Source organism: Trifolium pratense, linkage group LG7, assembly GCF_020283565.1.
Source record: "Trifolium pratense cultivar HEN17-A07 linkage group LG7, ARS_RC_1.1, whole genome shotgun sequence".
NCBI classification, from domain to species: domain Eukaryota; kingdom Viridiplantae; phylum Streptophyta; class Magnoliopsida; order Fabales; family Fabaceae; genus Trifolium; species Trifolium pratense.
Genome location: NC_060065.1, coordinates 5428352 through 5489299, shown reverse-complemented (window position 1 = coordinate 5489299; position 60948 = coordinate 5428352). Strand labels below are relative to the sequence as shown.

The 60948-nt window shown below is 35.2% G+C and overlaps 3 protein-coding genes, 1 non-coding gene and 1 pseudogene across 4 annotated transcripts; 1 reads left to right on the top strand and 4 right to left on the bottom strand.

Annotated features, from left to right (window-relative positions):
* Positions 1 to 807: 807 nt before the first annotated feature.
* Positions 808 to 19343, bottom strand: LOC123895729 (annotated as a pseudogene).
* Positions 19344 to 19578: 235 nt separating this feature from the next.
* Positions 19579 to 22616, bottom strand: LOC123899707 (protein OVEREXPRESSOR OF CATIONIC PEROXIDASE 3-like). Its single transcript, XM_045950919.1, has 4 exons — positions 22354 to 22616; positions 21886 to 22257; positions 20795 to 21103; positions 19579 to 19901 (listed from the first exon to the last, which is right to left on the bottom strand). The coding sequence occupies exons 1-4, from the start codon at positions 22522 to 22524 to the stop codon at positions 19761 to 19763; spliced, it is 993 nt and encodes a 330-aa protein (XP_045806875.1). The 5' UTR covers positions 22525 to 22616; the 3' UTR covers positions 19579 to 19760.
* A 1189-nt stretch (positions 22617 to 23805) lies between these two features.
* LOC123895728 lies at positions 23806 to 28092 on the bottom strand. Its single transcript, XM_045946221.1, has 5 exons — positions 27562 to 28092; positions 27356 to 27489; positions 26650 to 26857; positions 26072 to 26239; positions 23806 to 23811 (listed from the first exon to the last, which is right to left on the bottom strand). Exons 1-5 carry the CDS (start codon positions 28090 to 28092, stop codon positions 23806 to 23808), a joined length of 1047 nt encoding a protein of 348 aa, XP_045802177.1.
* A 21501-nt stretch (positions 28093 to 49593) lies between these two features.
* Positions 49594 to 52215, bottom strand: LOC123895727. Its single transcript, XM_045946220.1, has one exon. The coding sequence runs from the start codon at positions 52213 to 52215 to the stop codon at positions 49594 to 49596; it is 2622 nt and encodes an 873-aa protein (XP_045802176.1).
* On the top strand, positions 51596 to 51702 carry LOC123900263. Its single transcript, XR_006805909.1, has one exon. It is a non-coding gene; the product is annotated as a small nucleolar RNA R71 (small nucleolar RNA).
* Positions 52216 to 60948: the final 8733 nt, after the last annotated feature.

Sequence of the window (60948 nt, the reverse complement as noted above, 5' to 3'; positions counted from 1 at the left end):
ATATATGCATCTTTTTCCAAAAAGAAAAAATTTAAGCTATATCAAAAAAAAAGCTATATATGCAATGCTAGACACATATACATATTATATAGTAATAGCAAATTAAAATTGAAGTGGGCTCCTGCCCACACATTCATACAAAAAATGAATTTTATAGCGCTTTTTATAGTGCTTAAAAGCGCTATAAATGTTGCCGCTATAATAGGTTTGCTGCCTATTATAGCGCTTTCAGAAAATGCTATTGTGTAATAAAACGCTATAATATATGTGATTAAGGCGCCTTGGCAACAATATTTAATAGTGGTTTACAGAAAAAGCGATATTAAAGGTTCCAGATTTAATAGCACCTGTGTATAAAGCGCTATTTTTTTTCAAACCTTTTACATCGGTTTATAAAGAAACGCTATTGTAAACATGGAGTTTTTTTTATTATTCAACCTGAAGCTTTGTTTTTTATTATTCAACCTTGAGCTTTTTTTTTAATATGTAAACTTGGAGTTATTTTTTAATATGTAAACCTGGAGTTAATTTCAAATTTAAAAACTAGTAAATAACATCAACTAATTTATAGAGAATAAAAAGTACTTTTTCAATAAAACATGAAAAATATACTAAATTTGGTCTAAAACAATATTTGAGTACATCTCTAACCAACAAAACAAACTTATGCTACTACAAAGGTCCTATGACCTCAAGAAGCTAACTGGGTACATAACTCTCGCCACCAAAACAAATTAACTTATGCTAAGATATACTAATACAAAGGTCCTATGAGCCTCAACCTTAATCAAATAATAACAACCTGCACATTGCACAATAACCTCCCAGCATACCATTTCCTGCAACCAGGTGAGTTCAAAACACCAAAGCAATCAAACTAACTTAAGCACTCCTCTGCCATTTTCCAAACCAAGTCAGCAGTACCTCTCATGTTTTCAAGTCCCTGAAAAACCACACGAACCAAGACACCTCCAGAACTTCAAACAAAACACCACAGGAAGGCAGCAACACAATAGCAGAAAAACCAATCCATCAGAGAATAACATGATTATGCAGTTAAACGGTCTCCAAAACTTAGCTCCAAACTCTACCTGTCAAAACAATTCACAAGGAGCTATCTTTAATTGACAAAATTTTGAAGGTCATCGTAAAGACAACTATCATAAACACATCTATATAAGATCTGCAGAGTTTTCATAAACATATTTTTCAGTTTCATGTATTCTATTAATGAGTTCAACAACTCTGAAAAAGTGCATGAAACACAAATTAATCAAAAAAAAAATTATTGGAGCCAAAAACACATTCATGGCCCAGGAAAGACAACACCTCCTAGGAGCTAAATAACACACACAAACAAAATCAAAGTCCATGTAATTAAAAACATCTATTGGCCCTGCCATATTCTTTTATTCTTTTATAATACAAATAAAAATAAAGTCATATATCATTTATTATCAAAGCTTCATAGATATCTGGTGTAAGAGTACCAAGAAACCCACCCATATTGGTGTACATGCAACACCAACAACGCACCGCGGTAAGGTAGAAACATAGATATCTGTTGTAAATATATACCCTGCGGCAGGTCACTAACCTGCATTCAGGTAAGCTAGCAACATACACCTATTAAAAGAAATAACTAAACAACTCATACACCTCGGTGCCTAGTGGATTACAACCCTTACACCAAATTTCAAATAAAACTAGATAATCAAGTTAGCAAGTTACTAAACTCTTAAACAACTAAAATAAATGATCTAAAATAAATAAGATTGGTATTATTAATGGAATTGGACCAATTTATCATCCTTTTAACCTTCTGGTTGCAGCAAGAGTGATGCCCCAATAAATCCTTTCTTCTATTCTTCTCTCCCTCCATTGATCAACAATGATGACTAGTTTTGAAATTAATACCGAAAAATAATAAAAGATGAAATGAAAGGAAAACAAAGAAAGTTCTAGTTTCAATAGCTTTAACCGTAGCCTAAAAGAAAAAAGCATAATTTCAACAGCAAGGCATATAAGGTAACGCTCACAAGAGCTACCTGGTAATGTTTAAGCAACTGTATCTTCTTAAATGTTGGTGCTATAAGATCGCGTTCCATGTCAAATGTAACTGGATCAATATGAACAGCTTTAATAAATTCAAAGTCTTTCAACTGCAAAAAGAACATAGGATAAAACATAAATCTTCAGGGTATGTACCTAAACATACCTTGGATGCAGACACTTTTATTTGCTACAATGTTAATTATGAAAATAGTGTGACGGTGTATAAAATTTCAGATTTATGTGAAATTTTACCAACATGATTCATATGGAATATTAGAGAAATATTATGAGGCATAAAAATAAATAGAACCTTCTTTTCTTTCTCAATCTTTACGAGCTCTCCAAGAATGTATATTTTCGTCCAAGAATCTTCACAGAGAGAACCAAACTCCATCTTCATATCATTTTTTCCTGCCCAAGCTTCAAGTGCTTGCTTGTTTGGGTCAATAACAGCCACAATGAAGTACTCAATTATTTCCATAGACCCATATCTGAAACAAAAGAGGATATAAACACGTCACAAAACATTGTCTGCTCATGAAAAGAAGCATAAACTAATTCCTTTATTGAAGGGAATATAAATTCATTATTACAAGATAGATCTTGAAAACTATTCAAAGGCTCCAGAAGAATTACTGATTCAATAACAGAAACTTTAACATAAATTTTCTCCAGCTTTTCAACAGCTACATATTCTCCTTGTGAAAGCTTAAATATATTCTTCTTCCGATCTATAATTTTCATGCTTCCATTAGGTTTCCACTCTCCAATATCTCCGATCTATAAATTGCAATGCTACTGTATCTAAAAAGTAATTTAAATTTGTACGAAACATCACAATATGAAATTAAAAAGCAATTAGCTCAAAAAGAGTCAATTATTTCCCTCTCAATCATCACTAAAAAGAGCGACCTCTAGTTAGGTTCACCGCACGAAAGACTAGCAATTTCAAGAATATCAACTATATATTAAATAAATCTCATTCATCTCTACGAATATCTCACATTTTTGTTGCACTTTCATTATAAATATTATTATTTCTCTTTCTCGAGAGAAGACGAAGATTGGTATGAATAAAAATTAGATATTCATCTCTCTTTGAATTGAGCCAATTCATTTTCAATTAATGAGTGAATAATTTCGGCGGCTACTTTGTTATTGTTTTTAGTAGTAGTTGCTACCTTTATATTATAAACAAATAAAAAACCTAAATCTTCCTATAAAAAAACTAATACAAGAAAAACTAATACAAGAAACTAATCAGTTTTTTTTTATTGGTGTACTGCGCGCGTACCAAAAGCATACCACGCGTCATTTCAAAAAAAAAAAAACTAGGTACGCCGTCGGTGCGTACCGGGAGAGTACCGTACGCGTACTGGTACCCGATACGTATCCGGTACCAGTACTCAGTCTAAAAAAGAGTACCCATGCAACATAGAAGTAGAGGAACAGTGGAATGATAGATAGATAGAAAGAAGATGGAGGTTATTCTTTTTTTACGCAAGATGAAGGTTATTGTTTGTTACAACTGAAGATGTGTTTAATTTATTTTTGTTTTATATTTTCTTTTCTTATTATTTTTTTATTATTAAACTTTAGGGCTCCGTTTCAACTTTTAATAGCACTTGTTAAAAAAGAGCTATTAAATAGGCGCTATAGTAACCCAAAATTGTAGTAACATTTAAGAAAATATAATCCGTCCCTAATTATAAGATCTTGTTTGACTACTGCACGTATGCCAATGCAGAATTTTGATCACTAATATCTTTAATCGTCTATTAATAAAAATTATAAAAATTTAATATTTTGAAAATACTCATCGAACCAAATTGAACAAGATCTTATATGATAATATTTACATTTATATATTATTAAAAAAATACGGTCAAAACAAGGTAAATGAATAGAACATTTTTGTCAAGCAGAGTCTTATAATTAGGGACGGAGGTAATAATAACATAACATATCATTTCAATGAATATATTAAATATATCATAATTATATATTTTTTTTATTTTATTATTCTAAACACTTTAAAAGTCAAAAAGTTTTTTATTTTTTTTTTAAAAAAACTCTTATTTCCTTTTTTTTAATTTCTTAACAAATCTCACTTATAGCATCTCTAGTAGGGGTATCTAAAGGAGTTTTAGGCAAAAGATTTGTACCTTACTTTTTCTTATCATTAGAGCAAGTGTGATCATGGCAGAGTGAGTATAAAAAAAATATTCAAGTACCTTATTATATCAATTTAATATTGGCTTTTTTCTATTAGTTGCTTAAAAGTTGCATAATTTTGCATTATTGGAGCAAAATATGTATGAGTGCATAAATATTGAATGCATATATAATTATTTATTTATATAGGAGAAAATGTTGGAACAAATGTTGAAGCACTAGGCATAAACCTGGCCTATGTGCTAACACACACTTTGTGAATTGAAGTGATTTGAGAGAGATGAAGAAGAAGAGAGGAAAGAGTTATTCTTTATTGATCGTGAGAATGAAAGTTATACTAGATGTGAAGTTGTACAAGTTGTGAATTACAATTATTATCTAACACTAGTTATAGAAAATGAAAAATACAAGGTATTTAACTTGTTAGACAAGTAACTAACCAACTAACTACTTAAGTAACTAACACAAGTTAGTTACATCTAACTAACTTTTAAAGTAACCAACTACCTAGGAAAGATGCTAGAGCATCTCGTAGAGCATCACGGTTTGAATATGTTTGACAATTACAAAACAACATGCTCCCTTAATTACCTATACATCAGTTCTTAAGTTGAAAAACACCAAGTGAATTCCTTAAGCTCAAAAACTTGTCAGTTTTCAAACTCTTGGTCAATGTATCACTTCCAAGCTATTTGAGAACCAGTTGCACAATGTATCACTTCCAAGCTTCCTTGATTGACTTGCTCCCTTAGAAAGTGAAATCTTGCCTCGATATGCTTGCTTCTTCCATGTAGAATTGGATTTTTAGCTAAGTTTATGGCAGACTTTTTGTCAATCTATAACTTGATTGATCTTTCAACATTTACCTTTAACTCCTTCAATACCGATTCAATCCCTAATGCTTGACAAGCAGCATATGAACCAGCAATATACTCTACTTCACATGATCAATACTAGAAAGTTCGCGTTAAAGAGTCTCATGTTGATTAGAAATAATTTAAAAATATATTTATAAGTCAACACATTTCCCATTTAACAAACATATTTTATAAAATTGTGTTTAATCCAAGCTAAATATTAAGAGGACGGGAAGTTTGGACATTGGCCTAGTCCATAACCGTATATATTTGTAGGAAATGCACTGCATCAACGTTGCAAACAATTGAGATGATCATTATTAATAAATATATTATCTCTCCTTTAAATTATAAGTCGTTTTAGCTATTTCACACAAATTAAGAAGTGTAACTAATTTTCTGTTAGCTTACAATTAGTAAGTATAACACACAAACCCATTATTTAATAAAATTTTACCGTGATAAATCTTTTTTAAAATACGCGACGGAAAATCAAAGTTTGTTATTATAAAAACTTGGTTCAGGTATTACATACTTCATAAAAATACTACTAATTTAATTAATTAGTAAGACTACTTGTTTATACAAATCTTAAATCAAATAATGTATTTATTAACTATACAAAACAACCTAGATAAGGAGACTCTGTATACATATAAAACCCCTTTTTCCCGTGTCACAATCAGAGCGGAGCTTCACCGACGACTCGACATCGATAAACACATAACCTGTGAAATCTGGTCTCAAACCAGTCAAATACACAAAACGGAGAGTTAGATAAACATAATCAAATCATACAAGTGTAAGTAAGTAATACTTAAACACTTCATCACAACATCATGCATATTCATAAAATATAAATATACATCATCATTCATACCAATCATATTATATACCAGAGATTGAAGCCAATTACGTTTATAATCATCGAACAATCAACACCAAAAAGTAAGTCTAACACATATAGACAAATATCACCAATTCCAAAGATTTGTGTCACATAACAATTATCACAAAAATTACACATATCCTAATGCAATCTAATGCTTCAAATTCATGTTATGTCACCCTAGACACATCTAATGCATGTGGTACCATCGTATTTATTAGAGTATCTCACCTCTAATATTCGTCTTTATCAGATAAATATAATCTGATATCCTTCTTTATTGGAATATCCAATATACATCAACAATTCATGAATGCATGTATGTAATTCATGAATTCACACTCACACAATTAGCATTTTGCTCGTCATTTATAATGTGGAACACTATCCGACATTTTCGTCTTTATTAAGATAACATTATACCTTAATATACGTCTTTATCAAATAACATAATTCGATATACTTCTTTATTAGAATAACATACTCTAATATTCTTCTTTATTAAGTTGATTAACACCTTAATATACTTCTTTTGACATTTAAACATGTTGGTGTAAGCCCTAGAGGCCAATTATTTATAAATGCATGATACTTGTATTGGATAATTTACTTATTAAATAAAGGCTTTTCATTATTATGTTTATGTGTTAAATGATAATAGAGTCCCTAGAATAGTAAGTTCATTGAATGGAACGTTAAGTGTGACTTAATCGTGAGAATCCATTACACATGAGAACACTATTCTTAAAAACATCCGTAGTCGAGCTTTGCTGTGAATTGGGATAACATCAAAACATAGAGACTATTATGTTGACAGACTGATGATCACATCTCACGGATCATAGATAAAGAGTTATCAAGTCTTCACATAGATATAAATATTAAGAGTAATATTTATATCGGATTGACCCACCATGAGAATACTACATAGTATGTTATGAAATGTCATAAGATATTCTCATAGTGATAAGTGGTGTATTCCACCCTTCGACCTGAAACCACTATGTTCCCTAGATGTAGGAGTGTAGTACTTTGTCGCCATTCAAAGTTATCCGTAACAGGATGACTATAAAGTTGGTTGATGGGTATTCCACGAATCATGCTAAGGGGCATGAGTGACCTAGATGGAATTTACCCCTCCTACATAACAGGAGATATGTCTATGGGCCTAATATTGAACTTGACAAGGGTGACGTACTATGCCTTGTGTTCAATATAGACATAAGGGTAAAAGGGTAATTATATACATGAGTTTTATCACGGAAAGGTTTGTCAGATCACGTGACATTCTTGTGACTTGGGTAGCAGTGATGTGTTGCTAGATACCGCTCACTGTTTATAATATTAAGAATAATATTATTGCTAACGTCAAAAGAACCTACAGGGTCACACACTAAGGACAGTCGATATGGAAGAAATAAGTAAGACTTATTTTGAGGGTGCGATTAGTGAAAAACAGTTTTGGGCTTAAGAAGACCAAACACCGTTTGGCCCAACTGACCACACAAGAAACTCTATAAATAGAAGCTTGTGTAGTTTAGTTTGTGCTTGCTTTTTCACAATTCGTTTTTCAGAGAAACCCTAAAACTCTGAAACCCTAACCGCACTTCCTAAGCCTTCATCTTGTAGCAGCTAGCACTGAAAGTTGAAGACCTGTTCGTGTGGACTAGCTAGAGGTGCTGCCGTCGTGTGGTGCTTGTGATCAACGAGGAGAAGCAAAGAGTTTGCTGTTTCAGTTCACCAAAAGGTATAACGTTTAACCCTGATCATGCCCATTCGCAAGGATCCATCGAAGGAAAAAATTTAAAATTCCGCTGCGTTTTACACTCTGTTTTAAACACGATTTTCCTTCAGTGGTATCAGAGCCACTTGTGAAACCATGAATCGGTTTGTTGCTTATTACTGTTTTATTAATATGGTTTTGAATCAGTATTAATAATAATAATAACAAGGATTAACAAAATTTGATTGATAGGTTTTAAAATATATATGTGATATATAATTCTGATACGACGCGTCGGTGTATGTGATACACTGATCGTGTCATTCATTCGAATGTTTAAGTGATTGGCGTTTAATTTGCATGATTGTGAGCGTGAGCTTAGGAACCGTTTATGGTGAAGCATCATATATCCGATCGTTCATCTAGAACTAGCAGTCCTGAAACGTTTTGATGAATGGTCGTTGTATTAGGGTTTATAACAATACAAGTGTTGTATTGTTATATAAACAGAACATATTGTTCATTGAAAGTTTTAAGTGATTGTCGTGAGCATGGATGATTGTGAGCGTGAGCTTCGGAACCGATAACTGGTGAAGCATCATATATCCAATCGTCTGTGATGAACAAAATCCTGAAACGTTTTGATGAATGATTACCGTAACAATACAAGGGTTGTGTTGTTATACAAACAGAGTACGGCTAGGGTTTATATCTGAAGCATCAAGTGTTGGTGCGATTAGGATTCATTGATGAAGTGTTCATCGAAATTTAGCTTCCGGGGCTCCGCCCCGGAGGCCCCGCAAGGGGCGCTGCCCCTTTGAACCCCGTCCGCTGACTAACTCTGCGTAAGGTGATCAATCATGGTATTTTATTAATTGGACTAATTTAATAATAATAATTTATGTGTTTATTGTTATTAAAGTTTCATGATGAATGGTTATGGCCTTAGTTCTTCTTTTCGTTTTATTTGGGATTTTAAATACGGCCTGCGTGTCGTGCCTCTCTTATATTCTCTTGATGTAATTTCTTTTCTCATCTCACTCCTTCGTATGAACACGAGTTTCTTGTAGTGATGTAATATAAGATTAGCAAATAGGACAGGAAGGACAACAATGAAGATCTATCTTGGAGAAGTATAGGTCGTTCTTAGATATAGCATAGGTTCTCTCATTGACTTGAGGGAACAATCACGCTAGGGGCCATAACCATGTCACTTTATTGTATTATGTATGTTGATGCATGTTATGTATGGAGTGACGTCATTGTATGTAAGCCGTGGTAAGGTGAGATCAAATTAATTATAAAAGCCCTCAAAGGAATTAATATTAAGTTTTATAGCTTTCCAACAAATAGCGCCCTTCAAGATCAATATCGATCAATGTAGGTTTTGCCACCGCGAAGTGCATTGTCAATATTGATAAGTTGCGGTGAGGTAATTTGTTTATCCGATCGCTATTTAATGGGTCTAACTTAACTAAAGAAAATATAATAAGATTATATGACTTTAGAAGCAAGTATTGGGATATTCCATGTGATGGATTAGAATAAGCGTTATTCACCCAATAGAAAGGATATGAGAGTTGTATGAGATACAATTGGAAAGGAGTTTCCTACCTAAATAACTAAATTTTGTGTAATCAGCACAACGCTGACTTAAAATGAAGAGAAATATGGATCTCATTCTCACTAGAAAATCTTCCAACGGGATTTTCCGAATCAAATGTCGAGGGTCATTTGTTTTGAGTAAAATAGTGGGAGCACATGTTTAATTAAAGGCCTAATTAAATCTACAATATATGAAAAGAAGATACGTATGAAATTCCCAATTTGCCCCTATTTCATTTTTTGACACATAATCAATTCAGGGTTATTTTGTGTCTTTATCAAAAAAAGTTAGTAGAAAAATGCTAAAAAATTTCTTAGTGAGCAGGATTTAAACCCTTAACCTTTTAGTTACACTACGTATTGCATTTACCACTAAGCCATATGCATTAATTTGTTATATTTTTGGAATCAACATATAATCAATATGAGTTAAATGCCCAATTGTAACCACAAAACTCCACTTTATTTGTTACTTCTCCCACGATTTGTTATATTTTTGTGTCATATATTTATACTCATATATTAATACGATAGCATAATTTTTGTGTGATTTATGCATGACCTATGTGTTTTACTCAAATTAATAAGTTTGCCCGTTCTTTATAACATCTGATGGACCTATATTTATACTCATATATGAAGAAAAAATTATTACGGGACTATATTCATACTCATATATATAAATTTAATACAGGGACCTAAGAAAATAAGATACATGTGAAAATCTCATGTTACCCCTACTTAATAATTTGACACATCATCGCTTTCATGAGTATTTTGTGTCATATTTAAAAGATAGTAAATAATTTCAATATTTTAAATTTTTTCTCAAGGTGATTAATTCCATTTTAATATTTTACTCCTTCCATTTTTTATAAGTGTTCAGTTAGAATCATAACACTAAATTAAGAAAGTGGATTTTTGCACATTATCTTCCTATTATACCCTCATCTTAATTCACCAATAAATTCTATTTTTTGCACTCTTTCAAATAAATTTATTTTTATACAAAAATAATTTGGTAACAAATTCTGTTTAAATATGAATATAACAAGGAAGAAACAAACTTTCCTATAGTAAAAAAAAAGGAACAAAATTTCTTTTTAAAAAAAACTTTAGTTTTTCAAATATATATATATAAAAAAATTATTGAAAAAGATAATAATAATAATAATAATAATAATAATTATTATAATAATTGACAAGGGGTATAATTGACAAATCGTATCCTTAAAACACAAACTTGACAGTTAATTAGAAACGCTAAATTTGATGAAATTGAACACTTATAAAAAAACGAGGGGAGTAATATTTTGTGTAATAAATACATTGGCCATTTTTTTGGAATAGATTGACCATCACGGAACTTGTGTTTTTACTAATATATTATGTTATCTATTTTTTTTAATAATTTTACAGGTTACATTCATATTAATACCAGAACCTTTTTTTTTGTTATATATACGGGCATTATATTTTTAATCATATATTAATAAAATTGTTTATTTTTTCTATAATTTTACGTATTATACATTATATTTATACGGGGACATAATTTTTTGTGTGAATTCTGCGGGACCTATGATTTTCCTCTTATTAATAAGGTTTCCTGTTCTTTAATAATTTATGTAGGACATAAATTTATACTCAGATGTTAATGCAAGAACCTATATATTTTTTTTATTTCTACGAGACTTATATTTTTAATTATATATTAATAAATTTGTCATTCTTTCATAATTTTTGCATTACATATATTTATGATCATATATTAATACAAAGATCTAATCTTTTGTGTAATTTCTACGGGGCCTATGTTTTTACTCTTATTAATGAAGTTTTCAATTTTTTTAGACCTATATTTATAATTATATATTAATACGAGAACCTAATCTTTTGTGTGATTTCTGGGGACCTGTGGTTTTTTTTTTTGGGTACATGAGGACCTGTGTGTTTTACTCATATTAATAAACTTGTCCGTTCTTTTATAACATCTGCGGGACCTATATTTAAACTCATATATTAATATGGAAACTTTTTTGTTTGTGTGGTTTCTACGGGACTTATACTTTTAATTATATATTAATTAAGTTGTTTGTAACAAAAATAAAATAAAAATTAAGTTGTCTATTTTTTTTTACGATTTTATTGGTTATACTCATATTTAATACGATGATATAATTATTTTGATGATTGTTGCGAGAACTATATTTTCACTAACATATTAATACGATTGCCTATTTTTTAATAATTTTTACGGGACTATATTTATACTCATATATTAATACATGGACATAAGTTTTTTTGTGATTTTTCAACACTTATGTTTTTACTAATATATTAATAAGGTAGCCTATTTTTTTTTCATAATTTCTACATTATCTATATTTATATTCCTATATTAATATGGAGACCTAAAGTTTTTTTGTGATGGTTTTACCATTGTTCTTTTTCTATTATTTTTTACCAAATATTATATCATTTCTATTTTTTTATCTTTTAATCTAATTTCCAATAAATTTCATCTTATCAAGTGAGGAGCGGCAACGCCGCGACTCCCGTCCGGACGCACGGGTGTCCTGCTACTGTGTATTAAAATTGTTCAATACTTATATTTTCACTTTTACAATTGTAGATCACCATGTCAAACACCAATACTTCGAACAACATTTTGCGAAGCATTCTTGACAAAGAGAAATTGTCTGGGACAAATTTTCTTGATTGGCATCGTAACTTGAGGATAGTCCTCATGCACGAGAAAAATCTGTATGCTATTGAGGAACCCCAACCTAACCCTGAGGATGAACCTGCGGCCAATGCTCCTAAGGCTCAAAGGGATGCTTATCAGAAGCGTCTTGATGATGCCATGGATGCAAAGTGCCTCATGCTGGCTACCATGACCTCTGAGCTTCAGAAGCAACATGAGGACATGAATGTGTTCGATATGATCGAACACTTGAAGACGCTCTACCAAGAGCAAGCCAGGATTGAGAGGTTTGAGGTTTCCAAAGCCCTGTTTTCAGCCAAGCTATCTGAGGGATCTCTAGTAAGTCCACATGTGCTCAAGATGATTGGGTACGTAGGGAAACTTAGAAAAATTGGGATTTCCACTTGGAAATGAGCTTGCAACTGATCTGATCCTGCAATCGTTGCCGGAGAGTTTTAATCAGTTTGTTCTGAACTTCACCATGTCGGACATGGAGAAGTCTCTGCCACAACTGCTAGGCATGTTGAGGCAAGTTGAGCAGAACATGAAAACAAAAGGGAAGTCCAACCATGTTCTTATGATTGGCAATGGAAACAAAGGGAAGGGCAACAAAGGGAAGGGAGGCAAAGGGAAGGGCAAGGAAGTTGCCAAACCCAAACCTACCCCTAAAGCTTTGAAGCCCACTGGGGAGTTGCAAAGGAGGGTAGGTGCTTCCACTGTAACAAGATTGGACATTGGAAGAGGAACTGCCCAAAATACCTGGAAGATAAAAAGAATGGAGTAGAGAGCTCCAATTCAGCAGGTATCTTTGTTATTGAAATTAATTTATCTACTTCTTCTACATGGGTATTAGATACCGGATGTGGTTCTCACATTTGTACTAATGTGCAGGGGCTGCAAAGGAGTAGAGGATTGGCTAAAGGTGAAGTCGACCTACGAGTGGGAAATGGAGCAAGAGTTGCCACATTAGCTGTAGGAGTTTATGCTTTAACTTTACCTAGTGGACTAATAATACAGTTAGAGAACTGTTTTTATGTATCTGTCATTAGCAGGAATATTATTTTTGTTTCTTGTTTGGATAAACTTGGCTTTTCATTTATAATAAAGAACAATTGTTGCTCCATTTATTTAAATGATATCTTTTATGCCACAGCACAAATGAGTAATGGATTATATATTCTTGATCTTGAAATGCCAATTTATAACATTGATACAAAAAGGATTAAACCTAATGAGTTAAATCCTACATACCTTTGGCACTGTCGTTTAGGCCATATCAATGAGAAACGCATTTCCAAGCTCCATAAAGATGGGCTCTTGGATTTATTTGATTATGAATCTTTTGAAACATGCAGATCTTGCTTATTGGGAAAAATGACAAAGACCCTATTCACTGGTAAAGGTGAAAGGGCAAGTGATCTCTTGGCTCTCATACATACTGATGTATGTGGACCATTGAACACACATGCTAGAGGAGGTTTTCAATACTTCATCACATTTACTGATGACTACAGTAGATATGGATATGTGTATCTAATGAAGCATAAATCCGAATCCTTTGAAAAGTTCAAAGAATTTAAAAATGAAGTACAAAACCAACTAGGAAAGAAAATCAAAACCCTTCGATCAGATCGAGGAGGTGAGTATTTAAGCCTAGAGTTTGATGACCATCTAAAAGAGTGTGGGATCTTATCCCAACTTACTCCTCCTGGAACACCACAATGGAATGGTGTGTCTGAGAGAAGAAACCGAACCTTGTTGGACATGGTGCGGTCTATGATGAGTCACGCTGATCTTCCAAACTCCTTTTGGGGACACGCCCTATTAACAACAGCTTATACACTTAACCGTGTTCCTTCTAAAACGGTTGAAAAGACACCATATGAGATGTGGTGTGGCAAGAAACCACATATGTCTTACTTAAAGATTTGGGGTTGCGAAGTTTATGTAAGACGCCAAATTTCTACTAAACTTGAACCTAAATCTGACAAGTGTTTCTTTGTGGGATATCCTAAAGAGACAAAAGGATATTACTTCTACAATCCTTCTGAGGGCAAAGTGTTTGTCGCTAGGACAGGAGTATTCCTAGAAAAGGATTTTGTTTCCAAAGGAATCAGTGGGAGGAAAGTAGATCTTGAAGAAATTCATGATCCACAAAGTAATGACACACCAATGGAGGAACAAGAGCAGGATGCACAAGAGGTTGTGACAGAGAATCCTACTCAAGTAACACAAGAACCGCGTAGGTCTAACAGGATACGTCAAGAACCTGAAAGATTTGGATATTTCATATCGGAGCAAGGTGATGTATTACTCATGGATCAAGATGAGCCTGTGACTTACCAAGAGGCTATTACTGGCCCTGAATCTGAGAAGTGGCTAGAAGCCATGAAATCTGAAATGGATTCCATGTACACAAATCAAGTTTGGAACTTGGTGGAAGCTCCTGATGGGATCAAACCCATAGGATGCAAGTGGGTCTTTAAGAAGAAGACTGACATGGATGGAAAGGTACAGACCTACAAAGCGCGATTGGTTGCTAAAGGTTTCAAACAAATTCATGGGGTAGACTATGATGAAACATTTTCACCAGTTGCGATGATCAAATCCATTCGGATCTTACTTGCCATCGCTACATACTATGATTATGAAATCTGGCAGATGGATGTAAAAACTGCATTCCTTAATGGGAGTCTCCTTGAGGATGTGTACATGACACAACCTGAAGGCTTTTGCATTCCAGGAGAAGCCAAAAAGATATGCAAATTACAGCGATCAATCTACGGATTGAAGCAAGCTTCCAGAAGCTGGAATCTTCGTTTTGATGAAACTGTAAAGTAGTACGGATTCATTCAAAATGAAGATGAGCCTTGTGTTTACAAAAAGGTTAGTGGGAGCATAGTCGCATTCCTAGTATTATATGTAGATGACATATTACTAATAGGAAACGACATCCCTACCTTGCAACAAGTTAAAACTTGGTTAGGGAATTGCTTTTCTATGAAAGATCTGGGTGAAGCAGCCTATATATTAGGAATAAGAATCTATAGAGATAGATCACAGAAACTGCTTGGCCTAAGCCAGAGTACATACATAGATAAAGTGTTAAGACGCTTTAATATGCATGATTCCAAAAAGGCACAGTCTCCTTCATCTAAGGAAGAAAGGGACCGCATGAGTAAGATCCCTTATGCATCGGCTATAGGATCTATCATGTATGCCATGATATGTACTCGACCAGATGTTTCGTATGCCTTAAGCGCAACAAGCCGTTATCAGTCTGATCCTGGTGAGGCTTATTGGGTGGCTGTCAAGAACATCCTTAAATACTTAAGGAGGACTAAAGACTCATTCCTAATATATGGAGGCCAAGAAGAGCTAAATGTAATTGGTTACACTGATGCTAGCTTCCAAACAGATAGGGATGACTTTAGGTCGCAATCAGGCTATGTGTTTTGCATAAATGGTGGCGCTGTGAGCTGGAAGAGTTCAAAGCAAGATACAGTTGCTGATTCTACAACCGAAGCTGAGTACATCGCTGCATCAAATGCAGCAAAGGAAGTTGTTTGGATAAAGAAGTTCATTACTGAACTTGGCATATTCCCTAGCATTGTGGATCCCATTGAATTATTTTGTGACAACAATGGTGCAATCGCACAAGCTAAGGAACCTAGATCTCACCAAAAGTCCAAACACATACTCAGGCGCTATCATCTTATTCGAGAAATAATTGATAGAGGAGATGTGAAGATATGCAGAGTACCAACACTTGACAATGCCGCTGATCCACTTACAAAGCCTCTTGCTCAACCGAAGCATGAGGGCCACATTAGGGGCATAAGTATTAGGAGTATGCCTGATTGGCTCTAGTGCTAGTGGGAGATTGTTGGTGTAAGCCCTAGAGGCCAATTATTTATAATTGCATGATACTTGTATTGGATAATTTACTTATTAAATAAAGGCTTTTCATTATTATGTTTATGTGTTAAATGATAATAGAGTCCCTAGAATAGTAAGTTCATTGAATGGAACGTTAAGTGTGACTTAATCGTGAGAATCCATTACACATGAGAACACTATTCTTAAAAACATCCGTAGTCGAGCTTTGCTGTGAATTGGGATAACATCAAAACATAGAGACTATTATGTTGACAGACTGATGATCACATCTCACGGATCATAGATAAAGAGTTATCAAGTCTTCACATAGATATAAATATTAAGAGTAATATTTATATCGGATTGACCCACCATGAGAATACTACATAGTATGTTATGAAATGTCATAAGATATTCTCATAGTGATAAGTGGTGTATTCCACCCTTCGACCTGAAACCACTATGTTCCCTAGATGTAGGAGTGTAGTACTTTGTCGCCATTCAAAGTTATCCGTAACAGGATGACTATAAAGTTGGTTGATGGGTATTCCACGAATCATGCTAAGGGACATGAGTGACCTAGATGGAATTTACCCCTCCTACATAACAGGAGATATGTCTATGGGCCCAATATTGAACTTGACAAGGGTGACGTACTATGCCTTGTGTTCAATATAGACATAAGGGTAAAAGGGTAATTATACACATGAGTTTTATCACGGAAAGGTTTGTCAGATCACGTGACATTCTTGTGACTTGGGTAGCAGTGATGTGTTGCTAGATACCGCTCACTGCTTATAATATTAAGAATAATATTATTGCTAACGTCAAAAGAACCTACAGGGTCACACACTAAGGACAGTCGATATGGAAGAAATAAGTAAGACTTATTTTAAGGGTGCGATTAGTGAAAAACAGTTTTGGGCTTAAGAAGACCAAACACCGTTTGGCCCAACTGACCACACAAGAAACTCTATAAATAGAAGCTTGTGTAGTTCAGTTTGTGCTTGCTTTTTCACAATTCGTTTTTCAGAGAAACCCTAAAACTCTGAAACCCTAACCGCACTTCCTAAGCCTTCATCTTGTAGCAGCTAGCACTGAAAGTTGAAGACCTGTTCGTGTGGACTAGCTAGAGGTGCTGCCGTCGTGTGGTGCTTGTGATCAACGAAGAGAAGCAAAGAGTTTGCTGTTTCAGTTCACCAAAAGGTATAACGTTTAACCCTGATCATGCCCATTCGCAAGGATCCATCGAAGGAAAAATTTAAAATTCCGTTGCGTTTTACACTCTGTTTTAAACACGATTTTCCTTCAAAACAAACATCATCAACAATCATCAACAACAATTGCATAAGAACACAATTAAATCATACTATCAACATACATCGTTTCTTACATACAATGTATTCACTTGCATTTTAACACAATACCAAAAACATGAGCTAATTTTATTAAACATGCATTATCTCACAAAACAAACTCCGGAATCGGAATCTACACGAAAAACTGGGTAAAATAGGTTCCGGGTGCAAAAGCTATCAAAAAGTCAACCCTAAGGTCAATTGTTGACTTTGTAGTCTGTTGACTGCTGCGCATGGCGCAGAAGCCAGGAAGAATTGAAGCAGAGTTGTGCATGGCGCAGGTAGTCTGACATCAGTCCAATAGCTGTCAAAACGCGATTTTACACTAAAAATCACTTATTTCGACCCAAAATCACTTATTTGACTTCCAAAAAACATACCAAACATAGATTATGATTATACATGCTCAAAAACACTTAAAAGCAACTTATTAACATCAATAATCACTTATTTCATGGTTTTTGACACATTTTGATCTAAACTCATAAACTATCAAGTTCTTACAAAAATATCTACAAATTCCCATCCAAAACCCCATTAATTTGTTCATACAACTTGTTAATGGTTTATTAAACATGTTATGATCAATGGATTTCATTTTCATTAAGAAAAATCTCACAACCCAAAACGAAAATGAGTGAAAGAGTTTGGGAATGGAGGAATCGACATCCTCCCCTCTTTATGACCACTCACGAATATGCAATCTAACTCTCGTACCTTAGATCCGACGAAATCTCGAGCTTCCTCTTTGAATCTCAAGCTTTTCCTTGCCCTAGCTCTCCTCCTCTTCCTTCTCTCTTCATTCTTCTTGAGCTCACAAGGAAAATGAGTTTCTCTCTCTCCTTTTGAGCTTATAAAGCTCTCCCCTTTATTGTGACATAGGCCCAATGGGCCAAAAGCCCAATAACTCGGCCCAACTAAAGCTCACGGACGCTAACTCTCACAAACGCGACTTAACTCACTCATTAACTAATACACTCGATAAATAACTATTCGCCACTAACTTAATTAAAAGTCATCGCAACAATTAATTAAACACTTAAATAGCGAATAATAAAAATCGGGTCGTTACAGTAAGAACATCACATTCTATATGCAGGAGTTGGGGTTCGAACTCCAAACGCTCTATTTATTTACCTTGTGAAATTTCTAGCCACTAGGTCATTATTCAAAAAAAAAAGTGTAACTAATTTTGTGTGAAAAATTATGAACAATTAATTTTACAAGATTACCTTTCACTAATTATATAAAAATAATAATTAAAATTGAAATAAGATAGTAATAAATAGTTAAAAATACAAGATAAAAAATAATACTCCCTTCATCCCACAATGAGTGACCCATTTTGAAAATATGTATTATTCATATATCTTGCTTTGACCATATTTTTCTATTAGTAATAAATAAAAAAGAAATATTAACATATAAGATGTTGGATTCATCTCGATATTAAATTTTTATAATTTTTACCATTATACAATAAAAAATATTAATCGTCAAAGTTATACATTGACATACGTGAAATCAACTTAGTCACTCATTATGGGACGGAGGGAGTATTAAATATTTGACTAATATTATAACATGGTTTATAAGTTAGTAGAATTAGCTTATTGGTCATAAGTTAACCGTCATCATCAGTTATAAACTATAAGCTTTTAGCCATTAGTCAGGCTTTCAAGATCTCCCATGGTGCTAGAATCAAGAACTAGTGACCTAAAGGCTACGGCATTGACTTCAAGCTTTGTTAGCTTGGAGGATAAGGAACAATTTTGCTTAGATGAGCCGAGATGACATAGACACAGCAGGAACACTCTATGATCAAAGTAACAACCCTGATACAAGCAACAATGGTGATGAGCCACCACCAGTCACCACACTATAGAACGAAGGTGCGATAGAGATATTCAATCGTCTTTCGGTGTTGTTGGAGAAAGATTCATCAACGTATGACCCATGGAAGCAGGGAATGAATCAAATGAATCGTGCCTCATACAATATCAAAGAAGCTTGGATCTATTGCAGAATGGAATTTCTGATTCACATCCATGACAGCACGAGTTGTGGAAGCCTCGTGATATTGCTTTGATACCATATTAGTATTCTAAGGATGTGAGTGATAAAACATTGGCTAGATCCTGTTAGTTTGAGACTTTGAGAGAATTAAAATCCTAAAGACAACATTGTTGATTGATTAAAAGACTAGAAATGAGTTGAGTTGAGTTTGTTATTGTGAAAAGAAAAAAACAGACTAGTATTGGATACAATCAGTGCTCTTTATTTATAGCTCATGTTTATAGTGACTGTAGTACACCGTGTTGCTAACAAACTAACAAATTAACTTATGTAGTACTCTATTAGTATCAATGGATCACATCCTAGTTTTGATGATCGCTGTAATAACCAAACCGATAATTACTATCAAGGCTAACCAAGGCTGGTGAAACATTTTTTTTCCATACAGTTATAAGATTTCTCACATTGCTTGCATCATTATAAACAACTAAAATTTTCAACCAGTTTCATGAGCAGAGTGCTGGTAAGGAAGACGGCGTTCTGGAACTCCCTCCTCAGCACGTCTGTCTTCGAACCACTTAATAACCTTTTTCCGTGGAATGTTTGTAACATGCACGATACTGCTTATCATTGCATTCTGCATTGTCATTTAGACAGATAAGAATATTTGAAGTTAACAAGTTATGCAAAAAGTTGAATTGCAAAATCATTATATTAACTACCGACCCATGTTTTCCCCGATTAATGTAAAATATCATAATACTATGTAGTAATGATTACGTAGTGTTTAATAACTTTCAATAGACTATATATACACACAAAAAAAGGTGACAGTTGACATTGTGAGAGGGGTTAATCTTAAGGTAAATTCTTTGATACCCTTAGAGTTTGGTTGGGTACCGGTACCCCCACAATCAAAATTCATTCAAAATTTGAATTTATTGTAATATGAATTAATATAAAATATGGCATAAGATTTAATTTTGTCTTTGGGGGTACCCAACTAAAAGGTACCGGAGTGTTCACCTAATCTTAATTACAAAACCATAAACCTAATATTGACCAATTATGTACAAATACATAGTCAAGATCAACACCTCTTACATCCCATGCTCTGAACCGATACTATTAAGTCAAACACTTAGCTTGAGGACTGAGAATGAGAACGGTTGATTAACCTTCATTTTTGGCAGTTGTATTACTAATCTTGGATTTTGCAATATAAAGTATTAGTGCAGCACAACATAAAGTATGAGTACAGCAAATAATCATGAAACACAGTGAAAGACATACATGATATAACTATGCATCTTAATTGTTTTGTTTTGTATAAAACCAGAATACTAATACAAGCATCATTTATTTTAAGATTCTCAAACATAACTTTTCATGTAAGAGGGAATTGCTACTGGATGGAGACGTTAAATCAGAACAAGTAGTTAAATAAGCCAATAAAGATTTTTCTAGTTGTGTAAGGATGATTTAACAACATAAAACTTGTGATAGTGAAGCACAGAAAAATTTACTTACAGTGGGTCGCTTTGATCTCATGTAAACTCTCTCCAGAGTGTCAAGTTGGGCCTTTTTCAATCTCTTTCGAGATGACCAATTCTGTTGCATGGTATGAATAGGTAAGTCAGACTTTGGTTCAGATTCTGCATGGTCTGCACTTGTTTCTTTATAAAGAGTCTCCCCGGGCGTAGTTTCAGGTACTATTGCTGATGGTGTGGGTTCATCAGGTATCGATAGGCTCAGCATCAGAAGATTCGGAGGAGGGTTACGGAGCAAATTAAGAACGAGAGATCTATCAAGACAGACATCAGCAGCAAGGGCTTTTACCTGCAACAAATTGGAAAGATGAAAATGAGAAATGAGTCCCAATTCCCAAAGTCAACATTCGGGATTACCTCGCAACTGGCACAAGTCTTTCATGTTGAGTATCTGTGATAATACAAATATCCCTCACTTTCCTTCTTTCTTTTGTCTCATTAACACATAATAACTAGTAACTACCTTCAAACTTGCACCCCTTTCAAGGAAAAATCCGTCTCAGATTCTTAATATAAACATTTTAAAAAAGTATCCAAGTTGAAGTTAAGATGTTTGCATACTAACCAAAGATTCTCTCCACAAATTACTATTAACTACTCCCTCCGGTCCTCTATATAAGAAAAAGTTTGATTTCTAGATTCATTGAAAAGTTAATGTATCTAGATTTACAATGAATCTAAAAAATAAAATCTTTCTTATATATAGGACCGGAGGGAGTATTATATTTGACTCAATTCGGGACCAATCCCAAGTCATTCAAGAGCAAAAAACCCAACTTGGCTGATCTATCAAATTTTTCCATCTGCTTAATATATACCGTTAACCGTTGTAAATGTCTGTACAATGTCGATCAATGATAATCGTGATATCATTAACAATGTTTGATTTCAATCATAAGTTCATAACTACTTCTAACATCACACATATGATTGGTTATAATTCGTTGACATTATTAAACTTTTTACCCTAACATTGTATCAAGCTTAAACTCATAACTAACAATGTTTGCATACTAACCGAAGATTTTCTCCACAAATTAGGCTAAAAAATTACTTAATCAAAACACTTACACTTATTTTGCGGCGTCCAGTTTTCAAGGCTCTAGCCAATTTATTCAATTGCCAAGTTCTAAGCTTCAGTGAATTCTCATCTCCATCAGCACTAGTTTTTTCAGCATCATTATCAGCTTCTGTTTCACTGCTATCTGAGTCCGACAATTCATCATCATCATCATCTAATTCACCTAACAGACCTTCTAATTCATGTTCAAATAAAGCCATTTCTTCTTCAGTTATATCATCATCATCGTCGTCATCATCACCGCCATCGTCGTCATCATCACCGCCATCGTCGTTTTTGAGATCTTCTTCGAGTTGCTTGAAGAGCAACTCAAACGCGTCTTCCTCTTCATCGTTCCCTTCGGTAACATGAGATGATTTTTTCTGCAAAAAAAAAAAGTATAGTATAAATTAAGCATTTAGGAACTAAGAATTGTATTGGATTTCGAATTGGAAAAATATTGTTGAAATTGAGATAACCTTGTTGGTTTTCTTTTTGGAAGAGGCGGTGACAATTGAGGAGTGAAGGTTCAGAGAGCGAGAAGAAAGAGTGGCGGAGAAGAGAAGAGGTTTTCGTTGTAGTGGATAGGATCGGTTTCCTCCGACAGTGACGAAACGAGCACACGATAGACATTGAATCGCCACCGCCATTTTTCTCTGATTATTTTATCTTCTTTTTCCAGTTAGTAGTTACCACCGCGGGGATGACGTTGAAGGTTTAGATAATCTATCATCAACTATTATAAATAGATTAAATTTTTTTTTTTTGACATTAAACTATTATAAATAAATTAAATTTAAATAAACTAAAGTTCGTAAAAAAAATAATTTTAGAAAATTAAAAATAAGATAAATTAAAAGTTTCTTGTAAAAACTTTCATTAAAAAAATCTAAAATAAAATAAATTATAAATTTTTTTCTTGTTTTCAATATAATCATTTAAAAATACAAATTGACTTAGCAACTGAACAGCTATTTTCAAAGTTGAATCCACTGCTAAACCTCTTGATAGCTCATCAAAGTCTAAGCTTAAATAAGTGATTCTCATTTTGACATGTTAAACTTGTACACGTTTCTCCCAAATTCCTTTTGGAATAGATAGGCATTGTTCAGCTTTTTTTTCCCAGAATTGTTAAATTTTCATTTTACAATGTCATTACTATTAATTGAGTCAGCTTGTTGATCCGTAGAAGGTAAAGAAAAGACTTCTTGGCAAAGTTTACAAACAGGCTTCAACTAACTGATAAAAATGGTTATTCGACTCACTGGTTCGGATCATATGTAACTTTCAAACACTATAGAGGGGTTTGTAACTCAAATATATACATCAGAAAATCGTATACAATACAACTTATGTTTCTGTCTTAACACCTTTGCAACTCTCTTCGGTGAGTTTTTTTGGTGTACAATGATGACAATGAGGTTTTAGACGAGATTAAATGCTTAATGCTTAATCATGATTCCGTATAAAGTTACTTAATGCTTCAAAATACAGTTTCCAGACAAGTTTTTGAGGGTTACGAATCGAGAGAGATCTTTGTTCTTGAGGGTTTGTTGTGTGAGCTTCACTTTTGTTCTTCGAATAGAGAGAGAGAGAGAGAGAGAGAGAGAGAGAGAGAGAGAGAGGGAGAGAGAGAGAGAGAGAGAGAGAGAGAGTGTTTTGTACGTGAGTGAGAGTGTTATTACTTAATTGATTTATTTGGTTCCAAAAAAATTATACTTTTTTTTTACTCAACCTGACTTGTTATATCTGTCGAAATATATGCTCAGATATATATTTGTTTTAGACAATTTTCGCAATAAATATAGAATTGCCACCGCGTTCAGTTTTGTTTCTGGGGATATTGAAAACGGATGTAAAAAGTTTTTTCTATATGTTTTTCACTTCTGTGGATATTGAAACCAGATGTAAACACTACTCCATATAGCTTTTCACATCTGACATATGTTCCACAGATGTAAACTCCTTAAGTAATATGTCATTTTTCTACTAGTGCGTTGCCTATTGTTTTGGCCACGGTTTTTCGATTTATAGCAATGGTTTTCGGCTGCTGTCTAAAGTAAAAAATGTTGTAGTACTATAAAACAAGCTTGATTAAGGTGAGAAAGCAAGTGGAGATGGAACACACCTGACTCGTTCGATGCTAATGGAGATGACACAAAAAGTAGAAATGGAAAGACAATTGAGAGAGACGTGTTAAAAGAGTCTCACATTAATTGAGAAATTACCTAAAAATATCTTTATAAAGAGAGACAATATCACCTTAATTTAGTTTTGTAAAATTATTAAGTTAAACTTAACCTAAATTCTACGAAGACGAGAAGTTTGTGAAATTCCTGGCACACAGTGGACAGGTGTTGCTCAAGGTGTAGCAACACTTGTCTGTTGTAGACAGATGTTGTTACTGGTGTGCCAACACTTGTCTATAAACAGAGCAAATAACATAAAACAATACAAACAGTAAAGTAAATAACACACGAGAGTTGTTAACCCAGTTCAGCCTAAAGCCTACTCTAGGGATACCAATCCAGGAATGAAGTCCACTATCAGCAGTATTACTTCGAAGCTAAACTCACCCGTTTACAACTTCTCACTTAATCACTACCCAATGACACTTCTACCTAGGAACTCCTAGATATGAGACCCCGTCCCAATTCCCACCTTAGCAACACAGACAGCGCTGCTATTCAATTCCACAATCACAACAGGTGGAGACACACTCCTAAGAAACTAGGATTCACTCTTGCTTAAAAGCTTGCGAGTAAACCACACAACATAATAGAACAATCTCCGTACTTCAAAGCTTAGGAGAAGTTCACACTTACAACTCAATAACACTCAGGTCCTAAGCTTGCATCAATGAGACACAAGAAAGGCTCACAATTAACACTCTAAAATCCTAAAACACACGCTTTGTAAGAACACGATTTTAGATGCTTGAAACCATATGCTTGCCTTCGTATTTATAGTAGTAGAATGACTTGGGCTTCAAGACAAAATTAGGGCTTCTAGAATTGCGGCAGCAGTGATATATTTTTGAAAACAATAGTTATATTTTTGAAACGCAAAAATATATTTTCCAAAAATATAATTCCTTTGGAAAATAAAACTAGGGTTTGGCTGCCTCATGAAACACACTAAACACGTGCGCCTTCCTCTGTAAGAAACCTTGAAATAATTCTTCAAACAGATCTTCAAAAGATTGAGTAGAAAATAATAACATCCAGCTGGCGCGCGTAGAACAGAGTCAGGTGTTGTTCCAAAGTGTCCCAACATTTGTCACAACACTTGGGGTCAGCACATTTGTCTCAACACTTGGCTAAAATATGTTTTTGCAAAATGTAGCCAATCATACAAAAACCCAACAATCTCCCCCTTTGGCAAATTTTGGCTAAAACAATATTAGACCAGTATATAGAGAGATATAGTATTACCTTTCCTTCGAGTCAACATGATCACACAACTAGGAAAGAAAGTAACACATAATAAAACTACCTCAAAGATATTTAAGTAGCATCAGAGGCAATGCAACAGCGGAATAAGAACACAACTAGCCTCATGGAACAACACAAGGGAGAAATAAACTCCCATAGTAGATGCTAAGAAATAGGAGAAATAAACTCCTAATAGTTTAACGCGCATCCATACATCATAAGAACAACAGGGAAAAATAAATTCCCATAAAACATCTGAGAAAAATAAATTCTCAGTCATAAGAGATAGTGGACTCAATAGTCAGGTGCCACAACACTTGGCACAACATTTGTCATCAAATACATTCAGGCGATCAAGAGATAATATCACTCACACTCCCCCTGAATTCATGCATACGTACACCAGATAAAGAAAGAATATTCACTACTCCCCCTCAGTACATGCATATTACTCACACTCCCCCTCAATACGAGCATACGAACATTAGCACAAAAACAGTCACCAGATGTGAGAACATCTGTCTTCACACTTGTCACACACACACACTACTCCCCCTTTTTAGCCACAATTTAGACAAACAGCATGCATAGGAAATAGAAGTGTTAGGGTGCAAATATTACAGACCATAGAGCACACACAGGTGCTAGAAATTCAGGGCCTTGCCCATAAAAGAACAACAAAGAAACACCAAAAGTACATCAGAAAAATATAAGGAAAACATCAGAATTATATTGAAGAACTTTCATCAGAGTCCTCCATCACATCCTCAGAGCCATCCTCAGAGTCACTCGTTCCTTCTCCTTCTTGTTCATTAGGCTCACCCTCAACAGTCTCAGTAGCCTCCTCAGCCTTCAGTGCCTCAATCACACGATCAATTTTCAATTTTCTTGCCTCAAGGGCTCTGCTAGTCTCAGTAAGATCAGCAATCATCTGCTTCCTTGAAAGTACACCACCCTGGACAGATGTGCCAACACCTGCTGCAGCATTTGTCCCATCCAGCAGCCTCTGCTCAATCACCAACACCCTTTCCTTTTACAAGGAACATCAGTACTTCTTAGTATATCTGGGTGTTGCTCAAGAATGATATTGCATAGCAGAGTGGGGAGAGCAACTGGCTTCTCAACAGCATATGTCAGAGCATGACTTAAAGTTTCTTGAAAGAAATAAGCTCCATAGTCAAAATTGGCCTTGGTACCCACAGCATAGATGAACCTACCCAATCCTCTTGCCACATCTCCTGAGTGGGTTGTAGGCACCCAATTATGGGCAGCAATCCTATTTAAAACAGCATAGAATGGAGAGAGGGAAGTTGCAGACAACTTAGCCTTGCTTGGCCAAACCTTTATTCTTCCACCAGTGAGGACCTTGCAGACCTCATTGTCTGTGACTTTTAAAGGAGTCACTTCATCAGAATCCCTTTGCAAATATTGGTTGATTATAGTTGGTGAGAACTTAACACATTTACCACGAACAAATACCTGCCTGTATTCAGGGCTTGCAGGATCATTACAGTTGTCAGCCACATTTATCAAAAATTCTTTGACAAGCCTGTCATAGCACTTGTCCAAACCTACCACAGTTTTCATCAACCCAGCATACTCAAGAGCTTCAACAATACTTGGACATTCAAGAATATCAGCTTTCAAATTTCTTTCCAGAGCCAGCCTCCTATGATATACAAATTTCCATCTTGCAGATCCATTTTCCAGATGGAATGACACATTATCCAAAGGAGCATAGGGAACAGTTTGAGGAACCTTCTTCCTTCCTATACTTTTCCTAGATGTGCTGCCAGATGCAGCAACATCTGTCTCTGGCTCAAAATCAGAGTCACTATTTGGTGGAGCCTTTCTCTTCTTAGTTTCAGTCCTAGGAACCACTTTACTGACAGGTTTTGGAGGTCCATACAGAGGCTTTTTACCAGTATCTTTTCTAGCCTTAGAAGGTTTGGGTGTTTGGACAGGTGTGTTAGCAGTCTCTACACCTTTACCAGCCCTACTTCTAGTCCTCCTAGCCACACTAGCTTCAGAATTTGCAGGAATAGACTTTTCACTCACAGTTGTTTCATTAACAATTACAACCTCAGGATTTTCATCTACAACCTTATTAGGAACAGTTTCTTTATCAGCAGACTTAGGTTGAGGACTCTCATCAGACTCAGAATGATCCTCAATATTTTCCTGTGCCAAAGATGTGGTAACATCTGGCACAACATTTGGCGCAGCGCCATGTGTTGCAACATCTGGCGCAACATGAGTCTCAGGAGTAGTTTTCTTGAGAGACTCAGCAGCAACAGCCTCATTGGTCTCAGTGGAAGCACCAATATTAGTATCAACAACAGTAGGGGGGTTAGGAGCAGTTTTCCCCAATTTTTCAGACACAGCAGGATCTTTTAAACCTAGGGTTTCACCAGGATTTGGAACATTAAGGTTTTGATTAAGAGAATTCTTACCAGATGTGTCAACATTAACCTCTGCAGCTTTTACGACAGGAGTAGCAACACCACTCGATGGAAGTGGATCAACATGCAGTTCAGATATTGTAAAACTTCTTCTTGATTCAGACTTTGATTTCTTGCTCTTACGCTTTGAAACTTTAATCGAAGCGGAGGGAGATGAAGGATTTGTACTTGTTCTAGATGATTTATCCTTCTTTGCAACAGATTTTCTCCTTATCGTTGGACTTATGGCAGGTATGGTGTTGAGAGGGATAGCATTTATCGCCACTTGTGGTGACGGAACATCTTCATTCTTCGTTGGTGAGGATTTTCCAGAATCAGACATGATTATTGAGTAAAATTTTCTGAGAAATGTAAGGATTAGAGAAATGTTGATGAGGAAGATGGAGAGTTCGTGAGAGAGAGAATGGATGAAAAGTAATGATTGTGGTTGATGGAGGTTGTGGGAAGTTGAATGAAAACTTCCTTGATTAGCGTGTAACTTTAAGTGAAGAGAGGTAGTTACACGCATTACATGCTGTAACTGCTATTTGTCTTCAAAAAGGCAAATTCCAAGTTTGCCTCTCAATTTTTCAAATTGACTTGCGTCCAAAGCTTTAGTAAAAATGTCTGCTAATTGTTCTTCAGATGCAATGTGCTCAAGTGTAACAATTTTTTCTTCTACAAGTTCTCTTATAAAATGATGACGTATATCAATGTGCTTAGTCCTACTATGTTGAATAGGATTTTTAGAAATGTTTATAGCACTCAGATTGTCACAGTAAAGTGTCATGACACCTTGCTCCACACTATACTCTTTCAACATTTGTCTCATCCATAACAATTGAGAGCAACTACTCCCAGCTGCTATATATTCTGCCTCAGCTGTTGATAGAGACACGCTATTTTGCTTCTTACTAAACCAAGATACTAGATTGTTTCCTAAGAAGAAACATGCACCAGAGGTGCTCTTTCTATCATCAGCACTTCCAGCCCAATCTGCATCACAATATCCAATTAAGGTAGAATCATTACCATGAGAGTATAGAATTCCATAGCCACATGTGCCATTGACATATTTGAAGATCCTCTTTACTTGAGTCAGATGACTCATCTTGGGTTCAGATTGGTATCTAGCACAAACTCCAACTGCAAACATGATATCAGGCCTGCTAGCTGTGAGATATAGTAAGCTCCCAATCATACTCCTATAGAGACTTTGATCCACATCAACCCCTTTCTCATCTTTGGTAAGCTTCAAGTGTGTAGGTGCAGGTGTCCTTTTGTGACTACCACCCTCCATTCCAAATTTCTTCACAATGTTTCTTGCATATTTTTCTTGAGAGATAAATATGGTATCTTCCATTTGTTTGACCTGAAGACCTAAAAAATAAGTTAGCTCACCTACAAGACTCATTTCAAATTCAGATTGCATTTGATGCACAAAGTGTTCCACCATTTGTCGCGACATTCCACCAAATACAATATCATCCACATATATCTGAGCTATCATTAGCTTCCCTTTCTCTTCTCTAACAAACAGGGTTTTATCATTACCACCCTTCTTGTATCCATGGCTGACGAGGAATTCAGTCAATCTTTCATACCATGCTCTAGGGGCTTGTTTCAATCCATAGAGTGCTTTCTTTAGTTTGTAAACATGGTTAGGAAAGCTTGGATCTACAAACCCTTTTGGTTGCTCAACATATACCTCTTCATTTAGATAGCCATTTAGGAATGCACTTTTTACATCCATTTGATATAGCTTGAATTTTAGAATGCATGCCACAGCCAAGAGTAATCTTATGGACTCCAAGCGAGCAACTGGAGCAAAAGTTTCATCAAAATCTACTCCTTCTATCTGGGTGTATCCTTGTGCTACAAGTCTGGCTTTATTTCTAGTAATATCACCATTTTCATCAGTTTTGTTCTTGTACACCCACTTTGTACCAATAACATTTATACCATCTGGTCTAGGTACTAGATCCCATACCTCACTTCTTTTGAACTGAGTTAGTTCATCCTGCATAGCATTGATCCAGTATTCATCAGTCAAAGCTTCTTTAACATTCTTTGGTTCAATCTTTGATATGAAACATGAATTGGAGATTGCTTCTTTTGATCTTCTTGTTGCAATTCCTTGATTTGGATTTCCAATGACAAGTTCCAGAGGATGATTCTTCTGTGTTCTAGTAGATGGTCCCTTGTTTGGTCTAGGAACCTCTGTAGTAGATTCAGAATGTTGATCAGGTTCAGGTTCAGTTTGATCATCATCAGGTGTTGGGACAGGTGTTATGACATCTGTCTCTTCAGCTGGATCTGCACTTGTTGTATCACTGTCATCAACAACAACATTAATTGATTCCATCATAGTTCTTATTCTGGAGTTAAAGACCCTGTAGGCTCTGCTGTTGGTTGAGTAACCTAAAAATATCCCCTCATCACTTTTGGGGTCCAATTTTCTCCTAGGTTCTCTATCTGCCAAAATATAACATTTTGACCCAAACACATGGAAGTACTTCACAGTAGGCTTCCTATTCTTCCATAGTTCATACAGTGTTGTAGCAGTACCTTTTCTTAATGTTACTCTATTGTGAATGTAACATGCTGTATTCATGGCTTCAGCCCAGAACTTGTAAGGAACATTTTTGGCATGCAACATTACTCTAGCAGATTCCTGTAAGGTTCTATTCTTTCTTTCAACCACACCATTTTGTTGAGGTGTAATTGGTGAAGAAAATTCATGAATTATTCCTTCAGCAGCACAAAAATCAGCAAATTTAGAGTTTTCAAATTCCTTACCATGGTCACTCCTGATTCTTACAATACCACAATCTTTCTCTTTTTGAAGTTGTACACAAAGATTTTTGAATTCTTCAAAAGTCTCAGATTTTTCCCTAATGAAATTCACCCAAGTATACCTAGAGAAGTCATCAACAATAACAAGAACATATTTCTTACCTCCAAGACTCTCAACTTGTATGGGCCCCATAAGATCCATATGTAGTAACTCAAGAACTCTAGAGGTGGACAAGTGTTGCAACTTTTGGTGCGACACTTTGGTTTGCTTCCCAATCTGACATTCACCACAGATATTGCCTTCCTGTATCTGTAAGATTGGTAGTCCTCTGACAGCTTCTTCTGATATGACTCTCTTCATGCTCTTCAGGTTAAGGTGTCCTAATTTTTGATGCCACAGCTTAACCTCTTCATTTCTAGTTAAGAGACATGTAGATACATTACCTTCTTCAAGAGGGATCCACAAGTAGCAGTTGTCTTTTGATCTAACACCCCTCATAAGGATGTCTCCTTCATTATTGCTGACCAGACATTCATTTTTTGTAAAGTTGACTTTCATGCCTTGATCATATAGTTGGCTTATACTGATTAGATTGGCAGTTAGTCCTTTTACAAGGAGAACATTTTCAAGTTTTGGTAGACCATGGTCAATAAGTCTTCCAATACCTTTGATTTCCCCCTTTGCTCCATCTCCAAATGTCACAAAACTTGTGGCATAAGATTTTACTTCCTTTAAATATTTTTCAACACCAGTCATGTGTCTGGAACAACCACTATCAAAGTACCAATCTTCTTTTGATGATGCTCTGAGAGATGTATGGGCAATCAAACTTTTCCCACTGCTTTCAGCTGTATACTCCTTGGTATTGGTTGCATCATCTTTTTGCTTCCATTCCATCTTTGTTTTAGTGATGGATTGATCAGATTCTTGTGGAATTTCACTTGGATAACCATACAGTTTGTAGCAATAAGGCCTTATGTGCCCCTTTCTTCCACAGTGATGACATCTCCATGAATGGTACCTGCTTCTTGGTCTAGGTATAAACCTAGGTCTCTGCCATCTTTGCTGATGTGGTGCCACATGTGGCAACACTTGTCTCTGCTGTCTAGGAGACAGGTGTGACGACATCCTGTCATGCATTTTTGGAGACGGTTGTTTACTTATCTCATGCATATATTTCCCTTCTTTGTTGTAATCCATAATCCTATTAACATTTTTGTATTCATACCCAATGCCTGTTTTGGATCTACTAGGAGCAGGCAAAGTTTCCAGAATTTCATCTAGATCACTTCCTTTGAATAGCCTAAGAACATGCTTCTTTAAATTCTCAAGATGAGAGTTTAATTCAGTTACCTCTTCATTCAGATGGGCTATTTCAGTCAGTTGTTTGATCTTGTCAGCTTCTAAGTTGATGATAGTTGCCTTCTGTTCCTCAATGATCTTTAAACTATCTTCCCATTTAGTACTAAATTCAGAGATTCTTGACATATTAGCAGCTCTCTCAGTTTGCAACTTAGTGATTGTTTCTTTTTGTTCTTCAGAGACTCTGCAGACTTCTGCACTCTTCAGACACAGCTTTTTATATGATTCAGCAAGTTCATCAAAGGTCAGTTCTTCTTCACATGATTCAGTGTCAGATGTGCAAACACTTGTCAATAGATGTATAGCCTTTGCAGTATTGTCTTCTCCCTCAGAATCTTCATCTGACCAGGTTACAGTCATTCCCTTCTTCTGTTTCTTCAGGAAGGTTCCACATTCACTTCTAATGTGACCAAACCCCTCACATTCATGGCATTGAACACCTTTATTTGGAGCTGATTTCTCATCTGTTACAGGTTTTCTGAAATTCCTGTAAGTGTTGCGACCAGTGTCAGCTGCACCTGTCTTAGAGCGTTTGTCCATTCTCTTTAGCACCTTATTAAATTGTTTTCCCAAAAGAACCATTGCATCAGAGATGCTGTGTTCAGACTCTGTGTCACTCAGTTGATCTTCTTCCTCAGCATTTGTAACAAAAGCAATGCTTTTCTTTTTCTTATCCATTTTTTCATTCGTAGCTACCTCATAGGTTTGTAGTGAACCAACCAGTTCATCTAGCTTCATATCTGTGATATCCTTGGTTCTTCTATAGCTGTGACTTTCATGTCAAACTTCTTAGGTAGAGACCTGAGCATTTTTCTTACCAGCTTTTCTTCAGGTATCTTTTCACCCAAGGCATCAAATTGATTGTCAAAATCAAGTATGGTCATGTGAAAATCCTGAATGGTTTCATCATCATTCATTCTAAGATTCTCAAACTTCGTTGTTAGGAGTTGTAGCTTTGACAGCTTTACTTTAGAGGTACCTTCATGAACAGTCTCAAGAATTGTCCAAGCTTCTTTAGCAGAGACACACTTTTTAATGAGTCTGAATATGTGCTTGTCAACACCATTATATAGTGCATATAATGCTTTTGAGTTTGCAAGAGCAAGCTCATCCTCTTCTTTGGACCATTCTTCAGCAGATTTCAACTCAAGAGTTGGTTTACCATCTTTGTCCATCTTCACAGGTGGAGTCCACCCTCTCAGAACTGCCTTCCAAGTCTTGCTATCAATTTGTCTTAGAAAGGCCATCATGCGGGACTTCCAATAGTCATAGTTTGAAGCACCAACCAGAAGAGGTGGTCTGGTAGCAAAACCTCCTTCTTTGTCCATCCTTGCCAGAAAAAGTTTCCCTGGAGCTCACCCTAAAATTCAGAACAGGGTGCCTGCTCTGATGCCAATTGAAATTCCTGGCACACAGTGGACAGGTGTTGCTCAAGGTGTAGCAACACTTGTCTGTTGTAGACAGATGTTGTTACTGGTGTGCCAACACTTGTCTATAAACAGAGCAAATAACATAAAACAATACAAACAGTAAAGTAAATAACACACGAGAGTTGTTAACCCAGTTCAGCCTAAAGCCTACTCTGGGGGATACCAATCCAGGAATGAAGTCCACTATCAGCAGTATTACTTCGAAGCTAAACTCACCCGTTTACAACTTGTCACTTAATCACTACCCAATGACACTTCTACCTAGGAACTCCTAGATATGAGACCCCGTCCCAATTCCCACCTTAGCAACACAGACAGCGCTGCTATTCAATTCCACAATCACAACAGGTGGAGACACACTCCTAAGAAACTAGGATTCACTCTTGCTTAAAAGCTTGCGAGTAAACCACACAACATAATAGAACAATCTCCGTACTTCAAAGCTTAGGAGAAGTTCACACTTACAACACAATAACACTCAGGTCCTAAGCTTGCATCAATGAGACACAAGAAAGGCTCACAATTAACACTCTAAAATCCTAAAACACACGCTTTGTAAGAACACGATTTTAGATGCTTGAAACCATATGCTTGCCTTCGTATTTATAGTAGTAGAATGACTTGGGCTTCAAGACAAAATTAGGGCTTCTAGAATTGCGGCAGCAGTGATATATTTTTGAAAACAATAGTTATATTTTTGAAACGCAAAAATATATTTTCCAAAAATATAATTTCTTTGGAAAATAAAATTAGGGTTTGGCTGCCTCATGAAACACACTAAACACGTGCGCCTTCCTCTGTAAGAAACCTTGAAATAATTCTTCAAACAGATCTTCAAAAGATTGAGTAGAAAATAATAACATCCAGCTGGCGCACGTAGAACAGAGTCAGGTGTTGTTCCAAAGTGTCCCAACATTTGTCACAACACTTGGGGTCAGCACATTTGTCTCAACACTTGGCTAAAATATGTTTTTGCAAAATGTAGCCAATCATACAAAAACCCAACAGTTTGGACAAAATTGGTCCTGGGCCTAATGTATGTAATGTTGGTAGATACTGTGATGATCATTGTTAACAAATATGGTTGGTTTTCTGTCAAAAAAAAATGGTTGGTTTTGTAACCTATATGGTTGGGTTTTAATGGAGTTGAACTAGATGCACCAAAATCCAAAAATGTTGTGAACCCAAATGTCAAATACACATGTCAATGTGGATGCATAGTTGAAAAAGCAATCCCAAGGTACAACAATTAAATACTCCATCGTCTCAAATATAAGCAAAAATTGGTCGATAAAAATGAATCTATTTTATTCAAATCTTTAACTAAATACTTGCTCCAGTCCTTTTTATAAAGAGCACTCTAAAAAAATCACACAGACCAATTAACCGCATTAAATATAGTTATTTTCATTTATTACTCTTACAAATTTAAACTTATTCTATGTATACCCTTATTTAATTACTCTTCATTCAACTAATTTACTTATTTTTAATATCCGCTCTCATAATAATTGATCAAAGTTTCTTATAAAAATGATCAATTTGAGAATCATGTCCCACTTTTTTTTTTTTTTTTTTTATAAAACATTAGCGTGCACAAGCATCACATGATAACTATGACATCCCAACTATGTTGGCACCCCATAATCATCACCTATCATTTGCAGCACCCTAAAAAATTTATTAAAAAGAAAGAAAAAATAAACAAACTTGGGGGGACTAGACCAAAACCCAAGGAAACAAAAATACAAGGAACCTGCCACTGCCTCATTAAAAACCTTTCCTGGAAAACCCCAAGGGATAAAACCAAGGATAAGGGAAAAAGAGTGCAATGGATTTAATGAAATCTAAAAGACGGAAGACCCATTAAATTGCTAATATAATCTCCTTGAACACTAGGCGGAACATTATCCCACCAATAAAAACCATCAACATTGATGCCTAAAGCAGCCATTTTATCTGCACAACAGTTCCCTTCACGATAAATGTGTGTCACTCTAAAATGCATGGTTTTAGTCAACTCCAAGCAATTGAACCATCTATTACGGAGCTTCCAAGGGACAATGAGGGAGGACTTAAAAGCTAAATTAACCAATTGTGAATCGGATTCAAGCCAAAGATAATTCCACCCTTTTGAATGAGCGACCTCAATAGCATTCATAACACCTATAAGCTCAGCATGGAGGGCGTAAGAATTTCCAATATTAATAGAAAAACCTCCAAGAAAAGTAGCAGTATAGTCTCTAAAAAGACCCCCACAAGACGCAATACCGGGGTTACCCAGCGCTGAACCATCTGTGTTGCATTTAACCCAATTATAAAGCGGAGGATGCCACCATACTTCTTTGATGACAGGTGCATTAGGATGATGGACATTGACATTAAAAGCTTTCAAAATGACGAATTCCTGCATAGAAACGAAAGAAGATTTTTTAGATAAATTGCCAGATAAAGAAACATTGGAGATAATTGTGTTGATTGCAGATCTCCAATGGATAGATTTCCCCTCAAACCTGTGTTGGTTCCTGCACCACCATATAATAGTAAAAATATTAATAACTGCAGCAATAACAACAATTTTACATTGAGAGTTCCAATTTTTGTTACAAATATCAAAAATAGAACTAACAGTACTCGTGTCAATTCGCAAGGAAATAACAGAGGCAAACCAATGCCAAATAGCCTTAGAAAAAGAACAATCACAAAAAATATGATGTATGGTTTCAGCCTCCTTCCCACAAAGATCGCATTTTGAGACAATATAACAACCTCTATGACAGAGAAGATCATCCGTAGGTAATCTATTATGCATAATTCTCCACATCAAACAAGATTTAGAAGGAGGAATATCCTCACACCAAATAATTTTAGCCCAATGAATATGTTGCCCTATAGGCCTGTGAAACAAGTAAGCATCTTTAAAAGAAAGGACCCCACTATCAGAATGAATCCATCTCAACTCATCGTTAGCTTTAGTAATGGGAATAGTGACAGAATTTAATAACGGCACCAAATTAGGATAGATCGAAGTAATAGAGTGAGGAATAAGCCAATGGTCATTAACAATAAAGTGAGCCGCCTTAGCCTGTAAAAGAGCATGGGAATGTCGAGGAATATTCAAAAGGTCCACCAAAGGGTCACCCACCCAAGAATCAGTCCAGAAATTAATCTGATCACCCTTACCGAGTTGCCAACAAGTATTATTAGTAACATTAGATATATGACGCTTGATACCTGACCAAATTAAAGAAGAAATATGATAATCAATAATACCATAACTACGCATCACCCTAGCTCTAAGAAGGGACGCCCAATGATTAGAAGAGGTAAATAGCTCCCAGCACAATTTAAGATTTGCAGCTTCGTTAATATGTCTTAAAGAACGAAGACCAAGCCCTCCTTCACTGGTGGGAGTGCAAACTTTATCCCAAGCAACAGTAACTAATTTACGCTGATCGACATTACCACTCCAAATGAAATTTCTAATCCACCTGTCCACATCTTTCAAAAGACTAATAGGCCAAGCATATATCATGAAACTATAGATCAACATTCCATGAATAATACTCTTCACAATTTGAATTCTGCCTGCAATGGATAAAAGAGAGGCTTTCCAAGCAGCTAATTTAGCTTTAATTCTATCCGCAATCGGTTGAAGATGGCAAACTTTTGGCTTTCCTTTAAAAATAGGCACACCAAGATAAATAAAAGGCAAAGTTCCAACATTGAAACCCAACATATCAGCAATTCTATTAACTCTGGTGGCAGAAATAGATCCAACATAAAAAGTGGACTTAGATGGGTTAATGATTTGCCCAGAAGCTTCTCCATAACGTTGAAAAAGTCCCTTAAGAACATTAATATTAGCTTGAGATGCCCTGCAAAAAATCATAACATCGTCAGCATAAAGAATATGAGAGGGAATCGAATTACCACGAGTTCCAGGAATAAGTCGCAGAGTTCCATCATCAACAAGTTTTGAAATGCTTCTGCTTAAAACTTCCTCTGCTAAACAAAAAAGAAGAGGAGATAGTGGATCCCCTTGACGAACCCCTCTTCTGCAAGTAAAGTAACCGGATGGTCGTCCATTGATAACAATTGATAAACATGCTGAATGAAGAATCACTTTGATCCAATTACAAAACACAGGACTAAAACCAAAATTGTGAAGCACTTTTAGGAGAAAGTCCCAGTCTAAAGTGTCAAAAGCCTTCCTAATATCAACCTTCATGGCAAGATTACCACCAAAAGTTTTGTTATTTAACATGTTAATAGCCTCAGAAGTTAAACAAATGCAATCAGAAATTTGTCTCCCTGGAATGAAACCTCTTTGATTTGAAGAAATAATGATAGGAGCAACCGTAGCAAGTCGACTTGCCAAAATTTTTGATATAATCTTGAATTTGAAGTTAGCAAGAGCAATAGGCCTAAATTGATTAATAGCATCTGCTTCAGAAGACTTAGGAAATTATTAGAGTTATAGTTGGGAAGAATCCAACCAGTAGAAAAAAATTGCAACACGGCCTTGTACACATCATTTGCAATTATGTCCCAAAAAGTTTGATAAAAAACAGCTCCGAAACCATCTGGACCCGGCGCCCCTTCTTTATTCATAGAAAAAACAGCATCGTGAACCTCCTGCAAACTAGGAAGACAAGTAAGAGAAATATTTTGATCATCCGTAACAACGTTAGGGATAACCTGATCAATGATACCATTATCAAAACACATGTTAGGAGAGCTAAAAATATCTTTAAAATAGTTTACAACATGACTCTCAATATCACTAGCATTAGTTATCAAATCATCACCATTACGGAGAGAAGAAATAAGCTTCGTAGCATATCTAACTTTGGCTAACTGGTGAAAATATTGAGTATTGCGATCACCATCAGTATGCCACTTTATTCTCGCTTTTTCATGCCAAAACTCTTCTTCAAAGTGAAGAGCCTTATCATACTCCAACTTAGCGACTCTTTCCTGCTCCATCAGAATATCACTATAACCAATAGCATCAATTTGATGTTGAATTAAATCCAAATGAGTAGCAGTTTCTTCAACTTTTAAATGCACATTACCAAACACATTTTTATTCCAATTCTTAAGGTGAGACTTAAGAATTTTCAGTTTTTGAGATAAAATAAACATAGGACAACCAGAGATAGAAGTATTCCAAACCTGTCTGACGACATTGACACAATCATCATGTTTTGACCACATACGAAGAAATTTGAAAGGAGAAGCATGTCTCACATTATTGTTGTTATGTAGATGTAACATAATGGGATAATGGTCCGACTCACTTTTAATGAGCGTATTGCAACTAATCGAGGACCAAACATCAATAAAAGAAGTATTACAAACTGACCTGTCCAAACGTTTTTCAGTATAGCTCCTACCTTTTCTACCATTATCCCAAGTGAAGCGTGCCCCTTTAGTAGGCAGATGAATAAGATTATGAGAATTGGTCCAATCCTGAAAATCTTCATAACAAATTCTGGCTGGAGTATTGTTTCCCCTATATTCATGCATGCCAAGAATAGTATTGAAATCTCCAATAAAGCAACGAGGAAGATCACCACTCGATTGTTCTACATTAAGAGCAGCCCAAAGATCTCTTCTCTTTTGATAATCAGTAGAGGCATAAATAGCACTGAAAACCATGTTTTGCTCAGAAATTTTGATCATAAATGAGACATGTTGATTTGAAGTGTGCAAGACAGTAGGATTGATATCACTGGAACAAAGGCACCAAAGATTGGGATCATTAGTTCCTCTATCATTAACAGCAAAAATTTTCATATTAACAGAATTAAGTAAACGCTTAGGAAATCTATGAAAATGTATCCAAGGTTCAGCAATAAAGAAAAAACTAGGTTTATGTAGAGTACATAACCTCTTAAAAGCCAATTTAGATGAAGGGTTGGCAATTCCCCTTATGTTCCAATAGATGCAATTCATTTGGCAAGATTTCTGGATCCTGCCCTAGTGAGGGTAACACGCGTCCTGGCTAACTGTTCTTGCTTTTTCTTTTTCTTTTTCTGCGACTTAGTGAGAACAGTCTCAAACTGTTGATCCTCTGTGTTGTCTAGAGTTATTTCTCCTTCCTGATTATTCCTGTGCTCCTCCGAATTAGATTTTAAGATTTGCATATCCTGATGAACCACCTTCGGTATATTTGGATTATCATCATTAGCATTGAAATCATGCTCTATGATCTCTATCTCCTCATCAGTGAGTTCGTCATTTAGGGGGGTGTCCGGCACAAATTTAGGCACTTCCTGTGTTATTCTATCATTACCATTCACAAGTTCCTGGTCTTCATTTCCAGACTGACTAATGTGATTAACATTCACAACATCATCATTATTTTGCTCATTTGCATCGAGTTGCGCTTCACTCCCACTTGCAGTTTCATTATTAACAGGTTGTTGCCTAGGTTGATTTTGACGATTATCACGCACCTGTATGAATTCCTTTCGCAGTTTAGAAACCTTTTTATCCATATCACGAGCTGCAGTTTCATCTGTTTTATTCCGTTTGCAATTTGCATTATTATGCCCTATATGTTTACAGTAATCACAAAAATCCGGGAGATTTTCATATTCTATCTCAACAAAGAATGCAAATCCCTTACGTTCTACTAATACTTGATATCTGAGCTGCACGGTTAAATCAACATCAACAAGAATGCGTGCATAATGCCCAAACGATCGCTCAAAAGCAGGTTTACTAGTATTCGCATCTACACAAATCGGAGTTCCAATACTACTAGCTATGGCAAAGATGATGTTCTTCCTCCAATATTCCTGTGCAAGACCAGAGATACGGATCCACACCTGAGCAGTAGTGTGATGTTGAGCATTTGGTTTGAAGTCATTCGTCCAGGCAAAAAGTTTAAGATAGCCGGGATTTAGAGACCAAGATGCCACAGAGCGAACCCTTCTCACGTCCTCCACTGAAGAGAAATAAAATTCATAGTAACCTTTGCCAAGAGAAATCATTCCCCAACGACCCAAAGAATTCCACAAGGTAGCAAGCTTCGCCCGTAACTCATCAATTTTCAAAGGAGACGAACCTTTCGGCCAGATAATTCTTCCATGAAGATTGTTTTTGCATCCGTCCATACCAGCTAAATATTCATTTTCAGGAATCATAATTGCAATTTCTCGGCCTTTCACACAAGGTTGCGGGAATTGACTTACTGGAATGTCGCAGACATTTGCGAGTGCATCAGCAAACGTTTTCTGTTGTTTCACATTATCGACACTAGACGTCGATTTTTGGGGCTGCGCTGTTGTTGCTGCAAGACATGGCCAAGGTATGATTACATCTCCGTTCATGATGCCAAACTTGAATTTGGGATAGCGCAATCAATCTGCGTGTTCGATCTACACAGGTGAAGCACCTGTTCAAACCGTTCAGCAGTCTGGGAAGAAACCTTGTGCGAGAGAGACAGAGAGAAGGTGTTGTGCCCTGCGCCGACGGGATGTTGCGGCAGCGAGACGTCTCTGTCAATCTCTTCTCAGTTCGTTCAGAGAAAGTATGGTGTCGATGGATTGTGATGAACGATGAAATTGAAGAAACCCTAAAAAGATGAATTTGGGATCGGAAGAGAGCTTTCACCTTTCAGTATTTGTATGAAAAACCAATTCCACTCTGATCTTCAACAATGGCTGAGAAAATCAGAACACCACCTCCTTCAAATTTTCCAATTTGCGATAAGAAATTTTGAGTAAGGTTATACCAATGAACTTCCACCTCTTTCTTTTGGGTTATCATAAAAAATATTAGTGACATGATCATGAAGTGAAAAAGTTTCTCACATGGGATCAAGAATATACTGTTTCTCCTCTTCTTTTCCATGAACACACCGGCCGGCTGCCATTGCCATAAGCCATTGTTGGAACATGATGAAGAATTTGGAGGGAACTTGGTATTGAAATAAACACAAGTGCAAGAACCATGTGTAGTGTGAATTGAAAAAAGACTTTTGAGTCCCACATTGGAAAAATCACACCACTTGGTAGTGTTTATATATCACAAGTTGGCAACCAAGGGTGTGCCCTTGGGGTACCCACTTGGGGTACCCACTTTTATAAGAAAGGGAGACCACACACAATGTCGAATATCACACACGCGCGCCGCCGTCCGTCCGGGCTTGGGCTTGGGTGATAAATACACTTCAAATCTGTTAACGGTCAAAATACGTGTCCTTTAAATCCCTGATTTTTTGCCACGTTTTTGCCTTTGACTGAGCAACTTCAGCTCCTGAAAACTCTCTGATTTCAGCTCCCTACTTGCCTATAAATACACTTCACTTTCTTCAGTTTTGAATCACTTCCTTTTCTCTGCATTCTGAGAAAACTGCTTCTTTCCTTCTCTTATTTTTCCTTCTTCGAAAATTGTTTTGTTGTTTCATATTTTGAACGGTTGTAAACCGTAGAATTGATATTCGTATATCAATTAGAGTGGTTCGAAATTTTCGACCATACATGGTGTTATTCTGGCCGATACTACAGTGCAGTAGTTTATCGGTATTTTCATTGAAAACGGCTGTTTTATCCTGGGGACTTCGCGGTTGATATACTACAGTGCACTATTTCGAGTAGTTCCGCGAAACGTCTTAAAGAAAGCGACCTAGTACGCGACTCAGCCAATAATAGTTTCGTTGCCATTTTTAAAAATTCGTTTTCTGTTTTTTATTAAACTCAGTAAACCGCTTTACAACAATTTTAAGACGTTTCGAAAATATCATGGCAAACGAAGAGATTATTGGTAATTCTTCTGTCGGTGCTACCGAAAGGCCGTTTAAGTTTGAGGGCAATCATTTCAAACGTTGGCAACAAAAAATGTTTTTCTTCCTAACTCTTAAAAAGTGTGCCTACGTTTTGAAACAGCCCATTCCTGTGGTTCCTGCTGAAGCTTCGGCTTCTGCTTCTGGAACTAATGAACAGACCGTTAACACCAACGGTGATGCTGTCTCTGCCGAGAAAGACAAAGGCAAGGCCACGGCAGAACAGCTGAAAGAGAAAGCGCTGCAACTAGAAATAGATAGGCAGCTCTGGATTGATAATGATTATGTTTGCAAAAACTATATCATTAATGGATTGGAGGATGATCTGTATGATTATTACAGAACCTATAATACAGCCAGTGATGTGTGGGAGGCTCTGAGTAAGAAGTATGATACTGAGGAAGCTGGAGTGAAGAAGTATGCTGTGAGTAGGTATTTGAAATACCAGATGGTTGATGAAAGGTCAGTGGAAGTGCAGTCACATGAACTGCAGAAGATTGCTCATGAAATAATAACCGAAGGTATGCCTTTACATGAGCAGTTTCAAATTTCTGTTATAATTGATAAGCTGCCCCCCAGTTGGAAAGACTTTAAGAATCAGCTCCGTCATAAGACAAAGGAGTTTTCCATTGAGGGTCTGATTACCCGTCTTCGTATAGAAGAAGAATCTCGGAAACAAGATATGAAAGAGGAAGAAAAGATATTGGTTGTTTCTAACACCAATAAAAAGAAATTCGGTGCAGCTCTGAAGCCTACGGGCAAACCTTTGAAAAATCAGAATCAGAGCCGCATTCAAAACCGAGTTAAGAATGGCAACCCGGTTAGGGGCCATATTGCTAAGCAACAACAGCAACAACCACCTCCTAGAAATGACGCTGTTGAGCCATTTTACTGCTTCAATTGCTGGAAAACAGGTCATATATCAAAGAAGTGCAGAAATCCAAAGAGGCCTAAACCGGCTAATCTTGCACATATTAATGTGAATGTGGCTGATGAGCCATATGCTGCAATGATCACCGAAATTAACATGGTCGGTGGTACTGATGGATGGTGGATAGATACTGGCGCTACCCGCCATGTCTGTTATGATCGTGCTATGTTTAAAACATACACGAATGCTGAAAATAAGAAGGTGCAGATGGGTAATGCTCATACATCTGATGTTGCTGGTGTTGGAGATGTGGTTCTGAAGTTCACATCTGGAAAGACTCTTATCTTGAAGGAAGTCCTTCATGTTCCTGAGATGAAGAAGAATCTTGTTTCTGGTTTCCTCTTAAATAAGGCTGGGTTTAATCAAACTATTGGGGCTGATATGTACACCATCACTAAGAATGGTATTTTTATTGGGAAAGGGTACGCCTCTGATGGCATGTTTAAACTTAATGTTGATTTTAATGTTATGAATAAAATTTCTCCTTCTGTTTACTCTTTGTGTGATTTTAATAATTGGCATTCTAGACTTTGTCATGTTAATAAACGATCTATTTTGAATATTAGTAACTTATGATTAATTCCTAAACTTAGTTTTAATGACATAGAAAAATGTGAATTTTGTAGTCAAGCTAAAATAACAAAGAGCAAACATAAATCAGTAATACGAGAATCTGAACCAATGGACCTTATACATTCTGATATATGTGAACTAGATGGAACCATGACTAGGAATAACAAACGTTATTTTATCACTTTTATTGATGATTGTTCAGATTATACTTTTGTTTATTTAATGAAAAATAAAAGTGATGCTTTTGATATGTTCAAAATTTTTGTGAAAGAAATAGAAAATCAATTTAATACGAAAATCAAAAGACTTCGTAGTGATAGGGGAACCGAATATAATTCTAGTTTATTTAATGATTTTTATAAACAACACGGAATTATACATGAAACGACTGCACCATATTCCCCTGAAATGAATGGTAAAGCAGAAAGAAAGAATAGAACTCTTACTGAATTAGTTGTTGCTATTATGTTAAATTCTGGTGCCGCTAAACATTGGTGGGGGGAAATAATTTTGACTGTCTGCTTTGTTTTGAATAGAATTCCCAAATCTAAAAGAAGCGAATCCGCTTATGAAATATTAAAGAAAAGACAACCAAACTTGTCTTATTTAAGAACTTGGGGATGTCTAGCCTATGTCCGTAAACCGGACCCGAAGCGAGTTAAACTCGCTAGTAGAGCCTATGAATGTGTATTCATTGGTTACGCAGCAAACAGTAAAGCATATAGGTTCTTCGACCTAAATGAAAAAGTGATCATAGAATCTAATGATGCAGATTTCTATGAAAATAAATTTCCCTTTAAATCAAGAAATAGTGGGGGCACTGAACAGGATAATATTCCTGAGTCGAGTCACGTACCAGTGATACCAAATACGGATAGCAATGACGAAGTAGAAAATGAACTTCGTAGAAGCAAACGTGTAAGAGTTGCTAAAGACTATGGTCCAGATTATGCGACCTTTACATTGAATGAAGATCCAGCAAATCTTCAAGAAGCCTTGTCATCGATGGATGCAGATCTTTGGCAAGAAGCTATTAATGATGAGATGGATTCTCTAGAATCTAACAAAACATGGCACTTAGTAGACTTACCTCCCGGTTGCAAACCAATTGGTTGCAAATGGATTTTGAAAAAGAAACTAAAACCCGACGGCACGGTTGAAAAATACAAGGCTCGCCTTGTAGCCAAAGGTTTTAGACAAAGAGAAAATATAGATTTCTTCGACACATTTTCACCTGTCACTAGAATAACGTCCATTCGAGTACTTATTTCAATAGCAGCTATTTATAACTTAATTGTACACCAAATGGACGTTAAAACTGCTTTTTTAAATGGTGACTTAGAAGAAGAAATCTATATGGAACAACCTGAAGGTTTTGTTATACATGGACAAGAAACTAAGGTCTGCAAGTTAGATAAATCTCTGTATGGTCTTAAACAAGCTCCGAAACAATGGCATGAAAAGTTTGATAACTTAATGATATTGAATGGGTTCAGACTCAATGAGAGTGACAAATGCATTTACTATAAATGTGATGGCAACATTTGCACTATAATATGTCTCTATGTAGATGACATGTTGATATTTGGCTCAAACCTTTCTGCCATAAATAATGTGAAATCACTGTTGAGTAACAACTTTGATATGAAAGACCTCGGAGAAGCTAGTGTGATTCTTGGAATAAAAATCACTAGGTCTGAGAAGGGGATATCCCTAGATCAATCACATTATGTGGAAAAGATCTTAAAGAAATACGGTTACTTTAACTGTAAACCTGCCTGCACTCCTTATGATCCCAGTGTAAAACTGTTTAAGAACACTAGTGATAGCGTAAGACAAACAGAATACGCGAGCATCATTGGTAGTCTTAGGTATGCCACTGATTGTACTAGACCCGACATCGCCTATGTCGTGAGACTCTTGTGTAGGTTTACCAGCAGACCCAGTGATGAGCATTGGCACGCTATTGAGAGAGTCATGAGATACCTGAAAAGGACCATGAATCTCGGATTACACTATCAGAGATTTCCAGCTGTACTTGAAGGGTACAGTGATGCTGATTGGAACACCTTGTCAGATGATTCCAAAGCAACTAGTGGCTTTATATTTAGTATAGCCGGTGGAGCTGTATCATGGAAGTCTAAGAAACAGACCATTTTGGCACAGTCCACTATGGAATCTGAAATGATAGCACTAGCAACTGCTAGTGAAGAAGCAAGCTGGTTGAGATGCTTGTTATCTGAGATTCCCTTATGGGAAAAACCTATGCCTGCTGTCTTGATCCATTGTGATAGTACTGCAGCTATCGCTAAAATTGAGAATCGTTTTTATAACGGTAAAAGACGTCAAATTAGAAGAAAGCACAGCATAGTGAGAGAGCTCATCACTACAGGTGCTGTGAGAGTGGATCATGTACGTACTAATGATAACCTAGCAGATCCTTTGACGAAAGGACTGGCTAGAGAGAAAGTCCAAAATACATCTGTCAAGATGAGACTAATGCCTATGAAGTGAATTACTTATGATGGTTGATCGTGGGACGCGACGATGACCGCAAGTATACAGTCGTGTCGTGTAGTTTTAAAAGATATCGAACCCAAAGGACCAATAATCGACCTACCGTATTCTAGTGTTGCTTTGTAAATCTAAGGCTAATGATTTAAAGGGTTATGATTAATTGAATAACTAAAATAAGAGAAATAAATATATTTTTCTTAGATTTTTAATATGTAAATAAAATATTGCTAGGACGTGCTATTAGTTGCTTCAGATGGTTCAATACTTAGTTCGCGCTAGACAAAATTACTACCACATCTAATTGTCGTATTTTAATAAAATCGATGCTCCAGGCGAAAACCGTTCTCACTTCCAGCTCTCACAACTCTCATCATGAAATTAATAAAATACTTTACAAAGTAGTTGCATTACTTCTAGATTTTAGTGGTGTAAACAATTAAATTTTCGAAACTATATTGTTTTAAAAATACAATTCAGATAGTATTATAAATTATAAAGGTGGTGCTTAACTCTCGTCCTCACACCCGCTAATAAAATACTCTTTGAAAAACAATATAATTTAATTAACTTTAATCCCAACTCTCGTTGCGAATTAGATTTAATGTTCAGTTTTTACTATCTAGTAGAAATCTCACGCTCTCGCTCTATTGATTTTTACTTTAATTAATTCTCACTCTTGTGACGAATTATAATCAACGCTTAATTAAAAACTGCTTAAGAAAATAAAACCGTTGTCAGTTTTCAAGAATTATATTTAATTTAAAAACACTAATCTCAGCTCTCGCAAATCTTGACTAGCGTTATACTTAGATAAAATAAATGCTCAGCTCTCACGCGCTCACTTACATATATAAGTACCTTTGAAAATCAATATAAAACTCATTAATCCTAAATAGCTCTCGCGGACTTTAGAACTAACGGTCAGTTTTAACTATCCGACCCTAAACCTCAACTCTCGTCAATGTTGGTTTATTGCCTTTAAAATAATCCTCACTCTCGTGACGAATTATTTGATAACGTATTTATTTAAAACTGGTGGTTGAAAACTATTAAGCGCGAATTAACTACTGAACCCCTATTAGCTACTAACTACACATCCTAGCAACGCTAAATTTAGCTAGACATAACTAAAACTAAAGACATAAAATAAATAAATAAAAATAAAGACATTAAATAAAAACAGAAAAATAAAATAAATAAAATAAGCATAAAAATAAAGAAAAGAAAATAAAATAAAGAACCTGAATTAATAAAGGAAATCTTGAGTACGGACACCGACAGCGCAACAGCAGGAAATAAAAATATTAAACTAAGAGAAGAAATCAAGAATTAAATCTTAGTCTCAATTCTCTTCCTCAACTGTTACCAGTTGGTGTGTGTTTTTGAGTGAAGAGAACTAGCCTATTTATACTAGTAGCTAGGGGAACAAAACAACAAAATAACCGATGTGGGACTTGAGTTAAAATCACGCCTGGCCGTGTGATCAAAATGGATGGCCATGATTTTGTGTAGGTGGCGAGGGCCACATGGGAGAAGCTGGCGGGCGCCATTTGCTTCTTGCTGGCGGGCAGCATTTGCTTCTTGCTGGCGGGCTTGGCTGCATGTGGCTTGGGCTGCACTTGTGTGGCTTGGCTGCACTTGTGTGGCCCATTTTGTCCATTCTTGCTCCTTTTTAGTCCATTTTCGGTCCTTTCTTCAACTCGTACACTTTTTATCTGTTTATTTAAAATATGAGAAATAAGCAACTATTTATATAGTAAAACTTCGGAATCGAAATAAAAACATATAAAATATAATAGTAAATTAACTAAATAAATAGCATATTTTTAGGTGTATCAAACTCCCCTAAACTTGAACCATTGCTTGTCCTCAAGCAATTTAGCTTGCATATAGAAAACATTTGAAATGTGAAGCAACTCACACGCACAGACTTAGAGAAAAATAACATCACAAGTACTCATACGTGGTCAGAAATTCAAATCGGCTAAGACTAATTAGTTAGGTTCTTTACACAATCAAGAAGGGTATTTCAACGACACACAAAGTTCTCCCTCTTATACATATCGAATTTGGATCATGCCGTTGTACTAAAATCTAAATCTTCTCCTTTGTTTCATCTTTTTTCATTCTAGACAGTCACATTAAGACCCTTTATCTATGTCACACACATGGTAAGAAAATCGGTTAGCGTCTTTATTCATCTTTTTCAACCTGCAATTAGCTTGATGATACAAATTTTGATGATACAAATTTTGTATTAGCAATCATATAAATATTTTTTCAAGGTTTAACCGTATTACCACAGTATGACCTTATATATTTTTTTCTTTAAGGTTTAACCGTATTACCACAGTATGACCTTAAGAATTTTGCTTAGATGATTTGCTTATATTCATCGACAAACCTACTTAATGCGTGACTTTATAGATGGTGTCCGACTGGATAGATAAACTACTAAAGGATTCCACAAATTTAAATCAGGAGATTTTGGCACAATGGTTATTCAAATTGATATCTATACTAGGGAGACTTCTGGGTGTTGGAAAAATACCGATTTTGTTGTGAAATTCCCTAATTTCCTTAACTTAGCCTCTCGTCTTTTCTTAACCTATATACTTTCTAAGTGAGCTATTATCCTAAGTCTTTGGAAAAATTTTTAATTTGGCTCAAGAAAAGGAAAAATTTAGAAAAACCAAAGAAGATACTATAAATTTAATTTTTTTATTATGCGAAAGGAAATAAAAATTCAAATAACTAAAAATTAAAAGTAAATAGAGATAGTAGAATACTCCCCTAAACTTAAATCCAACAGTGTCCTCACTGTTGCGACGCAAGAGTAGCTTTGGAGCGTAAAACCCGTGGTAGATCATGGAGGAGGCTGTTGATGGTTTTGGAAATTGTTGAACTGAAGCCTCAAACCGCCTAGCTCTTGTATGACATTGTCGAGCTGTTGTTGACGGTGCTCTTCTGAGCTCTCCCATCTATGATAATAGCCCTGCATCTCATGTTGGTTTTGAAGAATTTGGTTTTGCTGGGCTTGCATGAATGTCATTCGTTCCATCATCTCCTCTTGTTGTTGGTGCATGGCATAAAATAATCCATCGCGCTCTTGATTTAATTCATTTTGGGCGCGTGTCTCATGGAGTACATCATCGATAGTGCTTTGCCTTGATGAGGAGGAACTACCTGCAAAAGTGTTAGAAAAATGTGTAGTGTGTGCAGGTGGAACAATGCTTGCGCCCCCACCAGCAGCAGCATTTGGAGAAATGTGCGTGGGAGCTCTATTAGTCACAGGATCATCAGAGATAGTCATAAAAAAAAAATCAAAAATAAAAGAAAGCAAAAAAATTAAACAAGAATTTAAAGAAAACCCATGGGTTGCCTCCCATGCAGCGCTTTGTTTAACGTCGGTTAGCTCGACTTCTTAACCCTTTAGATTAGTATGGTGCCTCTTCCAAACTCACGTCCTTAAAATTATGTCCAACATCCTTAGGTCTCCATTTAAACATGTCAAACCATCTCATAGGTGTTTTCCTTTTTCTTTTCTTTTTCTTGGAGGCAAACGGAGATGTTTTATTTTGGAAGATATTACTTTCTGGGTGGGCTTTTAGTATGTCGGGAGGTACTCGTTTAAAGGGTGTGTTATCGACCTTTGTTTCAGCTATGTCGAGTTTATAGCAAGAGCTTTTCTTTAAACATTTAGCTAGGTCGTCATTACCATTTTTATGAGTTGGAGGGATGGGAGTTTTTAGAATTTCAGAATTTTTGGTTTTATCTTTCTCCATCTCTTTTCTACATTCTTTGACGACGTCTAACATATAGCAACTATCTTCAATGGCCGATGCGTTCATGAATTGTGTTAAGATAAATTCAACTTTTTCTTCACCTACTTCAAAGGTGAGCTTTCCTTTTTTCACATCTATTATGGCACCGGCGGTTGCTAAGAATGGCCTTCCTAAAATTATGGGTGTATTGGAATCTTCCCTAATGTCCATGACTATAAAATCAGTTGGGATAAAGAATTGACCTATACGTACTGGCACGTTTTCTAGTATACCTAGGGGGTATTTGACAGAACGGTCAGCGAATTGTATTGACATTTTAGTTGGTCTCAATTCTCCTAACTTAAGTTTTTCATATATGGGCATAGGCATTAAGCTTATACTGGCTCCTAAATCGCATAGTGCTCTATCTATGACATGTTTTCCAATGACACATGGTATGGAAAAACTTCCTGGGTCTTTTAGCTTAGGAGGCATATTATTTTGAAGTATGGAGCTACACTCGGCAGTAAGCATAACGGTTTCTTCTTCCTCGATCTTTTTCTTATTAGTTAAGATATCTTTAAGAAACTTAGCGTACGAGGGCATTTGTGTGATAGCTTCCGTAAAAGGTATTGTGATGTTTAGTTTTTGTAGAAGTTCTACAAATTTCTTAAACTGCCCTACGTTTTTGGATTGTACTAATCTTTGAGGATATGGGATGGGTGGTTTATATGGTGGGGGAGGAACGTAAGGTTTCTCTTTATCTTTGGTTTCCTCTCCACTATCCTCCTTTTCTTTTGGTTCACTCTCCTTCTCAGTTGTCTTATCGAAATTGGGTTGCATGGCAGGATTTTTAGTTCTAGGATCAGCTGGTCCATCATATTGTGTCCCACTTCGTAATATAACAGCATTCACATGTCCCCTAGGGTTTGGCTGAGGCTGGCCAGGAAATATGCCTGCAGGAGCAGAGGTAGATGCTTGTTGTTGTGCCACTTGTGCGATTTGTGTCTCTAACATCTTATTGTGAGTGGTCAAGACATCTAACTTGCTTGTTATTTGTTTAATTTGCTCACTAGTTTGAAGGTTGGTTTGAACTTGGGTAGTTATGAAGTTTTCCATTAATAGTTCAAGGTTAGACTTCCTAGGAGCAGGGTATGTAGTATTTTGGAAACCTGGTGGTGCTTGAGCAGGTGCTTGGGCGGGTGCATATAAAGCGTTGTTGCTCTTGTACGAAAGGTACGGGTGATTTCTTGGACCTTGGTTGTATGGATTTCCTTGAGTATAGTTCACTTGGTCTGGGGAGACTTCCGTTAGAAGTTGACATTCAGCGATTGCATGACCTTGAGCTCCGCACAACTCACAATTTTGTGTTGTTGATGCCACGGTGGCTTTGGGTGCGGTGGTTAGATTCTCTATCTTTTGAGTTAAGGCATCCAACTTGGCGTTGATGTGGTCCATGTTGCTGATTTCGTACATTCCACCTTTCGTTTGAGGTTTCTCTACTGATGCTCTCTCGCTTCCCCACTGATAATGGTTCTGAGCCATGCTCTCGATAAGCTGATAGGCTTGGTTGTATGGTTTATCCATAAGTGCGCCACCAGCTGCGGCGTCTATTGTCATTCTTGTATTATACAAGAGACCATTGTAAAAGGTGTGGATAATTAGCCAATTTTCGAGCCCATGATGAGGACATATCCTAATCATTTCTTTGTATCTTTCCCATGCTTCGAAAAGAGATTCGTTGTCTCTTTGTCTAAATCCATTGATTTGGGCTCTTAGCATAACAGTTTTGCTAGGCGGGAAATATCTCGCTAAAAAGACTTTCTTCAACTCGTTCCATGTTGCGACTGAGTTGGATGGTAGGGACTGGAGCCAGGCTCTAGCTTTATCTCTTAATGAGAATGGGAATAAGCGAAGTCTTATAGCTTCGGGACTGACACCATTTGCCTTCACGGTATCTGCGTATTGCAAGAATATGGACAAATGTAAATTGGGGTCGTCCGTGGGGTTTCCGGAGAATTGGTTTTGTTGTACGGCCGACAACAACGAAGGTTTAAGCTCAAAGTTATTTGCTTCAATAGCGGGGGCAGCGATGCTATTGTGAGGTTCAGCTTGTGAAGGGATAGCGTATGACTTAAGTGGACGGTTTTGCGGTTCTTCAGCCATATCTGGTTCGTTAACTATATCGGGAAGAGGAATCTCTAATTGATTTTCTAAATTTCTACGTCTTAAAAGACGTTCGGGTTCGCTAACTAGTTGCACCAATCTTTCGCCTCTAGAGCGAGTGCTTGGCATGCAACAAACGAACTAATCGGGGTAAAATAAAAATAAAAAAAATAAAAATAAAAAATAAAAAAATAAAAATAAAATTGCCTTAGTCTCTACGGTGTAACACCGGAGTTACGATATCGACTAAATTGGTCCCCGGCAACGGCGCCAAAAACTTGATCGTGGGACGCGACGATGACCGCAAGTATACAGTCGTGTCGTGTAGTTTTAAAAGATATCGAACCCAAAGGACCAATAATCGACCTACCGTATTCTAGTGTTGCTTTGTAAATCTAAGGCTAATGATTTAAAGGGTTATGATTAATTGAATAACTAAAATAAGAGAAATAAATATATTTTTCTTAGATTTTTAATATGTAAATAAAATATTGCTAGGACGTGCTATTAGTTGCTTCAGATGGTTCAATACTTAGTTCGCGCTAGACAAAATTACTACCACATCTAATTGTCGTATTTTAATAAAATCGATGCTCCAGGCGAAAACCGTTCTCACTTCCAGCTCTCACAACTCTCATCATGAAATTAATAAAATACTTTACAAAGTAGTTGCATTACTTCTAGATTTTAGTGGTGTAAACAATTAAATTTTCGAAACTATATTGTTTTAAAAATACAATTCAGATAGTATTATAAATTATAAAGGTGGTGCTTAACTCTCGTCCTCACACCCGCTAATAAAATACTCTTTGAAAAACAATATAATTTAATTAACTTTAATCCCAACTCTCGTTGCGAATTAGATTTAATGTTCAGTTTTTACTATCTAGTAGAAATCTCACGCTCTCGCTCTATTGATTTTTACTTTAATTAATTCTCACTCTTGTGACGAATTATAATCAACGCTTAATTAAAAACTGCTTAAGAAAATAAAACCGTTGTCAGTTTTCAAGAATTATATTTAATTTAAAAACACTAATCTCAGCTCTCGCAAATCTTGACTAGCGTTATACTTAGATAAAATAAATGCTCAGCTCTCACGCGCTCACTTACATATATAAGTACCTTTGAAAATCAATATAAAACTCATTAATCCTAAATAGCTCTCGCGGACTTTAGAACTAACGGTCAGTTTTAACTATCCGACCCTAAACCTCAACTCTCGTCAATGTTGGTTTATTGCCTTTAAAATAATCCTCACTCTCGTGACGAATTATTTGATAACGTATTTATTTAAAACTGGTGGTTGAAAACTATTAAGCGCGAATTAACTACTGAACCCCTATTAGCTACTAACTACACATCCTAGCAACGCTAAATTTAGCTAGACATAACTAAAACTAAAGACATAAAATAAATAAATAAAAATAAAGACATTAAATAAAAACAGAAAAATAAAATAAATAAAATAAGCATAAAAATAAAGAAAAGAAAATAAAATAAAGAACCTGAATTAATAAAGGAAATCTTGAGTACGGACACCGACAGCGCAACAGCAGGAAATAAAAATATTAAACTAAGAGAAGAAATCAAGAATTAAATCTTAGTCTCAATTCTCTTCCTCAACTGTTACCAGTTGGTGTGTGTTTTTGAGTGAAGAGAACTAGCCTATTTATACTAGTAGCTAGGGGAACAAAACAACAAAATAACCGATGTGGGACTTGAGTTAAAATCACGCCTGGCCGTGTGATCAAAATGGATGGCCATGATTTTGTGTAGGTGGCGAGGGCCACATGGGAGAAGCTGGCGGGCGCCATTTGCTTCTTGCTGGCGGGCAGCATTTGCTTCTTGCTGGCGGGCTTGGCTGCATGTGGCTTGGGCTGCACTTGTGTGGCTTGGCTGCACTTGTGTGGCCCATTTTGTCCATTCTTGCTCCTTTTTAGTCCATTTTCGGTCCTTTCTTCAACTCGTACACTTTTTATCTGTTTATTTAAAATATGAGAAATAAGCAACTATTTATATAGTAAAACTTCGGAATCGAAATAAAAACATATAAAATATAATAGTAAATTAACTAAATAAATAGCATATTTTTAGGTGTATCAATGGTAACCCAACCTAAAAGACTGGAGATCCCAAGAATTAGGTTCCAATGGGTAAACAACAAGTTGTGAGTAATATGAGATGAACATGCAAATTAAGAGGCATGAATCCTGTAATGATAAAGGTTGAGTTAGCAAAACTCTTAATGAAATCTATACTCTATAGGAGTGGAGTACATCAGGAGTACTCTTGATAGAATCACCTATATGAATGTGGAACTGAGGCCGGTTCCTCTGGAGTTTCGGGGCGAATTCCTAGAGCATTCATGAAACTGGGATAGACGTGCAGGGCCATTAATGCACGGGCCTTAGAAAACACCTTACGAAAGGTTGTGTGCTGGTTTGAGGAAAATCTGAGATAGAGTTCCAAGACTAAAAGTCACTCTTGCTTAATCAGGCTCTTACTGGCTACGTTAAGGTTCCAAGACTTAGCTCACCTTCGCTTATGCACAATCTTACTGAAACGTTTAACGTTATGAATGAAACAACTTTTTTAAATTCAAGTGGGGGATTGTTGGAACATGATGAAGAATTTGGAGGGAACTTGGTATTGAAATAAACACAAGTGCAAGAACCATGTGTAGTGTGAATTGAAAAAAGACTCTTTGAGTCCCACATTGGAAAAATCACACCACTTGGTAGTGTTTATATATCACAAGTTGGCAACCAAGGGTGTGCCCTTGGGGTACCCACTTTTGTAAGGAAGGGAGACCACACACAATGTCGAATATCACGCGCGCCGCCGCCGCCGTCCGTCCGACCGGCCGGCTCGGCTCGGCTCGGTTCGGTTCGGGCCGGGGCTTGGGTGATATATTAATTTTTTAATACTAAGAAAAAAGAAATTTTTTGAATTTAAATTTCTTTTATGTGTGTCCCTTAATTCGCACATGTTAAATGTGCTGAGACCAAGTCTGAAACAGATTTTCAAATCTGTTAACGGTCAAAATACGTGTCCTTTAAATCCCTGATTTTTTGCCACGTTTTTGCCACGTTTTTGCCTTTGACTGAGCAACTTCAGCTCCTGAAAACTCTCTGATTTCAGCTCCCTACTTGCCTATAAATACACTTCACTTTCTTCAGTTTTGAATCACTTCCTTTTCTCTGCATTCTGAGAAAACTGCTTCTTTCCTTCTCTTATTTTTCCTTCTTCGAAAATTGTTTTGTTGTTTCATATTTTGAACGGTTGTAAACCGTAGAATTGATATTCGTATATCAATTAGAGTGGTTCGAAATTTTCGACCATACTTGGTGTTATTCTGGCCGATACTACAGTGCAGTAGTTTATCGGTATTTTCATTGAAAACGGCTGTTTTATCCTGGGGACTTCGCGGTTGATATACTACATTGCACTATTTCGAGTAGTTCCGCGAAACGTCTTAAAGAAAGCGACCTAGTACGCGACTCAGCCAATAATAGTTTCGTTGCCATTTTTAAAAATTCGTTTTCTGTTTTTTATTAAACTCAGTAAACCGCTTTACAACAGCCATATATTAATATTGGATAGGTGCAGAGTGCAGAGCTTGTACTCAGTGGCGGAGATGCCACCCGGCATGCCCTGGAACGTGCCCGGGCTGCCCCACCCCAAATTTCTTGTAGTGAATCCTGGCTCCGCCACTGCTTGTACTAATTATGTTCCACTAAAGAGATGTTCTTTCCCTTTTCCCTTGTCCCTGGTCTTATTTTATTGTAATCCTAAGTGTGAACAAGCACGTGGAAATTAATCTCATCTAGTGACCGAGCCCGAAACATCGAATAGTGGAGGCAACATTTAAATAAACAAAAATATAATATCTATAATATGTAATAAGCCAGACATATTTACCTTTCTCTCTCCTCTCCTCATTCAACCTCATTCCTCATATTTAATGTTGATATACATATTAATTAAGAGAAGAAATACAATTATGAGTTTTAATGTCCATTTTCTCACATTTTGAATTTAAAAATTATTTCCTTAATTTTCACGGAGCAATAAATGTGATATAATTTCAGTAATACATTTATTTCTAATTATGGTAAAAATACGTTTTTCTTGGCAATAGAAGAAAAATTATTATATTATTTGTGAATGAAAATCATACATAATGATGGATGAGATGTTTGAACTAATTTATTATCATACGTTGTATTTTTGTTGATTTTTATGTATATATGTTTTTTAATATTTTTACTTTTAATTTATACAATATACTTTTTTATGTGGTTTTGCATTGGTAGAATTTTGTGTTATGGTTCTTATTGTTAATTTGATGTAAATATACATGTTTTGATTTCCAGGGATTCCCATGGAGATTGATTTGTGGAGATAAAGTTGAGATTCATGTAACAAAATATATGCAACATTCATATTATTGAGGTACTATTATTTTGTGCAATTGTTTATTCTTCTATTTTTCCTACAATTATAATTAATCATGTTATGAAGGACTAAACATATACTCGATTCATATATATATATATATATATCACCATTTTATTTATGTGATAGGTATTATTTTTCCTACAATTATAATTAATCATGCTATTATTTTGATATTGATTTATATTTACCAGCAATATGTAGATATCACCATTTTATTTATGTGATAGGTATTTCAGGTATAGTAATATCACTCTTTTTTTGTCTTTATTTTTTTTATTCACTTTCTCATCAAATTTTCCTCACATTAATTTTAATCTTCTTATACTTTTGTTTAATCTATTTTTTTTTCCAGCTACAACAATCATAGGTATTCTCTTTTTCTCTTCACCTCTTTTGTGTGACTTATTTGTATGACATTTTTTTTGGTCTAATTTTTTATACATTTCTATCATAATTGAATACCCTGATTCGAGTGTTTGCAACGTGTATAACCTTAATACATGGTTTCTAATTTTGATTATAATTGTTTTCATTGTTTATTGCAGATTCATGATCCAGTAAAAAGATAAGAATGTTATACCATCTATATATGTGATTGATCTGTGGTTTTTATTTATTTATTTGGTCAAGATATGTTGTTTTTATTTTATATTGGTATTTCTAGACATCTATATCTTTTTTTTTTTTTGACAATAGACATTCATATCTTACATGTTAAGAAGATGAAATAATTACATGTAGTAGACATCTATATTAATGGACCTCTCTGTTATTGAGAAGATGAAATATTATATTTATCTTACATGTTTATTGAACCTCTCTATTGTTATAAAATAAAAATTTGAAACTCTCTATTTTTTTAATTCTTTTTATACGTATTTTTTCATCTCTCATTCTTTATTCTTTTGGTTCATTCTACATATATATATATATACATATATAAATTATTATTCTTTTATTATTAAAGCTTAAGTAAAAAAATGTAATTTCTAATTTATATAATTCTTTATAAGCAATCATATATAAACCGATTTCATTTTTTCTCTCCTATATCATATGGCCTGATTAAAACAACCAACACATCTCCTTTGATTTTGCCTTCAATGAAATCTATCTATATTTATAATCTATAAATCTATACATATGATAAAACCAGATTTATTTGTCTTTCTCTTTCCTCTTCTCATTTATTCTCATTCCTCATGCATTTGAAATTTAATGTGATTATTAAAATTAATGACAAAAAAATAATCTGTCCAAAGTGATGATAAAAAACGAAAATGGTACATGTAGAAAAAGCTGTCCAATGCAGTCCATTTGTATATATTTTTGAACAACCAATTATCCGGTCCAGTCCATTTGCGTATTTTATTTCATTAAACCAAATTAATAAAATTGTTGACCACACACCATATGTAAATATGATAATCCCAATTATCACATTAATTACATTCATGATTCTTGCATTTTTTTTTTAAACGCATCATTGATTTATTTATTTGATGAAATAAAAGTCATTCCATTTGTTAGACCAATAATGTGTTTTTAATAAGGAAAAGTTTTTCTATAACATTAAACTGATATAAATACAAATAATAAAATGACTTAAAAATTTATTTGAATCTTTTTATGACAAGAAAAAAGTTGTCTAAATATAGCAATAGCAATAATAAATTCCACAATTTTATGCGAAAAAAAAATTTCACATAAATTGTTCAATTTATACTTTTATTTTTGGCCAAAATCGTATAAATGGTAATCAATTATGTAATTATGTAATTAAAGAATGACATAAAAAAAAGCTGTACATATGAGAAATATATGCCATTAAAGACTAAGAAATTAATGAATGATGAATATACATAACCGATAAAATAAGAATTATTCTTACTATTAAAACAATTTAAAATAAGAATTATTATTAGTCATTGCAATTGTAATAGGATAAAAAAAAAATGATTGTAAACATGTTTATTAAAAAAAAAGTGTGATATCCTCTTTTAATTTATTTTTAAAAATTGAGAAGCTTTATACGATTTTGTTTATAATTCAAAATTACAAATTTAGAAAATGACTACTATTGTACAGATTTATTTGTTAATATTTATTTACACTTTTAATTTTAAGATATTTCATCCATAAATCAGGGAAAATAATTAATGTGATTATTTGATGTCTTTCTGTTCTTTTTTTTTTTATTCTCATATCTTATTTTTCTTGCAAATATATGATGTATTTTTTTTTATCAGTATTTACTCCCGATTTTTTATTTTTATTATGATTTTGTCAATATCATGTTTTATATTGGATTTAATCATCTGTTATATTTCATTTGCAGATATGTAGAAAGAATGTGAAATGACTCAATTAAGATCAAGATAATTGCAATTGAGGAGAAAATTGATTTATTTTTTATTAGGTTAGAATTATTTTCCGTATTATTTTTTATTTATTTAGAGTAGACCACCAAAGAGGAGAAAAGGCGATATAATTTCTCATACTCCTTTATTCTTTTATATTTGGTTAGTTAATCTTTATTGTTAATTTCTTTCAAAACTTGAATGTGATTTATTTGATCCAACTTTTTTCTTTTTTGCAGATGATTCAAGGTTTATTTTTGGTACTTTCAATATTTTTTTTATTGGCAGTTTCAAGATTCATAAACTATTGATTTTATTGTAATTAAATTTGAATTAATTAGAGTTTTGAATACCTGAAATACAATTTTTATTGTTCAAATGAATATGTTATAGAGTCGATTGAAATTTGATTTATCATTTAATTAGTTTTGTGTGTTTGTCACTTTTGGTTGATCTTATAATTGTAACATGGAAATTTGGATATTTTGTCCAAAAAGTTTATATAAGGGAAACAATAAGAAAAAAGTGTTTATGTGTCCAAAAAAAATAAAAAAAGTTTATATAAGGAAAACATGAAGAAAAAAACGGAAAAAGGTAATTAAACGAAGAAAATTAAAGTTTATGTGTGTAAATTTTTGTTTTGTACGTGGAATATTATTTAGAAGTTTCACTGCCAATTTCGATAAAAAAAAATTTCATTGTCACTCAATTGCTCAAGTCAAATATAGAAATAATATATAGCTAGCGTATTAATATTACACTAACACAAAATTGGGCACACAAAGAAAAACACATAGTATAGTTTTTTAACAAAAGAAAATAACAAGTCTACAAAAATATGCATTCTCACCCAACAAAATAAATTAATATGCATTAATTATGACAATAAAGAAATCTATAGATTCATACATTATTACGGGATCTATTCTATTTTTGTAATATATATTATAGTTTGTATTTCTACTCATGTTAATATGAAGGACTATTTTTTTGTAATTTCTACGAAAACTTATATATCTATTAATATATATTAATATGAAGACCCATATTTTTTTTTTGTAATTTTTATGAAATCTATATTTTTATTCATATTAATACGATGACAATTTTTTTATATATATTAAGGAGGCCTAAAATCCCAAAAGAAAAACAATTACATAGAAATCACTCGAGGGGTAGTGTTTTCCAAGAAATCAAAGTGAAATATGTAACGACCCATTTTTCGTATTCGTATATTTTATTAAATGTTATTTTATTTATTAATTGGCTTTTATTATTTTAGTGAGCGACGAATAATTATTTAGCCGATCGTAAGTTATTAGGCGCGCGAACCTAGTTTTGGGCTTAAAGGGGCGTGAGAGGCCATATGGGCCTAAGCCAATTGGGCTTGGTCCATGACTTTAGGGAATGGTATAAGTAGCAATATCAACTTTGAATAGTATCATAATTTCATTTCCTTGAGTTTTGAGTGAGTAGAGCAAGAGCAAAACCATAGAGCTAAGCTAGGGTTTGATCAAGAGAGAAAGCTTGAGCAAGAGAAGGCTTGGATCATCATCTTTGCTTAAGGTAAGAGATTAGAATTCATGATTCTTGAGTGACAAGGAGGGGGGAGATTGTCTATGTCTCCGTTCCCGAACTCTCCCACTCAATTTCTTTTAGACTTTTGATAAGCTTTTGTATGTGAGTATGATGTTCTTCATCATCACTTTGTATGTGTTAATCACTAACTTGATTCCATGATAAATATGTATATGTTTGGATCATTTTTGAAAAGTTTATGAAAGTTACTTAAAACCCAAGAAATTGGCATGATTTTGATTATTTGAGGTATTTGGATGTTTGGAAGGGATGATTAATGTTCCTTGATACCATATATGTTTGGAATGGCTGTTTATATGAATTTATAACATGTTTGGATGCATTTTTGAGTTGATTTGAGGTTAAACCGCCTTAGATAGCTCAAGAACAGATATTTTCTTTCTGGTGTAGTTCGCTTCGCGAACAGTAACTCGCTACAGCGAATAAGCTCGCTACAAGC

What these genes read in the sequence shown, in the direction of transcription:
- LOC123899707 (XM_045950919.1), bottom strand. Translation starts at nt 22,524, where the DNA reads ATGGCGGTGGCGATTCAATGTCTATCGTGTGCTCGTTTCGTCACTGTC. An exon ending in CTGGACGCCGCAAAATAAGT is followed by an intron (nt 21,104 to 21,885) that starts GTAAGTGTTTTG and finishes AATTTGTTGCAG; the next exon opens with GTAAAAGCCCTTGCTGCTGA. An exon ending in TGAGATCAAAGCGACCCACT is followed by an intron (nt 19,902 to 20,794) that starts GTAAGTAAATTT and finishes ATGACAATGCAG; the next exon opens with AATGCAATGATAAGCAGTAT.
- LOC123895728 (XM_045946221.1), bottom strand. Translation starts at nt 28,092, where the DNA reads ATGTCTGATTCTGGAAAATCCTCACCAACGAAGAATGAAGATGTTCCG. An exon ending in AAACTACTCCTGAGACTCAT is followed by an intron (nt 27,490 to 27,561) that starts GTTGCGCCAGAT and finishes TCTTTGGCACAG; the next exon opens with GAAAATATTGAGGATCATTC. An exon ending in GAAACAACTGTGAGTGAAAA is followed by an intron (nt 26,858 to 27,355) that starts GTCTATTCCTGC and finishes GTGCTATGACAG; the next exon opens with GCTTGTCAAAGAATTTTTGA.
- LOC123895727 (XM_045946220.1), bottom strand. Translation starts at nt 52,215, where the DNA reads ATGCCAAGCACTCGCTCTAGAGGCGAAAGATTGGTGCAACTAGTTAGC.